General features: G+C 45.8%; 1 protein-coding gene, 1 long non-coding RNA gene and 1 pseudogene across 3 annotated transcripts; 1 reads left to right on the top strand and 2 right to left on the bottom strand.

Moving 5' to 3' along the window:
- The first annotated feature begins 11,574 nt into the window (after window positions 1–11,574).
- LOC138843408 (uncharacterized) lies at window positions 11,575–15,363 on the top strand. Its single transcript, XR_011378092.1, has 2 exons — window positions 11,575–12,523; window positions 12,603–15,363. It is a non-coding gene; the product is annotated as an uncharacterized lncRNA (long non-coding RNA).
- Window positions 15,364–30,411: 15,048 nt separating this feature from the next.
- LOC127485726 (U6 snRNA-associated Sm-like protein LSm3 pseudogene) lies at window positions 30,412–30,735 on the bottom strand (annotated as a pseudogene).
- Window positions 30,736–53,546: 22,811 nt separating this feature from the next.
- Window positions 53,547–70,943, bottom strand: LOC103347079 (histone-lysine N-methyltransferase SETD7). Of its 2 annotated transcripts, XM_051831321.2 has the most exons (4): window positions 70,433–70,943; window positions 66,940–67,057; window positions 63,206–63,363; window positions 53,547–58,563 (listed from the first exon to the last, which is right to left on the bottom strand). In XM_051831321.2, exons 2-4 carry the CDS (start codon window positions 66,976–66,978, stop codon window positions 58,383–58,385), a joined length of 378 nt encoding a protein of 125 aa, XP_051687281.2. In that variant the 5' UTR covers window positions 66,979–67,057; window positions 70,433–70,943; the 3' UTR covers window positions 53,547–58,382. The 2 variants fall into 2 exon arrangements, with proteins under 2 accessions (XP_051687281.2, XP_069904249.1); XM_070048148.1 differs by lacking the exon at window positions 63,206–63,363 and having other exon boundaries at window positions 70,433–70,916.
- Between the last annotated feature and the right edge of the window lie 449 nt (window positions 70,944–71,392).

Raw genomic sequence — 71,392 nt, 5'->3', positions numbered from 1 at the left:
AAGTTTTGTTAAGCATGAAAAAGTACAGTAGAGCACAAGAGTCATGCAGGGCCAAAAATGATCCACTGCCTGTTTTGATTTGGCTCACAATTTAAGAATGATTTTTACATTTTTATTTATGTGTCTTTAAATTATTTTTCATTTACTTGAGGGGCAAAGCGAAAGCTCCCACCTGCTGGTTCACTCTCGTGGGCTGGGTTAGGGCTGGAGCAAGGAGCCAGGGGCCAGGAACTCAATCCAGGGTCCACATTCACAGGAAGCTAGAGTCTGGGCTCCAGAGCTGGGACTTGAACCCAGGAATGTGGGTTCTTAACTGCGAGACTAAATGACTGCTGCCGATTAAGTGGCTGGTGAAAAAAAATACCCCGTGATGTATGAAAATTATATGAAGTTTAGGATTTATCTAGGATATCCTGATGTCATCCTCCTTGTCCTGTGGCCCTGCCCCTCTCCTTTGTTGCGTCTAATTGATTTTCTTCCCATACACTTTGCTGATGCTCCATGTACAGAATCCTAGCTCAAGTTGTTTTTGTTTTAACCTCTTTGAACTCTTAGCGCAGCTCAACTGATCCTCCATCATCAGGCCTCAATTAATCTATTTGTGTTTTGTTGCCTGAATACCAGGTTACTGTTGCTTTTCTAACCATATTTCCCATTAGTTTCCTCCAAGTATTATAGAATCCCAATTATTTGCTGATTCCTGTGCTTTCACACTTGATTTTTTTTTTCACACTTCATTTTCCTTTCACACTTCATTTTCTCAACTCTTTGCTTGGAATAGCCCTCTGTTACAGTTTGGTTATTCCCAAAGTCCCATGTTTTAACACCTTGATCCTAGAATCTTATACTTGAAATTTTTTTTAAGATTTATTTAATTATTTGAAAGAGTACAGAGAGGCTTAGGCAGAAAGAGAGAGACAGAGAGAGAAAGAGGTCTTTCATCTGCTGGTTCACTCACCAAGTGGCTGCAACGACCAAAACTGCGCTGATCCAAAGCCAGAAGCCAGGAGTTTCTTCCGGGTCTCCCATATGAGTGCAAGGGCCCAAGGACTTGGGCCACCTTCTGCTCTCCCAGGCCATAGCAGAGACCTGGATCGAAAGTGGAGTAGCTGGGACTCAAACTGACGCCCGTGTGGGACGCCAACACTGACGCCCATGTAGGATGCAGGCGGTGGCTTTACTTGCTATACCACAGCACCAGCCCCATACTTGAATATTATGGAACTTGATTCAAGTATGTTATCTGAAGGTGTGACCTTGGAAAGTGATTGCATTGTATTAGGCTGTTAGGGTGGAAATCTTATGATCAAATCAAGGTAGCTTTTTAAAACTTTATTAATTAATTTTTAGATATTTATTTATTTGAAAGTCAGAGTTACATAGAGAGAGAAGAGGCAGAGAGAGAGAGGTCTTCCATCTGCTGGTTTTACTCCCCAATTGGCCACAACAGCTCTAGCTGCGCCAATCCAGAGCCAGGAGCTGAGAGCTGCTTCTGGGTCTCCCACGTGGGTGCAGGGGCCCAAGGACTTAGGCCATCTTCTACTGCTTTCTCAGGCCATAGCAGAGAGTTGGATTGGAAGTGGAGCAGCTGGGACTTGAACCAGCACCCATATGGGATGCTGGCATTGCAAGCTCTTTGGCTCTACCTGCTACGCCACAGCGCCAGCCCCAAAACTTTATTTTTAAAGATTTATTTATTTATTTATTTGAAAAGCAGAGTTACAGAGAGGCAGAGGCAGAGAGAGAGAGAGGTCTTTCATCTTCTGGTTCACTCCCCAGATGGCCACAACAGCCGTTGCTGTGCTGATCTGGAGCCAGGGGCCTGGAACTCCATCCAGGTCTCCCACGCAGATGCAGGGGTCCAAGGATATGGGCTATCTTCTACTGCTTTCCCAGGCCATAGCAGAGAGTGAGATTGGCAGTAGAACAGCTGGGATCGAACCAGCATCCATATGGAATGCCAGCACTGCAGGTGGCAGCTTTAGCCACTATGCCACAGTGCCAGCTCCTAAAATTTTATTTATTTCTTAAAGATTTATTTATTTATTCAAAAGAATTACAGAGTAGGAAAGAGATAGAGATTGATCTTCTATCTGTTAGTTCACTTCCCTGATGACTGCAACAGCTGGAGCCGGACTGGGCCAAAATCCAGGAACTGGGAGCTTCACTCAGATCTCCCACATGGATGGTAGGAGCCCAAGCACTTGGGCCATCTTCCACTGCTTTTCCCAGGCCCTTAACAGGGAACCGGATTGGAAGTGGAGCAGCCGGGACACGAACCAGCACCCATATGGGATGTTGGTGTCACAGGTGGCGGACTATACCCATTGTACCACAAAATTGGCCCCTCAAGGTAGCTCTATAAAGGGACAAAAATAAAACACTCATGCTCCTTGTCTCTCTGTGCCCTAGCTTGCCATGTGATCCTTACTGTGCGCATGTTCTGCCATTAGCCTCAACACACACCAGACCAATTGGGCTCCCCAGTGTTGGACTATGAACTTCCAAAACTGAGCCAAAGTAAACCTTTCGCTTCGTTTCTTTCTTTCTTTCTTTTTTTTTTTTTTGACAGGCAGAGTGGATAGTGAGAGAGAGAGAGAGAGAGGTCTTCCTTTTGCCGTTGGTTCACCCTCCAATGGCCGCCACAGCTGGCTCACTGCGGCCGGCGCACAGCGCTGATCCGAAGGCAGGAGCCAGGTGCTTCTCCTGGTCTCCCATGGGGTGCAGGGCCCAAGCACTTGGGCCATCCTCCACTGCCTTCCCGGGCCACAGCAGAGAGCTGGCCTGGAAGAGGGGCAACCGGGAAAGAATCCGGCACCCCGACTGGGACTAGAACCCGGTGTGCCGGCGCTGCAGGCGGAGGATTAGCCTATTGAGCTGCGGCACCAGCCATAAACCTTTCTTTTCTAAGAAGCTACTCTAAGGTGTTTGTTATAGTGATGAACATCAAACTAATATATACCTCCTATCCCATATTTTGCCCCATGCAATTCTTCCTTATTCAGCTCTGAGAGTCTCCTTCAACAACCTCCCTAGCCCTCTTTCTGCACTCTTCTGTCTTTGAACTACATTAGCACTTTCACTGGAAAGAAACAGAATCTATAAAAAGGTTAACATAAAATTTATCCATATTATTTTTTAAAAGATTTATTTATTGGAAAGAGGGAAATGGGGAGAGAGAAAGATCTTCCATCTGCTGGTTCACTCCCCAGATGGCTGCAACAGACTGAAGCCCGAACTCCAGCCTGGTCTCGCACATGGGTGGCAAGTACTTGGACCATCGTCTTCTGCCTTTCCAGGAACAATAGAAGGAAGCTGGTGCAAAAGTAGAAACAGAAAGCGTAATTTGAACCAGTGCTTTGATATAGGATGCTGGCATCACAAGCTGTGCTGCATCACTGGCCCCAATATGTATGTTTTATTCAAGCCCACGAGACACGAGCACATGATTTCCAATAGTGTCTTGCTCAGTTCCTAAACCATGTAGTGGTTACCTAGGGGATAAGTGTAAAATGTACAGAGGCCACGCGATTGGTCAGCTGCCCTGGAAACGCAGAATTGAGGTGATAAGGGAAGCTAGTGAAAAGAAAAAGCTAAGTAGAAGAGGTATTTTGAACATAAAACCAAAGGGTTTTAGTAACTGGCTTGTATTTTAGATGTGTATATGTGTTTTTAAAGATTTATTTATTTGAAAGGCAGGAATACAGGAAGACAAGGAGAGGAGGGGAGAGACATATCTTCTATCTGCTGGTTCACTCCCCAAATGACCACAACAGCCAGGGCTGGGCAAGGCTGAAGCTGGGCACCAGGAGCATCTTCTGGGTCTCCCACATGGGTGCAGGGACCCAAGCACCTGGGCCATCCTCCACTGCCTTCCCAGATGCATTAGCAGGGAGCTGGATCTGAAGTGAAGCAGCCAGGGTGGAGTACCCATATGGGATGTCAGCACGGCAGGCGAAGGCCCCTAGTTATGAGTTTTTTTTTTAAACTTTATTTATTTGAGATGGAAGATCTCTCTCTGTCACTCTGCCTTTAAAATAAATAAGTTATTAAAAAAAGAAAATGAGATTAGCAGTTGATGTATCCTAAGAAGAATGCTCAAGAATCTTGTGATCCCTTAGACTCAGAAATCCTGGGCCAGTTTGGAGCTGGTCTGAGAAATTTGGATTTGCTGAGATTTGGTCCTGGGACCTACAGAGTACAAACAAGGTTCATTTTCACAGACCTGGGCCTTCCCATAGTGTGAAGGGTCCCTGGCACCAGGTCAGAGCTCCCATTGTTCTTCCAGCCCATTTCAGAAGGGTGGTTCTTGGACCACTTAAAAAGATGCTAGCATTAGTGTGTGTGCTCAGAGGTGGTGAGAAGAGAGAGAATTATTTACTTCCCTGGAATCTTTCATCAGTGGGAAACCCCATGCTTTAGAATTCTGTGTTAGGACTCTGTGCAAATTTGTTGAAGCAACATGGGAATTTTCTCATTTCACATAACTGAAAACCTCGCAGTTGGTTCCTGCTGGCCAGTTCCAGCAACATCCTACATGCCCATTCCTAAACTATAGTTGCTGTGGGGAGTGCCATGTTCTGATTGGCTAGACCTTGGTCACATGCCCAGGGGTTCGCATGGGTGGTAAGCAGGGAGGGTGGTTTCCCCGGAGTGATGGGCTGCTGCTAACAGAAGTGGGACTGGATGTTAGAGTGGCTGGAGCAGGAAGTGTTCCCTAGAGAATCAGGCAGCCCAGGTTTAAATCCTGGCCTAAACACTTACTAGTTTTATGAGAACTATTTTTTCTTTTGGTATGTAGAGTAGAAATGTATATATCTGATATATGGAACCAAGTGCAAATTTTTAAAATAAATTGTGGCTTCCTGGGAGCTCACTGAACCTACACTGGTTCTGAATGCTACCAGTTCATGAATCATTGTTTGCTCGATTCAACTCTATTAAATTTTTTATTTTTGCCGGCGCCGCAGCTTACTAGGCTAATCCTCCGCCTTGCAGCGCTGGCACACCAGGTTCTAGTCCTGGTCGGGGTGCCGGATTCTGTCCTGGTTGCCCCTCTTCCTGTCCAGCTCTCTGCTGTGGCCAGGGAGTGCAGTGGAGGATGGCCCAAGTGCTTGGGCCCTGCACCCCATGGGAGACCAGGATAAGTACCTGGCTCCTGCCATCGGATCAGCGCAGTGGCCATTGGAGGGTGAACCAACGGCAAAGGAAGACCTTTCTCTCTGTCTCTCTCTCTCACTGTCCACTCTGCCTGTCAAAAAAATTTTTTTTTATTTTTAAGGTATTTTAATTTCTTTTTAAAGATTTATTTTATTGGGCCGGCGCTGTGGCTCACTTGGTTAATCCTCAGCCTTGAGGAGCCGGCATCCTATATGGACACTGGGTTTTAGTCCCGGCTACTCCTCTTCCAGTCCAGCTCTCTGCTGTGGCCAGGGAGTGCAGTGGAGGATGGCCCAAGTCCTTGGGCCCTGCACCCGCATGGGAGACCAGGAGGAAGCACCTGGCTCCTGGCTTCGGATCGGCACAGCACCGGCCATAGCGGCCATTTGTGGAGTGAACCAACGGAAGGAAGACCTTTTTCTCTGTCTCTCTCACTGTCTATAGCTCTACCTGTCAAAAAAAAAAAAGATTTATTTTATGTATTTATTTGAAAGAGTTACAGAGAGAGAGAGAGAGAGAGAGAGAGAGAGAGAAAGGTCTTCCATCCAATGGTTCCCCAATTGGCGGCAATGGCCAGAGCTGCGCCAATCCAAAGCCAGGAGCCAAGAGCTTCTTCTGGGTCTCCCATGTGGGTGCAGGGGCCCAAAGACTTGGCCCATCTTCTACTGCTTTGCCAGTAGAAGTCGGAGTTAGAGAGAGAGAAAGGGAAAGACAGAGAAAGAGAGATGTTCCATTCGCTGGTTCATTCCCCAGATGGTTACAATGACCGGCGCTGGTCCAGGCTGAAGCAAGGATCCAGAAGCTTCCTCTGGGTCTCCCACGTGAGTGCAGGGGCCCAAAGCTTGGGCTCTCTTCTGCTGCTTTCCCAGGCCATTAGTCTGGAGCTGGATTGGAAGTGCAGCATCCAGAACACAAACCAGCATCCATATGGGATGCCAGTGTTATAGGCAGTGACTTTATCCACTATGCCACACCCCAGCCCATGTTAAATTTTTTACATAAATAGGAGCAAGCATTGTAGCACAGCCACTGCTTGTACTACTGTATCCCATATCACAATGCTGGTTCCGATCCCAGCTGCTTAGCTTCTAGTCCAACGTCTAGAATGCATCTCAAGAGGCAGTAGGTGATGGCTCAAGTGTTTGGGCTGCTGCCATCTTCAAGCGAGACCCAGAAAGTTCTAGACTCCTGGCTTAGGGCCCAACTGTTGAGGACACCTTGGGAGTGAACCAGCTGATGTCTCTTTTTCTCTGTTGTTCTGCCTTTCAAGATGAAAACTGGGAGCCAACATTGTGGCATAGCAGGTAAAACCACCATCTACGATGCTAGCATCCCAAATGGGTGCCAGTTTGTGTACCAGCTGCTCCACTTCCTATCCAGCTCCTTGCTAATGGCCTGGGAAAATAGGAGAAGGTGGCCCAAGTGCTTGGGCCCCTGCTGCCCACATGAGAGCCCTGGTAGAAGCTCCTGGCTCCTGGCTTTGGCCTGACCCAGTTCTCGTTATTGTAGCCATTTGGAGAGTGAACCAGCAGATGGACAATCTCTCTCTCTCCCTCCCTCCCTCCCTCTCTCCCTCCCTCCCTCCCTCCCTCCCTCCCTCTCTCCCTCTCCCTCTCTCTCTCTCTCTCTCTCTCTCTCTCTCTCTCTCTCCCCCTTTCTCCCTCTCTCTCTTGCTTTCTCCCTCTCTCTCTCCCTCTCTCTCTGTAACTCTTTTACATAAAATAATCTTAGAAAAAAAACACAGAAAATAATTCTTTAAAAAAGATGAAGATAAATTAAACTCTTAAATAAACTTTAGTTTCTTAACAGAAATAGCAAACCTTACAACTATTTAAAAGGAATACTTTCTTTAAAATGAGGAATTTAATGTATAATTAATGAAAGGGATAAGGAAGAAAGCAAGCAGTGGGAGTTGGGAGGCCCGAGTCAACCCCAGCATCGCCACCAACTGTGTGACCTTGACTCACCAAGTTTCTCGAATTTGTTTCAGTCTTAAAAGTGGGACTGCTTGGAGGAATTTGGGAGCAGTAATCTTAGCTTTCCTCTGCATATCCTTTCCCTGTTTTTAAAAAACACATTACCATCTCTCCTAAAGGAATAAGCAACTTTAAACTGGGGCTTAGCACATTCCAAGTAATACCAGTGTGGGCCCAGTTGGGCCATCTTCCCTATAATATATAAGTATTAAGTTGGAGGAAGTTACTTTGCAAATATCCTAGTTTAACATTTGCCAAACTAAAGAGTTCCAGAGTGGCCTTCCCTCCTTACCATGAACTCCACTCAGAGCTAGACCTCAGGAGTTTTCTGGGCTGTCATGGGGTTTGTTCTGCTGGCATCTGTCAGTCTCTCTTTCGGTCAAAGTTGGCATCTGTTGTCCTGTCCTTTCTTGGCTGCAGCCTCTCTGTTCGCTTGCCCTGGTCTCCACAACGTGCAGGCCTGGAAAACAGCAGGCAGCATAGCAGGGTGCCTGTGCCCAGGTCTTGATGCGATTTAGTAATTTCTTCACAACATTTTTCTTTTCTAAATGCCCCATTAGCTTACTAATTAATAATTTTGAGCAAGATTTACAGAATAGGAATATCATTGAGTTAGTCCCTTCCAAAAACAAAGGTTTTCTTATCGTCACTACTTACATTTGTGGAGGACTTCTGTAGTCCTTTGAGGCAGGGCTGAATTCTGTGCAATTTTTTTTTTTTAAAGTTTAATTTTTTTAACTTATTAGAGAAAGAGAAATTCCATTTCACTGGTTCACTCTCCAAATGCCTGCAATGGCTGGAGCTGGGACAGGCCAAAACTGGGAGCTGGGAATTCAACCCAGGTCTCCCATGTGAGTGACAGGAACCCAGTTACTTGAGCCATCACCACTGGCTTTCCAAAATCTGCGTGGGTGGAAACCCAGATACTCCAGTGTGGGATGTGGCCATCTTATTCACTAGGCTTAACTCCTACTCCTGTAGTTTCTTTTTATTAAAGAAATGCATGTTTGTTTGGAAAACAGAATAGCAAAACTAATAGGAGAAATTGCCTTAAAAATAACCATTATTAATATTTTGGCATATTTCCTTTTATGTGCTTTTAAATTTTAAAATTTAAACAAAATATATATGATATTATATAGGATATTATAAATTGTTATTCACCAATGAAATGATATGTAGACATCTGAGCTACAAAAAATGCCTTTAAGAGAGAAGAAATCTGGGGGCTGGTGCTGTGGCATAGTGGGTAAAGCTGCTGCCTGCAGCCCTGACATCCATATAGGTGCCAATTCAAGGTCCCAGCTGCTCCAATTGTGATCCAGCTCCCTGCTAGTGCTCCTGGGAAAGCAGCAGAAGACACCCAAGTACTTAGGCCCCTGTGCCCACATGAGAGACCTGAAAGAAGCTTCTGGCTCATTGCTTCAGACCGGCCCAGCTGCTGCCATTGCAACCATTTGAGAAATGATATAGTTCATATGCCATAAGATTTGACCTTTTAATATATACAACATAGTGATTTGTAGTACACTCACAAAGACTGTATGGCCATTATCACTGTCTAATTCCAGAGCATTTCATCACTCTATAAAGAAATCCCATACCTATTGGCAGTCACTCACTACCCTTCCTTCCCTCACACCCTGGCAACATTAATCTAATTTGTCTCTATGGATTTGCCTATGTCAGACATTTGTTGTAAATAGTATCTCACAAACGGCAACCTTTTATGTCTAGCTTCTTTCACTTTGCATACAGTTTTCAGAATTCATCCATGTTGCAGCTTGTGTCAGTACTTTGTTCCTTTTCCTGGCTGAATAATGTTCCATTGAATGGATAGACCATATTTTGTTTATCCATTCATCAATTGATGGATATTTGAGTTGCTTCCACTTCTTGGCTATTATGAATAATGATGCAATGAACATTTGTGTACAAATCATTGTGTTATTATATGTTATCAGTATTCTTCAGTGTGCCAGATTTGACTGGGTCCTATGGCATCTCTCTGTTTCATCTTTTTTTTTTCCTAATAATTTGTTAATTTGAATTTCAAATAACATACAATTAGCTATTTTAAAATGAATGAGTCAGATATTTTGTGTATCTACAATGTTATGCAACCACCACCTTTATCTAATGATAAAATAGTTCCTTTAATCCAAAGTAAAACCCAGTACTCATTAAAAAAGATTATTTCCAGAGTGGGCATTGGGCATAGCCGCTAATCTGCAGCCCATATCAGAGAGTGCCTGGTTTGAGCTTCCAGTCCAGCTCCCTGCTAGTGTGCACCCTGGAGGGCAGCAGTGATGGCTCAAGCACTTGGATCCATGTGAACCCACAGGGGAGACCAGATTGTGTTCCAGGCTTCTGACTTTGGCCTGACCCAGCCCTGGCTATTTGTGGTTATTTGGGGAGTGAACCAACAGATGCAAGATCTTTCTCTGTCTCTCTGCCTTTCAAATAAAATGAAAATAAGAATTGTGTAAAAAATAGTTTATTCCCTTCCCCTAGCCTCTGGTGACCACCAGTCTCTATTCTGCTTTTATGGGCCTACCTGTTTTTGATACTTCATGTGAATGAAATGGAACGTGTGGCCTTTTGTGTCTGGTGTCTTTCACTTGGCATGTTTTGGAAGTTTATCCATGTTATTGCATGCATCCGTAGCACATCACTGCTTTTTGTGGCAGAGTAATATTTTGTTTTACTTTTTGAGGAACTGCCAAACTTTCCCAAAATGACTGCACTATTTTACATTCTCTCCAGCAAAGCTTGGGCGTTCCAGTTTTTCTGCATCTTTGACCACACTTACTATTGTCTGTCTTTTTTATTGGAGCTATTCTGGTACATGTGAAGTGGTATTTTGTTGAGGTTTTGGTGTGCATTTCCCTGATGATTGATGATGTCCGTTTCATGTGTTATCTGACCATTTATAGATATTCAGAGAGTGTGATTTGGATCTTTTTTTACCAGTTTTTAAACTGGGCTGTCTTTTAACTGAGTTGTAAGGCTCTGGACCCGTACCAGATACATTTTATTTGCATATATTTCCTTCCATCCTGTGAGTTGTATTTTCACTTTTTTGGTACTGACCTTTGAAACATAAACATTTTAAATTTTTAAAGAAATATTTATTTATTTATTTATTTATTTATTTATTTGAAAGTCAGAGTTACAGAGAGAGAGAAGGAGAGGCAGAGAGAGAAAGATGTCCTCCATCCACTGGTTTACTCCCCAATTGGCCACAGTGGCTGAAGCTCCGCTGATCGGAAGCTAGGAACAAGGAGCTTCTTCTGGGTCTCCCACGTGGATGCAGGGCTCAAAGGCTTGGGCCACCTTCTACTGCTTTCCTAGGCCATAGCAGAGACTGGGATCGGAAGTGGAGCAGCCAGGACTCGAGCCAGCACCCATATAGGATGCTGGCACTGCAGGCAGCGGCTTTACCTGCTATGCCATAGCGCTGACCCAAAACATTTTAAATTTTGATGAAGTCCAATTTATCTATTTTTTCTTTGGCTGCTTATGCTGTAAGCATCATATCTAAAAAACTGTTGCTAATCCAAAGTCACAAAGATTTACCCTGTGTTTTCTCTAAAGACCTTTAAAATTTTAGCTGCTACATTTAGGTCTTTGAGCCATTTAAAATTTTAGTATGTGATTAGAGGTAAGTATCTTGCCTCATTCTTAAAGATTTATTTGTTTATTAGAAAGGCAAAGAAAGGGGCCAGTGCTGTGACACAGCAGGTTAAAGTCCTGGCCTGAAGCACTGGCATCCCATATGGGCGCTGGTTCGAATCCCAGCTGCTCCTCTTCCAATCCAGCTCTCTGCTATGGCCTGGGAAAGCAGTGGAAAATGGCCCAAGTCCTTGGGCCCCTGCACCCACGTGGAAGACCCAGAAGAAGCTCCTGGCTCCTGACTTTGGATCAGCTCAGCTCTGGCTGTTGCAGCCATTTGGGGAGTGAACCAGCAGATGGAAGACCTCTCTCTCTCTCTGTAACTCTGTCTTTCAAATAAATAAAAATAAATCTTAAAAAAAAAAAGAAAAGAAAAGCAATGAAAGAAAGAAAGGGAGAAATGGAAAGATTGATCTTCCACCCACTGCTTTACTCCCCAAATGTCCACAAATAGCCAGGGCTGGGCCAGGCCAAAGCAAGGAGCCAGGGAATCTATCTGGATCTCGCAAGTGAATGGCAGGAATTCAAGGAATTCATCTGCTGTTTCCCCAGGCATGTTAGCAGGAAGCTGGATCAGAAGCAGAGTAGCCAGGACTTGAACCAGGATTTCAGTATGGGATGCAGGCATCCCACATGGTGGCTTGACTCTCAGTGCCACAAAGCTGCCCCCATGGGCATGTTCTGACAACCTCAAAAAAATTTTTTTTTTTTTGACAGGCAGAGTGGACAGTGAGAGAGAGAGAGAGACAGAGAGAAAGGTCTTCTTTTGCCGATGGCAGGAGCCAGGTACTTATCCTGATCTCCCATGGGGTACAGGGCCCAAGTACTTGGGCCATCCTCCACTGCACTCCCTGGCCACAGCAGAGAGCTGGCCTGGAAGAGGGGCAACCGGGACAGAATCCGGCGCCCCAACTGGGACTAGAACCCGGTGTGCCAGCGCCGCAAGGCGGAGGATTAGCCTAGTGAGCCGCGGCACCGGCCAACCTCAAATCTTACATCTACTTTTTGGGCTATCTTCAGTATCCCCCTGAATTTCCATCTACTTTGTACTGTTGTATGAGGAGGCACCAGGTTAGGCATCCAGTTACTATGTTGAACATCTGTAGATAGCATAAGCCTTTCAGTTTAAAGTTATCTAAGCAAATCTGTCTCTAGTCTTTCCCACTCTGACAGAACTGCTCATGATTCAACTTTTATTTTTAAGAAATTAAACAAAGGTTGGATAATTATCTAGTGGATAATTCTAAATATGATGAGTTATATTTATCTTTATTCCTCAAATTCCCCATATTTCTACTAGGAGACATTGGAATAGTGTGTGTGTGTGTGTGTGTGTGTGTGTATTTGGAGGCTGGGCCTCATAACTATGACAATCTTTCCTACATCTAATATTTTAGATTATACTACTGAAAGGTAGAGTAACATTTAGTAACCAAATTTATAGGAATTAAGCGCTTAAGGTATTGCAAGAACCTGATATATGTATATATTTTCTGTTAACATCTTAAAATAAGTTTTGGAAGTATAGTTTTATCCAAACAAACTTGATTTACTGACACTTAGTAAATTGAAATACTTTTTCTGGCCCTTGTTTTACAATTTAACAATAATGAGACTAGTATGCATATCCCATAGGCAGCACTGACAAAGACAGTTCTATAGAAGGGAACAGAACAAAGTATAAGTGAAGAAGTACTGAGGCTCATACAAAGGTAATTCAATGTCTCAATCTGTATAATTGGAATAAAAGTTTCAGTTTTCCTCTTTTTTTAAAAAAAATTTCATTTTCAGATCCAGTTATGGGACACAGCAGGACAAGAGCGATTCAGAAAGAGCATGGTGCAGCACTACTACAGGAATGTCCACGCTGTTGTCTTCGTGTATGACATGACAAACATGGCCAGTTTCCACAGCCTGCCATCTTGGATAGAGGAATGCAAGCAGCATTTGCTAGCCAATGACATACCACGGATCCTTGTGGGAAACAAATGTGACTTGAGAAGTGCCATTCAGGTTCCCACAGACTTGGCACAAAAGTTTGCCGATATACACAGTATGCCTTTGCTTGAAACTTCTGCTAAAAACCCCAATGACAATGATCATGTGGAAGCTATATTTATGACCTTGGCTCATAAGCTTAAGAGCCATAAACCATTAATGCTTAGTCAACCCCCTGATAATGGAATTATCCTGAAGCCTGAACCAAAGCCTGCAATGACGTGCTGGTGCTAAATATCTCTTGATTATACTACCAATTTTGACTTAAAGAAATACTTTTGAAGTATGACAGTGATAATCGTAAGATTAACTCTCAAATATAATGGCTCATCCTGACACTTTAGTATACATCATTGTCATGCTTTTTATTTTGTATCTACTTAAGAAGTTTGTCACTGTGACAACACAAGGAAAAAGTTGGTTTCAGATGTCATTGAAATGATGAGTTGAATCAGAATATTTTTTCTTTGGAAGTCCAGTGAAGGAAGCTTCAAATGAGAGCATGGTGGGATTTTAAGAATCAGTACCTGCTCATTCTGTGTTCCTGGGACTGAAAAAAAAAAGTAAGAAGTTAGTACACACCTACTGTTACCTTCCTTGGGAAGTGTTCTTTTAGGATAGAAATTCGTATTTGCCTCTTCCCTGAGTTCCTTCTTTGTTTTATCAAGGTATTTCGGTATGTTATTATGGAGTCAAGACTTTGGTCTAGTGGGGAGAAGAAGGCATAGAATATTTTCTGTGTCTCAGTCCATAAGGAATGACTTTTCTACTGGTTCTAGAAGCTTGACAGTTCTAATTGATCAGATCAGATCTATAAAAATCATTATTTTCAAAAGAATAAATTATTATCTTTACTAAGTTCTAGTAAAATATGCAAGTATAAGTCAGATTTTAAGCCAGATGAAGTGGCAAGGAAAGATGCTTTGTATTTTGTTTTGGTGTCTTTAAGTGAGGAGAACAAATTGGGAGTATTTGGAGGAGTTGTGATTTGGAGGAGAGGTCAACATGAACCTGGCTCCTGGCTACCACAGGGGAGCTTATTTTTAGGTTTTAGTAATTTCAAGTCCTGTATCTCATTCTCTCCTCTTCCCCAATCAATTTAATGATTAGATGCTAAATTAACAAATCAACTTCTAGTTGGATTATAGCTCTGAGGGTGTGCCTGATTACTATGAGTTGACATGTGTTTCTGTAATATTATTGTGTTATATTGATTTTTTTTAAAGTGTTTAAATTTTGTGGCCACAACGAGCTATTCCTCCTTGGTATGGGAAATAAATTAGATATTGAAAAATATCTTGTCTGTTCCTTGGTAATGGGAAGCATATTTCCAAGTTTTTTTCACCCTATATACTTTCATTGTGAATTGAAGACTTTGCACATAGAAAATAGCACACTTGCTGTGAAGCTATTTACATAAATGGAATGTAAGCCATGTCTTTCACTGAGGTGTGCACCTTCCCAGTTCTGACAGATGGCTCTCCTTGATCATTTCAGAGGAAATGAAGCCAAAAGATGATTGTACTTAGTGTATTTTCACAACGTGGGAAACCAGCTAAACATTTAATCTAATCTAGTTTAGGGATCTTGTTCTGGCATTATCGTGGTCTTGACTGGAACACTTCATTAGAAAAACCAGGTAATTCTATTAAACAAGCTCACCTGACACTAATAATTATAAGAAACAATTAGTTTTAAATATTAGAGTTTGTATTGGCTTAACATGCATCTAGGGAGAGAAACCCATTTTTCTTAATCATGCCAGAATTAAAAAGTAAAAATTGTTTACTTTTATCTAAATTAACATTGGTTTGTAACTATTTTTATAGTCCAACAATGACTGCTGTAGTAAATATGAAAGGTATAATAGTTTTTCTAAAGAAGGGAATGTTGTTTTTCAAAACATTTTCTAAAGTGGAGAAGAAAGTTTACAGACTTTAGAAGCATACTTATGTTTTTTTCAGTATTGTTACCATGATTTTAAAAAAATAAATCAACTTTCTTTTTCTAAGAAGTTAATAGTATTCTTTACAGTTATGCAAGAGGAGTTATTTTTTCACTTTAATATTTATTAATTTAAAAATATTTGTATCTCATTTGTAAAAACTTATTTTAATTTTTTTCTATGTATCTTTTTATTCTTAAAAAGAACATACTTAGTTCATGGGGATAAAGCTTTTAGGTATATTCCAAAATATTTATGAAACACCTCATTGATTGTTGAGAAATCACTTCCAAAATGGTGGGACATGCCTATTTAATTTTTTTGAGCACATAATTGCACAGTTTATGTACATATATATATATATATATGAATTTATTTTATCTGTGACCTTTAGTTGAAAATATCAGATGTGTTTTGGAAAAGTCAGTTAATTTGAGAACACCAAAGGAAACGACCCCAGAGCCTGATGTGCTGATTACAATGCTTTATGGAAAGTACGTTGTTGATAGATGTTTCCTCATGAAGTCTCAACGGAAGTTACGTTTGTTGTGGAATAGTGTCATTGTTACATTTTCCCCATGAAGTTCAATAAAACAGCTTTGCCACAAAGCAATTGTCTTATGTCCTTCATTTGCTTAGGGGCATACAATCTTTTTTCCCTTGGATTTTTGCATATTATATAATTTAAGGGTACTTCAAAAGATTTATGAAACAGTTAAAACTTAAGTCTTGAGGATTTCTGGCAAGATGGCGGAATAGGAAGGGAGCACACTGATAGTCTGGGGAGAGATAGTTTAATAAAAGTGGAGATACTGCAGGTTCAAGGAAGAGTAGGGGAGGAAACAGCAGAAGAAACTCTTCCGGAACGCGTGACTCACAGCGGACCTGTGTGGAGAGCGTGGGAGCCCACAGTTCGGGACATCAGCTGCAGACTCAACACACCAGCGCTGGAACGCGAGGTGAGCCGAACCTCAATAGACTGAGACACCGGCAGGCAAGCGGAGAGAGGAGACTAGAGGGAACGACCCCGGGGGGGGGGGGGGAAGTTCACAAGGCTAACTAGAAGAGAGAGAGAGAGAGAAAAAAGGGTGACTAGTACGGACACGGGTTTCTCTCTCTCCGCTCACCTCTCAAGGGCGAGCAAGACAAAGAGCAGGCGCCATCTTGGACATACGTCTTAAGCAGAGTGACCTCAGGTCTGCACCGGCCCTGAGCCTAGCAGAAAAACCTGACTCTGGGCGGGGCGAATTAACAGGAGATTAGGAGCTAGTAAATTTGTGGTGCTACTGAACTGAGACTGTGAAAAAAGAGACAGTGGAGGAGAGAACTCACGGAATTCACGTGAGCACTCTCCAGAGACGCTACAATTCCGTAACTTTGGCAACCCAGTGGGAGGCTGAAGGAGAATTTGAGCCCACTCTGAGGGCCGAACAGATTCCCTGTGGGGATCTTGGGAAAGAGCTTCCAATCTCTGGCTCCTGTGGGTATATCATTTGCCTGCTAACTACCTCCAACTTCGTTCAGCTGTGCGGAATTACTTCCCTTTTGAATCAAAAAAAAAAGAGAGAGAGAGAGAGAGATTTACCACGCCTAACCTGGGAGTGTCACCTTTGGCACACCAAACAGAGCTCTCAGGCCACACCCATCTCAAGCCCTAAGGCTCCATCAAAAACAGATAGTCCACTTAATCTAGAGTCATAGTATAACAAGAAAAAGCACCACAGTGAAGAAACCAAATATCTCCAATATGCCAAATAACAAACGCAAAAACCGAGATAATAAAAACAAGGAAGTCACCATGATGCCCTCCAATGAAAAAGACACCCCAATTCAAGATTATGAAGATGATGACATAGAAGAAATGCAAGAAGCAGATCTCAAAAAATTGATAAGAACATTAAGAAGTTCTCAAAAACAAATTCTGGAACTACACAAATCCTTAATGGACAAGATAGAAAATCTCTCTCGTGAAAATGAAATATTAAGGAGGAATCAAAATGAAACGAAACAACTAGTACAACAGGAAACTGTGATAGTGACTGAAGTGAAGAATTCAATAGATCAAATGAAAAACACAATAGAGAGCCTTACAAACAGAATGGGTGAAGCAGAAGAGAGAATATCGGACTTAGAAGACAGAGAACAGGAAAGGATACAGTCAGACCAAAGAAAAGAAGAGGAAATTAGAAATCTGAAACATATTGTCGGGAATCTTCAGGATACTATTAAAAAACCCAACATTCGGGTTCTAGGAGTTCCTGAAGGCATGGAGAGGGAGAAAGGATTAGAAGGCCTTTTTAGTGAGATATTAGCAGAAAATTTCCCAGGTTTGGAGAAGGACAGAGAAATCCTAGTACAGGAAGCCCACAGAACCCCTAATAAACACGACCAAAAGAGATCCTCACCACGACACGTTGTAATTAAACTCTCCACAGTGAAACATAAAGAAAAGATCCTAAAATGTGCAAGAGAGAAACGTCAGATTACTCTCAGAGGATCTCCAATCAGACTCACAGCTGACTTCTCATCAGAAACTCTAAAAGCTAGGAGGGAATGGCGAGATATAGCCCAGGTACTAAGAGAGAACAACTGCCAGCCCAGAATATTATATCCTGCAAAGCTATCATTTGTGAATGAAGGTGAAATAAAGACTTTTCATTGCAAACAGAAATTGAAAGAATTTGTTGCCACTCGTCCAGCCCTGCAAAAGATGCTTAAAGATGTGTTACACACAGAAACACAGAAACACGGTCATCAATATGAAAGAAGGTAAAGGAAGGAAACCAAGGAAGGAAACCTCACAGCAAAAGATCACAGGGAATTCAAAGCATATATTAGAACTTATCTTTGGCAAATGGCAGGGCAAAGTTACCACTTATCATTAGTCACTTTGAACGTGAATGGCCTGAACTGTCCAGTTAAAAGACACCGATTGGCTGATTGGGTTAAGGAACAAAACCCATCTATTTGCTGCTTACAAGAAACACATCTTTCCAACAAAGATCCATACAGACTGAAAGTGAAAGGCTGGAAAAAGATATACCATGCCAACAGAAATGAAAAAAGAGCGGGTGTAGCCATCTTAATATCGGACAACATAAACTTTACCACAAAAACTATTAAGAGAGACAAAGAGGGACACTATATCATGATTAAGGGATCAATTCAACAGGAAGATATAACAATTATCAATGTATATGCACCTAACTACAGGGCACCAGTTTATCTAAAAGATTTATTAACGGACTTAAAGGGAGACTTAGACCCCAATACAGTAGTACTGGGGGACTTCAATACTCCACTCTCAGAAATAGACAGATCATCCGGTCAGAAGATCAACAAGGATACAGTAGATTTAAACGACACTATAGCCCAAATGGATCTAACAGATATATACAGAACTTTCAATCCTACAGCTAAAGATTTTACATTCTTCTCAGCAGTACATGGAAGCTTCTCTAGGATTGACCACATACTAGGCCATAAAGCAAGTCTCAGCAAATTCAAAAGAATTAGAATCATACCATGCAGCTTCTCAGACCATAAAGGAATGAAGTTGGAAATTAGCAACTCAGGAATCCCTAGAGCATACGCAAACACATGGAGATTGAACAACATGCTCCTGAATGAACAATGGGTCATAGAAGAAATCAAAAGAGAAATCAAAAACTTTCTAGAAGTAAATGAGGATAACAGCACAACATACCAAAACTTATGGGGCACAGCAAAAGCAGTGTTAAGAGGAAAGTTTATATCAATAGGTGCCTACATCAAGAAATTGGAAAGACACCAAATAGATGAGCTTTCAATTCACCTCAAGGATCTAGAAAACCTACAGCAAATCAGACCCAAATCTAGTAGGAGAAGAGAAATCATTAAAATCAGAGAAGAAATCAACAGGATTGAATCAAGAAAAACATTACAAAAAATCAGCCAAACGAAGAGCTGGTTTTTTGAAAAAATAAACAAAATTGACACCCCATTGGCCCAACTAACTAAAAAAAGAAGAGAAAAGACCCAAATCAATAAAATCAGAGATGAAAAAGGAAATGTAACAACAGACACCACAGAAATAAAAAGAATCATCAGAAATTACTACAAGGACTTATATGCCAGCAAACAGGGAAACCTATCAGAAATGGATAGATTCCTGGACACATGCAACCTGCCTAAATTGAACCAGGAAGACATTGAAAACCTAAACAGACCCATAACTGAGACAGAAATTGAAACAGTAATAAAGGCCCTCCCAACAAAGAAAAGCCCAGGACCAGATGGATTCACTGCTGAATTCTACCAGACGTTTAAAGAAGAACTAACTCCAATTCTTCTCAAACTATTCAGAACAATCGAAGAAGAGGGAGTCCTCCCAAATTCTTTCTATGAAGCCAGCATCACCTTAAATCCTAAGCCGGAAAAAGATGCAGCACTGAAAGAGAATTACAGACCAATATCCCTGATGAACATAGATGCAAAAATCCTCAATAAAATTCTCTCCAATAGAATGCAACAACACATCAGAAAGATCATCCACCCAGACCAAGTGGGATTTATCCCTGGTATGCAGGGATGGTTTAATGTGCGCAAGACAATCAATGTGATACACCACATTAACAGACTGCAGAAGAAAAACCATATGATTCTCTCAATAGATGCTGAGAAAGCATTTGATAAAATACAACACCCGTTCATGATGAAAACTCTAAGCAAACTGGGTTTGGAAGGAACATTCCTCAATGCAATCAAAGCAATCTATGAAAAACCCACAGCCAACATCCTATTGAATAGGGAAAAGTTGGAAGCATTTCCACTGAGATCTGGGACCAGACAGGGATGTCCACTCTCACCACTGCTATTCAATATAGTTCTGGAGGTTCTAGCCAGAGCTATTAGGCAAGAAAAAGAAATTAAAGGGATACAAATTGGGAAGGAAGAACTCAAACTATCCCTCTTTGCAGATGACATGATTCTGTATTTAGGGCACCCAAAGAACTCTACTAAGAGACTATTGGAACTCATAGAAGAGTTTGGCAAAGTAGCAGGGTATAAAATCAATGCACAAAAATCAACAGCCTTTGTATACACAGACAATGCCATGGCTGAGGAAGAACTTCTAAGATCAATCCCATTCACAATAGCTACAAAAACAATCAAATACCTTGGAATAAACTTAACCAAAGACGTTAAAGATCTCCACGATGAAAATTACAAAACCTTAAAGAAAGAAATAGAAGAGGATACCAAGAAATGGAAAAATCTTCCATGCTCCTGGATTGGAAGAATCAATATCATCAAAATGTCCATTCTCCCAAAAGCAATTTACAGATTCAATGCAATACCAATCAAGATACCAAAGACCTTCTTCTCAGATCTGGAAAAAATGGTGCTAAAATTTATATGGAGGCACAAGAGACCTCGAATAGCTAAAGCAATCTTGTACAACAAAAACAAAGCTGGAGGCATCACAATACCAGATTTCAGGACATACTACAGGGCAGTTGTAATTAAAACAGCATGGTACTGGTACAGAAACAGATGTATAGACCAGTGGAACAGAATTGAAACACCAGAAATCAACCCAAACATCTACAGCCAACTTATATTTGATCAAGGATCTAAAACTAATTCCTGGAGCAAGGACAGTCTATTCAATAAATGGTGCTGGGAAAATTGGATTTCCACGTGCAGAATCATGAAGCAAGACCCCTACCTTACACCTTACACAAAAATCCACTCAACATGGATTAAAGACCTAAATCTACGACCTGACACCATCAAGTTACTAGAGAACATTGGAGAAACCCTTCAAGATATTGGCACAGGCAAAGAATTTCTGGAAAAGACCCGGGAGGCACAGGCAGTCAAAGCCAAAATCAACTATCGGGATTGCATCAAATTGAGAAGTTTCTGTACTGCAAAAGAAACAGTCAGGAGAGTGAAGAGACAACCGACAGAATGGGAAAAAATATTTGCAAACTATGCAACAGATAAAGGGTTAATAACCAGAATCTACAAAGAGATCAAGAAACTCCACAAAAACAAAACCAACAACCCACTTAAGAGATGGGCCAAGGACCTCAATAGACATTTTTCAAAAGAGGAAATCCAAATGGCCAACAGGCACATGAAAAAATGTTCAAGGTCATTAGCAATCAGGGAAATGCAAATCAAAACCACAATGAGGTTTCACCTCACCCCGGTTAGAATGGCTCACATGCAGAAATCTACCAACAACAGATGCTGGAGAGGATGTGGGGAAAAAGGGACACTAACCCACTGTTGGTGGGAATGCAAACTGGTCAAGCCACTATGGAAGTCAGTCTGGAGATTCCTCAGAAACCTGAAGATAACCCTACCGTTCGACCCAGCCATCCCACTCCTTGGAATCTACCCAAAGGAAGTTAAATTGGCAAACAAAATAGAGGTCTGCACCCTAATGTTTATTGCAGCTCAATTCACAATAGCTAAGACCTGGAACCAACCTAAATGCCCATCAACGATAGACTGGATAAAGAAATTATGGGATATGTACTCTTTAGAATACTATACCGCAGTAAGAAACAACGAAATCCAGTCATTTGCAACAAAATGGAGGAATCTGGAACACATCATGCTGAGTGAAATAAGCCAGTCCCAAAGGGACAAATACCATATGTTCTCCCTGATCGGTGACGACTGACTGAACACCAAGAGGGAAACCTGTTGGAGTGAGGTGGACACTATGGGAAATGGTGGCTTGATCAGCATAGCCCTGACTGTTAATGAACAACTAAATACATTATCCCTCTTAGTAGTTTTTTTTATCTGTTCTACTTAATATGACTGGTTTAGATCTGTAATTGATGCACAGTTATTCTTAAGTGTTGAAAATTAACTGAAATGTGATCCCTGTTGAACATGGTGGTGGGAATGGGAGAGGGAAGAGATGTATAATTTGGGACATGCTCAAGCTGACTTGCCCCAAGTGGTGGAGTTGGAAGCATACCAGGGGATTCCAATTCAATCCCATCGAGGTGGCACGTACCAATGCCATCTCACTGTTCCAGGTGATCAGTTTCAGTTCACAGTTGGTCATGGTGAAGGGACTGGGAGTCAAAGGGAGCACATAGACAAGTCTAGTACCTGCTAACGCTAACTGATGGAGTAAATAAAGGGGAGAGTGATCCAACATGGGAAGTGAGATACTCAGCAGACTCATAGAATGGCAGATGTCCTAAATAGCACTCTGGCCTCAGAATCAGCCCTAAAGGCACTCGGAGCTGGCTGAAAAGCTCATGAGAGTATTTCAGGCATGGAAAGCCAAGACACTCTGGCAAAAGATCTCTGCGAGTGAGATCCCAGTGGAAAGAACAGGTCATCAAAGAAGGAGGTACCTTTCTCTGAAGGGAGGAGAGAACCTCCACTTTGACTATGACCGTGTCTAAACAAGATAAGAGTCGGAGAACTCAGAGGGCTTCCATAGCCTTGGAAACTCATGACTGGAGCATAGGGAGATTACTGATGCCATAGACAGGAGTGTCAATTGGTAAAGTCAACAACAGGAGTCACTGTGCACTTACTCCTCATGTAGGATCTCTATCCTTAATGTGCTGTACATTGAGATTTAATGCTATAACGAGTACTCAAACAATATATTTCACTTTGTGTTTCTATGGGGGTGCAAACTGTTGAAATCCTTACTTAATGCATACTAAACTGATCCTCTGTAAAAAAAAAAAAAAAAAAAAAAAAAAAAAAAAAAAGAAATTATCAACTCCCAACTTGACTCTCACTGGGATTAAACATGACAATAGGTCTGCTCTGATTTCATCATCATTTAAAAAAATCATCTATTATTTTTCACTTTATGTTTCTGTGTGGGAGCAAACTGTTGAAATCCATACTTAATGTATACTAAGCTGATCTTCTGTATATTAAGATAATCGAAAATGAATCTTGATGTGAATGGAAGGGGAGAGGGAGTGGGAAAGGGGAGGGTTGTGGGTGGGAGGGACGGTATGGGGGGGAAGCCATTGTAATCCATAAGTCGTACTTTGGAAATTTATATGCATTAAATAAAAGTTTTTAAAGTTCAAAATAAAAAAAAAAAAACTTAAGTCTGTCTCAGTGCATTTTTTGAAATCCCATGGATAGCGTTTTCATGATACACATTTTCCATGAACTTTTTCAAAACTCTGTACATTTTAAAAAAGAAATTAAGAAAATTGCAACTCACTGGAAATTTATTTTCCTCTATTACATTGGGGCAAAAAACGAGTAAAAAAATAAAACTAGATACTAAAATTAGCTGATAGGGTAGCTGTTGTGTTTGTGAGGCTTAGTGATCCAGAATTTAAGAATGCTTCAGTGCAAATGGCAAATACTACAAGAGGTGATTGACATCTAGACACAAAAGGATTTAGCAGGGGGCCGGGGCTGTGGCATAGCAGGTAAAACCTTTACCTGCAGCACCAGCATCCCATATGGGCGCCAATTCTTGTCCTGGCTGTTTGACTTCCAATCCAGCTCCCTGCTGTGGCCTGGGAAAGCATTAGAAGATGGCCCAAGTCCTTCGGTCCCTGCACTCTCGTGGGAGACCTGGAAGAAGCTCCTGGCTCCTGGCTTCGGATTGCACAGCTCCGGTTGTTGCAACCATCTAGGGAGTGAACCAGCAGATGGGAGAGCTTTCTCTCTGCCTCTGCCTCTCTCTTGTAATTCTGCCTTTCAAATAAATAAATCTTTAAAAAAGCAGGGAACTTGATCGGAAGAGGAGCAGCTGGGACTTGAACCGGCGCCCATATAGGATTCTGGTGCCGCAGCCCAAGTCCTTGGGCTCCTGCACCAACATGGTAGACCTGGAGGAAGCTCCTGGCTCCTGGCTTCAGATCGGCGCAGCTCCAGCCGTTGTGGCCAGCTGGGGAGTGAACTAGCAGATAGAACACCTCTCTCTCTCTCTCTCTCTTTTTTATTTTATTTTATTTTTTTTTGACAGAGTGGACAGAGAGAGAGAGAGAGAAAGGTCTTCCTTTTCCATTGGCTCACTCCGCAATGGCTGCTGTGGCCGTCGCACCACGCTGATCCAAAGCCAGGAGCCAGGTGCTTCTCCTGGTCTCCCATGCGGGTGCAGGGCCCCAGCACTCGGGCCATCCTCCACTGCACTCCCAGGCCACATCAGAGAGCTGGACTGGAAGAGGAGCAACCGGGACAGAATCCGGCGCCCCAACTGGGACTAGAACCCCGTGTGCCGGCGCTGCAGGCAGAGGATTAGCCTATTGAGCCGCGGCGCCGGCCTAGAACACCTCACTCTCTCTCTCTGCCCCTGCCTCCCTGTAACTCTGCCTTTCTAATAAATACTTAAAAACAAAACAAAACAAAACAAAAAAAAAGAGAGAGAGAGAGAGAGAAGATGGTAGGTCAGAGATGGGAATGTGGCAGCTCAGGAAACAATCATAAATAACACAATGGTAGAAAACCATGCAATGTTTAAAAAAAAAAAGAAAACAAAGAAAGGAGGTATCAAGCCATGGGAAGAGACAGTATCAAAAGGCTACAGACTGGTTGGTTCCCACTCTGTGACATTCTAGAAAAGGCAAAACTGTGGGGAGTGTAAGAAGTTGCCAAGGGTAAAGGGGAGGGAAACACAACTGGATGGAGCACCGAGGAAGAAACTGTTGTGGTGGAATCTTGTCCTTATCCCCTGGTCAACACCCACACAGTGTGCACCACCAAGAGTGAGCCTGTCGTGCACTTGGGACTTTGATGGTGATGTTGTGTTAGAGGAAGCTCATCGACTGCTGTGGACAGCAGGGGAGGCTGAGTGTGCACAGAAGGGCTGAGGCTCTGGGGAAACTCTGCTTGCTCTTCAGCTGTGCTGTGAACCTACACCTGCCCCTAAGATACAGCCTATTTTAAAGAGACTGCAAGCTGCCCACCCAATTTTTCTGTGCTCTCTTCTGTTAGTTTCCTAGGGCTGGCCATAACCAAGTCCCACAAACCTAAACCAGAGAGACGGATCACATCCAAGTTCTGGAGGCTGGAAGCCTCGGCAGAGTTGCTGTCCTTTGAGGGTTGGGAGAGAGAGTGCCTCGCATGTTTCTTCTGGCTTCCTAGCCTTGGGCATTCTTGGTTCATAGATGGTTGTATTAGAACATTTTCCATTGCTATAATGAAGTGCCTGAGGCTGGGTACATTATAAAGAAAAGAGGTTTATTTAGCTCATAGTTTCTGAGACTGGACATTCAAAGTGCACGGCACTGGCTCTCAAGAGAACCCCTGGCTGCCCCCCTCACAAGTGATGCAGACAGCATCATGGTGGGAGCACATGTAAGGACAGCTCCTGTGGGGGGCCAGGAAGCCAGAGAGCAGGGAGGGGCCCGATTTTTCTTTGATAACCAACTCAGTCCCCCTAAGAACTACCTAATTCCTCCCAAGAGCAGTGCTCCTGTGATCCTGTCACCACCCACTAGGCCCCATCTCCTGTAGAATTCGCACCGCTTCCCAAATGGCCACACTGGGTATCAGACTTCCAACACACGAACCTCTGTGACACAAGCCACATGCAAACCATAGCACTGAGGTTCTTCTGGTCGGTTCACACTGCCTTCTCTCTGCAGGCACACCCTGCTCACCAAGCCTTTGGGATGTGACAGTGGACCCATATGATTGGGTCACCTGGTGATATTAGAGGCATCTTAGTTTGTGGTGTTCACACGATGATGGAATTGCCTAGTGACATGTTCAGTGACACACGACTGTGTTTTTCTGTCTCTGTGTCCTGATTTCCTCTTGTAAGAACACTGGTCATACTGCATTGGGTCCAATCTGATGACTTCACTTTAACTTGGTGACATCTGTAAGTACCCCATCTCCAAATAAAGTCTCATTCTGAGATGCTAGGGTCCAGGACTCCAACATGCCATTTTTTGGGTGGAATACAATTCAGCCCATAACACCTCCCTTCCTTTTTTCTTGGTAACAGACCCCTAGGTTTGTCTGGCCTCCACCAGTTGCCTTTACAGGTAGGTGTAGACATAGGGTACAACACTGGCCAAAGAGATGTAAGCAGATTTCTTCCAGGGCTACATGTTCCTCTGGCTGCCTCTATCCTTTCTATCCCTGTCTGGCATGGGAGGGAGCTTAGAGTTGGCCTGGACTGGATGCCCAGACATTACAAGATGACTTGAAGAATGGCATCCCACAGCCTCTACTCCAGCAGGGATTGCTTGCTTGCTTTCTTTCTTTCTTTCTTTCTTTCTTTCTTAGATTTATTTATTTATTTATTTGAAAGTCAGAGTTACACAGAGAGAGGAGAGGCAGAGAGAGAGAGAGAGAGAGGTCTTCCATCCGATGGTTGACTCCCCAATTGCCCACAATGGCTGGAGCTGCGCTGATCCAAAGCCAGGAGCCAAGAGCTTCTTCTGGGTCTCCCACACAGGTGCAGGGGCCCAAGGACTTGGGCCATCTTCCACTGCTTTCCCAGGCCATAGCAGAGAGCTGGATCTAGAACCAGCACGCATATGGAATGCTGGAGCTGCAGTCTGGGGCGTTAACCTGCTGCGCCACAGCACCAGCCCTGGGGACTGCTTATATCAGGACTTTGGTGAGCAAAATAATCCCATACTGAGGGGATTTGGAGAACCCTCAGCTGAACTCAGCCCTAATGGGAAGAAACCTTTGGATGAAAGACAAAGGAGACTTGAGGACATTGGGATGAGGGCTTTTGAACAGAGATTGCACCAACTCTGCCTGGGGACTGCTGTGTGGGCAGAGCCGCCTCATGCTACCTGACGCACCTGCCCTCCATGGGCTAGAACTTTGTGGGAGAGCCCGAGTTAGTGCCATTCAGCCTCTCTCTCCACCTGCCCCAAGGAAAAGCTCTCTTGTAGGGAGTTGAGTGGGAGCCATAGAAACAATCATTTGCTAGGCCACGTCCTAGGAGTGGCAGAGCAACAGAAGAGAAGGGACTTGGGCCCAGATTCCATGCAGCTGCTGTCTTGGCCTGCACCTCTGTGTAGTGTGATTTGGGGTTAATATGTCATCTGAGTTATCCTAGGAAGCACCTCTAGCTTCAAACCAGCAGCCCACTACACAGTGACAGTACACAGGTTTACTCCTGAAAGTAAAACAGTGTTTGTATAAAGTCTGACATAGAATCTGCATACTTTTGTGATCTCTTCTAGTCCATCTCAGAAGAAAAGGACTCGGGGCCAGCATCGTGGTACAGCAGACTAAGCTGCCTCCCGCGAAGCCAGCATTCCAGATGAGCAGCAGTTCGAGTCCTGGCTGCTCCACTTCCTATCCGGTACTCTACAAGTACTCCTGGCAAAGGAGCCGAATATGCCCCTAGTGCTTGGGCTCCTGCCACCCACGTGGGAGACCCACTGGTCCCCATCTGAGCATTTTAAAAGAATTTTCCATCCTGTACAAAAATCTTGCAAACTGAAATTTATACCAGGCTTTGGATCCATTTATTAAAAATAGAAATGCAATACTAGTTAGTTTGCAAGAACAATATTAGGAGGTGGCACCCCAGTGAATGAATTCCAGTACAACTTTCCTGTAGCTGGGGCGTGGATTGGATGAGTCAGGACTGGAGTTTCCTGAGTCTGGCTGACGTTTGGGTCTGAGGATCTGTGTAAGGGTGGGTTCTAGCTTTGAAGGTCATTGATGCAAGCCTCAGCATAAAATGGATTTAGAAACAGACCTTCACCCTTGCTTTTTCATGAAGTGTGAAATGAAGATTCTCAAAATAGTGAAACATTTAATCCCACTGCTTTTACTGAAAAATGAGTATACTTCAAAAAGTTCATGGACAAATGATATTATGAAAAAAGTATGAATTTCAAAATTTTTACATCAAAATGAACCATTTGGGATGGACGTTTAGTGCTGGGGTTAAAATGCTGTTTGGGACACCTGCAACCCGTATCAGAGCGCCTGGTTTGGGTCCCGGCTCCTCTTGTCCAATCCAGCTTTCTGTTAATGTGCACCCTGGGAGGTAGCAGGTGACAACTCAAGCTTCGGGGTCCCTGTCACCCATGTGGGAGACCTGGTTCACTCCCCAGATGGCTGCAACAGAGCTGCCTGAAGCCAGAAGCTTCCTCCAGGTCTCCCCCACGGGTGCAGGGGCCCAAGGACTTGGGCCATCTTCTACTGCTTTCCCAGGCCACAGCAGAGAGCTGGATTGGAAGAGCAGCAGCCGGGACTAGAACTGGTACCCATATGGGATGATGGCCCTGCAGGTGGAGGATTAACCTACTGCACCTCAGTGCCGAGCCCTGGATGGGATTCTTGACTCCTGTCTTTGGCCTGGCCCAGCCTCGGCTGTTGCAGGCATTTGACAAGTGCTCTGCAGATGGAAGATCTTTCTCTGGGTCTCTCTGTTTTTTTGTCTTTCAAATAAAGTGGAAATAAATAAAAATGTTTAAATAAACTTGTCTTTTAATTCTATTTTCCACAATTTTTGCGAGTACCTCTGTGTTAGCAGCTAAATAGACAGACATGTGTGTGTGTGTGTGAATACAAAAATTTTTAGGAGTAAGAAGAAATAAAATTATCTAAAAATTATTTCATCTCTTCCTTTTAAATTTCGTTTGGGTGTTTCTTAATGTACTTAATATGGCTAGTAGTTTGTAATTATTTTTATTTATTTTTTATTTAAGAAGCAGAGAGACACAGACAGAGAGAGCTCCTATCTGGTGATTTGTTCCCCAAATGCCTGAAATCGCCAGGTGAGGCTGAAACTGGAAGCGAGGAACTCAGTCAAGGGCTCCCACCTGAGGAGCAGGGACAAGTCAGGAGTTAAGTCATCCCTGGTGCCTCCCAGGGTCCTCATTAGCAGGAAGCTGGAGCCAGAGCGCTCTGGGAATTGAACCCAGGCATTCTCATGGGGATGTTGGTATTTCAACCAGAGTCTTAACGGCTCTGTCAGACACCTGCTCCACAGTTATCGTTTTATTTTATTGATTGATTGATTTTATTTGAGAGGTAGTTACAGACACAGAGAGGGAGAGACAGAGAGGTCTTCCATTTGCTGGTTCACTCCCCAAGTGGCTGCAATGGCCAGAGCTGGGCCCATCTGAAGCCAGGAGCCAGGAGCCTCTTGTGGGTCTCCTGCAAGGATGCAGGGCCTGAGCACTTCAACCATCTTTTGTTGCTTTCCCAGGCCATAAACAGAGAGCTGGATCAGAAGCAGAGTAGCCGGGACTTGAACCAGCGCCCATATGGGATGCCAGCACCACAGGCAGAGGCTTAGCTTAGTATGCATAGCACCGGCCCCTACTGTTTTAGATGAATCCATGCAAGTACATTGGGATTCTTGCTGAACTATTCTTTCTGAGAAATGTGTGTGATCTAAAGAGCTTGAAGCCTGCTGACATAAATGCATGGTCAGTGGTCTGTGAAGGCTGCTTCACAGACAACAGGTGTCTTCAACTTTGTGGGTTCGTGGTTTTATGACCTGATGTCTCTGTGCCTTTTCAATGTGTGGAACGAGGCAGAGGCAGGAGCCACTGCTTGAGAATTCACAGAGCATCTTTCTCGCTGGGGCAAGAGGTGGAGGAGGAGCCAGTAGTCTCATCAGTTCTGTTTATCGTAGCCTGGGTTGTACACGTCAGTCTCCCTATCTTTGCAGTCAGCGTCTTATATTTGGATGCTGTTTGTTTTCTATGCAAGCAGCTTCTTCCCCAAAGTATTTGGCGTTTGAAAATCACTCATATCCTTAAAAGACGCTTCTTGATTCTTTACCAACTTGGCTCCAAGGACTTTAGAAGGGAAGCGATTTTTTTTTTTTTGACAGGCAGAGTGGACAGTGAGAGAGAGAGAGACAGAGACAGAGAGAAAGGTCTTTCTTTTCCGTTGGTTCACCACTTAATGGCCGCTGCGGCCAGAGCGCTGCGGCCGGTGCACCGCGCTGATCCAAAGCCAGGATCCAGGTGCTTCTCCTGGTCTCCCATGAGGGTGCAGGGCCCACGGACCTGGGCTATCCTCCACTGCACTCCCGGGCCATAGTAGAGAGCTGGACTGGAAGAGGAGCAACTGGGACAGAATCCATTGCCCCGATCAGGACTAGAACCCAGTGTGCCGGTGCTGCAGGCGGAGGATTAGCCTATTGAGCCATGGCGCCGGCCAGGGAAATGATTCTTGACATGATGGTTGAGTCAGGCTTCGTGAAAGCCAGCAACTGTGCCTAGTACGATGCCACAGTGATGTCCCTCTGAGACTGCCGGGAACGTGCGCCTTCTGAGAGTTTTGTTGCATGAAAGTGCAAACAGAGACCTTCTGCTTTGGACTTCCTGACCAAGCTTAACAAAACAGCATTTCCTAATTTTAAAAAGGCAAGGAATTTAAAGTGTTGAACTTGTTTTCTTTTCTTTTTTTTTTAAATAAAGTCAGAAAGGAAACATCAACTTTATTTTAAAGGAAAAAAAAATCAGAGTGCATTTATACAATGGAGCAAACCAACTCCAGAAAGAGTTCTACATGTCTCCCACGTTGACTGGAAGGGCTGAGGGAAAATAGAACTGTCCTTCAGCTTCAGAGGTTCTAAGTTGCAAATCAACTCATTTCAGGAGTGGAAGAATCCCTGGGTCATCTCTCAGTATCAAATTGTACACAAATTTCTCCTGTGAATGTCCTGTCCCTTTAAAGAGGCAGTTGTATGAAGTCTACTTCCCACACAGGGTCAGTTCTTTGTTTCAGTCACCTCTCAGTGGAGGGGCAGCCAGCACAACACCACCTGTCCAGACAAAGCGCATTAGGATGTTCCGTTTTGTTGACCTATGTCTCTCTTCCCATGTTTCTGCACCAATTTCTGTGGCCGTCACTGTTCCTTCCACATCTCCCAGCATCACGTTTCAGTGCTGATCATAAGCATAATCTGCCTTGAAGCTCTCAGCACTTTCTCATTTTCACATCGGTTTGTTCACCCGGGCTGAGCCTGAGGAGTCCCAGGGGCTCTTCAAAGGTGTTGGTAGTTTGTTGCTGCTCCGCGTCGTCAGCCATGTTTCAAATCCTGCCCTGAATGCCTTTTCTTTTCCTCTTGTGTCCTGACGACAGCCAAGGTCTGGTTCTGCCAGCTGAATCTCAGCAAGACGCTTACACCACGTTACAGCTCTCTCAGACTCAGTTTCCTCACCTGCAAAGTGGGGACAATGACAACTGCTTCCTTAAGATGCTTGTTTATTATTAGATTAGCCTGCAGTAATGTTGCAGTCGTTTGGGGAGTGAACCAGCGGATGGAAGATTCTCTCCCTCTCTCCTCTCTCTGCAACTCTGCCTTTCAAACAAATAAAAAATAAATCTTAAAAAAAGAATTGCCGGCACTGCAGCTCACTAGGCTAATCCTCGCCTGCAGTGCCGGCACACCGGGTTCTAGTCCTGGTTGGGGCGCCGGATTCTGTCCCGGTTGCTCCTCTTCCAGTCCAGGTCTCTGCTGTGGCCTGGGAAGGCAGTGGAGGATGGCCCAAGTGCTTGGGGCCTGCACTCACGTGGGAGATCAGGAGGAAGCACCTGGCTCCTGGCTTCGGATCGGCACAGCGCTGGCTATAGTGGCCATTTGGGGAGTGAACCAACAGAAGAAAGACCTTTCTCTCTGTCTCTCTCTCTCTCACTGTCTAACTCTGCCTGTCCAAAAAAAAAAAAAAAAAAGCATCACTGACTCTTCTTCTCCTTTTGAAATAAATACATAAGTAAATAAATAAACATAAAAACATCTTGAAATTTAATCCCCACTCATGGGGGCTCAGCCCTCAAGGTAGATTAATCCACTCCTGGATCAACAGATAAGTAGGTTAATGAGCCATCTCAGCAGTGGCTCTGCTGTAAGAGCAAGTCCTCCGCGGTTTCCGTGTTCCAAGAAGGCCTGCAGAGGTACCAGCACCATGATCTTGGACTTGGCCAACTTCCAGAACTGTGAGCCAAATAGAACTCTGTGCCTTATGAAGGCCCCAAGCTTCGGGCTTCAGTTCTAGCAATAGAAAACGGCTAAGAGAACAACTCAGCAGAAACAAGGGAAAAAGCTACGGGTCCTTCCCAGTGCGGGTTTGCTCGGATCACATCCTGTTGCCTAGGGACTTGCTGTTTCCGTCCCAGATGACACAGTCTTATTTCACAGGCAGGAAGCCAGCGTCTCCTGGAAGCCGCTTTTCCTCTCACCCTGTCTTCATCTCAGAGTCTCCAGACTTCTCATGTCCTCCAGGTTTTTGAACCTGCTGTCCAGGTTTTGGACTTAGGACCACTGCAGATGTCTTAAGCGGGAAGTGGCTCCGGGCTTGAGTCAGTTTCTATACTGAACGCGTTGCTGGGTTCTTTATTCTATTCTAGCTCCTGCCCTCAGCAAGGTCTCTGTCTGTTAAGAAGGCTCTGTGTTGGGGCTGGTGCTGTGGCACAGCGGGTTAACGCCCTGACTTGAAGTGCTGGCATCCCATATGGGCGCCGGTTCGAGACCCAGCTGCTCCTCTTCCGATCCAGCTCTCTGTTGTGGCCTGGGAATGCAGTGGAAGATGGCCCATGTCCTTGGGCCCCTACACCCATGTGGGAGACCCGGAAGAGGCTCCTGGCTTCGGATCAGCACAGCTCTGGCTGTTGAGCCTTCAAATGACTCTATGAATCATTTTGAGACCAGGGAAAAAAACTGGCTCTAAAATACGAAAACAAAATCAATAAAGTAAGCATTTAATGAAATATCTACAAATTAAAAAGTATGTTGACATTAATGAGTAAAATATTAATATTCATAAACATAGTAATTACATTTGAAAACCATTAGTGGTGGGCTAGATTATTTCCCTCCAAAGGATTCTTGCTGAGAAACCGTAACTGATTATAAATTAAGGAGTTTACTTGTAGATAAATCATTCAGAGGCAAAATTATTTTGCAAAATATTTTAAGAAGGGGTCAGGCATTGTAGCACAGCAGAGGAGACACTGCTTGGCTGCATTCCACATTGGAGAATCCATTCCACTTCCAATCCAGCTTCGTGCTAATGGGGACCCTGGGAGGTGGCAGGTGATAGCCTAAATACTTGGATCCCTGCCACCCATGTGGGAGACCCAGATGGAGTTCCGGTTTCCTGGCTTTGACATGGCCCAGTCTCAGTTGTTAGCATTTGGGCAGAGAATCAGTGGATGGAATATCTCTCTGACTCTGTCTCCCTGCCTTACAAATAAATAAATAAAACTTCGGGGCCTGCACTGTGGCGTAGCAGGTAAAGCTGTTACCTGCAGTGCAAGCATCCATTTAGGTGCTGGTTTGAGTCCCAGCTGTTCCACTTCCAATCCAGCTCTCTACTATGGGCTGGGAAAGCATTAGAAGATGGCCCAAGTCCTTGGGCCCCTGCACCCATGTGGGAGACCCTGAAGAACCTCCTGGCTTCGGTTTGGCCCAGCTCTGGTCGTTGAAGCCATTTGGGGAGTGAACCAGTACATGGAAGGTCTCTCTCTCTCTGCCTCTTAAATAAATATTTAAAAAAGTAAATAAAGCTTCTAAAAATTTGCTTACTTACTCATTTTTTTTTTTTTTACAGGCGGAGTGGACAGTGAGAGAAAGAGACAGAAAGAAAGGTCTTCCTGTACTGTTGGGTTACCCTCCAATGGCCGCTGTGGCCTGCGCACCGCGCTGATCCGAAGCCAGGAGCCAGGTGCTTCCTCCTGGTCTCCCATGCAGGTGCAGGGCCCAAGCACTTGGGCCATCCTCCACTGCACTCCCGGGCCACAGCAGAGAGCTGGCCTGGAAGAGGGGCAACCAGGACAGAATCTGGCGCCCCGACCGGGACTAGAACCCGGTGTGCCAGCGCTGCAGGCGGAGGATTAGCCTAGTGAGCCGACCTTACTTACTCATTTCCATCTAATTGAAAGGCAGAACAACAAAGAGAGAGAGCGAGAACAAGAGAGAGCAATCTTCTATCCATTGATTTTCTTGCCAAATGTCCACAACAGCCAGGGTTGGACCAAGAGCCAAAACCAGGTGCCTGGAACTCCATATGGGTCTCCCAGTTAGGTGGCAGGGGCCCAAACACTGGAGCAATATCTGTCCCAGCACCATGTTTTAAGCAGCCCAATCTTTCCCTGTTGATCTTTAGTAACTAAGCACTCTATTACCAGTAAAGGCCCCATATATGCACGGGTGTTTCTGGACTCTTTAGTGCCAGTGTTCTGTCTGCTTATTTCTGGGCCAATATACACATCTTTAACTTTAGAGAGAGAAAGATCTTTTACCTGCTGGTTCATTCCTCAAGTGCCTACAAAAACTGGGACTGTGCCAGGCTGAGGTTAGGAGCCAGGGGCTCCCACGTGGGTGGCAGGAATACAAGTACTGTAGCCATCACCTGCTGCCTTCCAGAGTGTGCAACAGCAGGAAGCTGTAATTGGAACCAGAGCCAGGTGTCCCAAGTGTCCCAGGTGTCCCAAGTGGTGTCTAAATGGTTGCGCCATGGGCCTGACCCATCTTCAGAACTTTATGTCATGATATTTGCAATGGCAAGGTCCTCATCATACTCTATCCACAGTCTTCATAATTCATGAGCCTTTATTCTTCTATCTAAATTTTAGATTTGACTTGCCAACTTCTATGAAAAATCCCATTAGAATTTTTGTTGAAATACTTTTAATTTATCAGTCAACTTAGAGGAATTGATATCACTTTTTAAAAAAATGTTTATTTATTTATTTGAAAGAGTTACAGAGAGAGAGAGAGGGAGAGACAGAGAGAGATCTTTCATCTGCTGGTTCACTCCCCAGATGGCCTCAATGGCTGGGGCTGGGCCAGGCCAAAGCCAGGAGCCTGGAACTCCCTCGGGGTCTTCCACAAGGGTACATGGGCCCAAATACTTGGACCATTTTCTGTTGCTTTCCCAGGTACATTAGCAGGGAAGTGGATCAGAAGTGGAGCAGGCGCTGGCCCTGTAGTTAAGCATCTGCCTTTGGCACTGGCATCCCGCATAGGCGCTGGTTCAAGTTCTGGCTGCTCCACTTCTGATCCAGCTCTCTGCTATGGCCTGGAAAAGCAGTAGAAGATGGCCCAAGTGTTTGGGCCCCTGCATCCTTGTGGGAGACCTGGAAGAAGCTCCTGGCTCCTGGTTTTGGATCGGCCCAGCTCTGGCTGTAACGGCCATTTGGGGAGTGAACCAGCAGATGATGGAAGACCTCTCTCTTTCTTTCTGAAACTCTGCCTATCAAAAAAAAAATCTAAAAATAAAAAAAAGCAATACAAAATATTAACAGAGCAAAAGTTTGGTTAAACAAACAAACAAACAAACAAAAGAAGTGGAGCAGCCGGGACCTGAGCTAGTGCTCATATGGGTTGCTGGCACTGCAGGCAGTTGCTTAACCCACTGTGCTGCAATGCCAGCCCCCAAGGAATTGTTATCTTAACATATTGATTCGGCTGGCTCCACGGCTCACTAGGCTAATCCTCTGGCTTCCGGCGCCGGCACACCAGGTTCTAGTCCCAGTCGGGGCGCCGGATTCTGTGCCGGTTGCCCCTCTTTTAGGCCAGCTCTCTGCTGTGGCCAGGGAGTGCAGTGAAGGATGGCCCAAGTACTTGGGCCCTGCACCCCATGGGAGACCAGGAGAAGTACCTGGCTCCTGCCATCGGATCAGTGCAGTCCGCTGGCCGCAGCGCACTGGCCGCGGCAGCCATTGTAGGGTGAACCAATGGCAAAGGAAGACCTTTCTCTCTGTCTCTCTCTCTCACTGTCCACTCTGCCTGTCCAAAAAAAAAAAAAAAAGTTGATTCTTCCTGCCCAAAAATATGGTTAATGTTTCTAATAATTTAGATTTATTATTTTTTGCTTGAAGAACTGGATTCATTTATTTCTAGGAATTTTATTTTTGCTGCTCTTTAAAGATATATTTCAACATTTCCACTTTCTAATTGTTGTTGATGTATGGAAATACAATTGGTATTTGTATATAAAGTACAAATACCATTGTATTGAGGAACCAAGTGAAGCATTTATTCTAATTATTTACTTGCATATTCTTTTTGGTGTTCTGCATAAATAATCATATCAGCAAGTAAGAGCCATTTTTTTTTCATTCTTTGGAATCCCTACAAAATTTTTTTAAACTTTATGTTGTTGCACTGGGCAAGATAATCAAGCTAATACATTTTTTAGGATTTATTTATTGATTTATTTGAAAGGCAGAGTGACAGAGAGAGAAGGAGAGAGAGAAAGAGCAAGCTTCCATCTGCAGGTGCACTTCCCAAATGGCTGCAATAGTCAGGGCTGGGCCACACAGAACTCAGGAACTGGGAACTCCACTGCATTCTCCCACAAGTGCAGGGGCCCAAGTACTTGGATCATCATCTGCTGCCTTCTCAGGTGCATTAACAGGAAGTTGGAATGGAAGCGGAGTAGCCAGGACTTGAACTGGTGCTCTGATAAGGGATGTGGATACATCACATATGGGTGCTTCTGCACTACAGCACCAGCCCCCGACCCACAGTACAGATGACAGCTCACATCCGTGTCTTGTTCTTGTTCTAAGACACCATGTCTTGTGCTTGTTTCACCACTAAATATGATATCTGCTATAGATTTGTCTTCAATGCTATTTTTTTCCTTTTTCTATCAACTCTCTCCAAACTCACTGAGCTCATTTTGAAATTATAGCTATTACTTGCCCCTTACCGGGCCAGGTGTTTTATGTATTATCTTATTAATCTTCATAATAACCCTCATGAGGTACATTTATTGTTTCCTTAGAGAAGTGAAATAGCTTTTCCACAATAATATTGCTGGCTGGAATGAGGTGATGATGTAAATGCAGTGCTGGAGCTGCCTGACTTTGCAGCCCCTGCTCGTTCCAGAGATCTTTGCCTCCTTTACCTTGAGTTACAGTTGATCCCATACAAGGAATGGATGGAGGTGACAGAGCAGTCAAAGACGGAATGGAGGAGGGGTGCGGAGAGAGCACGGGAGAGAACGGGAAGTGCGGAGAGCGTGAACTGCCCCACCCCAGCACGTGACGTGGAGTTTGTATGGAGCAGGCATCTGCCTTACAGGCATCTGCTTCTCCTCCAAATGTCTTTCCCTGAGACATCCTGGGCTATCTATAGCTTGGGAATCCCACCAGCTGTTGACTGCCGATGGTGACACAGCACTTTCCACTACTTTCTGCTCTCATCCAGTCGCAAGTGCGCCTCTGCTTTTTTTCCACCAGCTTGGCTCCCCCGATGGCCTCTTCCTGGAAGTGACTCACCCTTCCTGCACGTCCTGTGCCAACACTTGCTCTTCTGTTGCACCACACACTCCTGTTTAGCCTTGCGTTACTTTTGAAGAAGAGTCATCAATAGAAGATGGAGATTCTTTCAGTGCAAGAAGATTTACTCATTTATTCAATGCAAATATGTATTTTTTTTTTGACAGGCAGAGTGGACAGTGAGAGAGAGAGACAGAGAGAAAGGTCTTCCTTTGCCGTTGGTTCACCCTCCGATGGCTGCCGCGGCTGGTGCACCGCGCTGATCCGATGGCAGTAGCCAGGTACTTCTCCTGGTCTCCCATGGGGTGCAGGGCCCAAGTACTTGGGCCATCCTCCACTGCACTTCCTGGCCACAGCAGAGAGCTGGCCTGGAAGAGGGGCAACCGGGACAGAATCCGGCGCCCCGACCGGGACTAGAACCCGGTGTGCCAGTGCCGCAAGGCAGAGGATTAGCCTAGTGAGCCGCGGCGCCGGCCGCAAATATGTATATTTATTTTTAAAGATTTATTTACTTGAAAGGCAGAATTACAGAGAGGGAGAGACTTAGAAAAAGAGAGAGAGAGAGAGAGAAAGAGAGAGAGAGAGAGAGAGATCTTCCATCTGCTGGTTCATTCCCCAGTGGCCTCAATGGCCATTAATGGGCCAGGCCAAAGCCAGGAGCCTGGAACTCCACTTGGCTCTCCTATGTGGGTGCAGGGACCCAAGCACTTGGGCCATCTTCTGCTGCTTGCCCATACATTAGCATGGAGCTGGATCGGAAGTGAAGCAGCCGGGATTCAACTAGCAGTGACATTTTGACAGCAGGGACTTGATTTTAGAGCACCGAGACTCCATCTTGAGAGAACACCCCCCCCCATCATGAGACTATGGCCTGAAACTAACTCTGGTCTAAAACTGAGACAATAACAGTACACTACATCTTGTTTGGCAAAACATAGAAACTCTCTAGCATGATCGCTCAAGCTTAAAACAGATAGGTTTCACCTGGATTAATGTTAAGATTGTAATTTGTCTATGTCCCACTTATGATTTAGGTCAGTACCTGGACTAATGCCAAGACTGTACTTGTATTGTCAAGATTGTAATTGATATTAGTTTCCCATATGCTTTAGGTCAGCTTGACCCTAGTAACCATGAATTCCCCCTGTCCCTAGTAACCATGTGTTTTCATCCCCTCCTTGTGGTTTTTGCCTTTATAAACCCTGTTGTTTGAGCTTCAGGGTCGAGAGTTCTTTAGAGCATGAGCCAGCTCTCCACTACCAGCAAAAAAGGACTATCAATTTTTTTTAGATTTTTTTAAAAAAATTTGTTTGAGAGGTAGAGTTACAGACAGTGAGAGGGAGAAGGGAGAGAGAGAAAGAAAGGTCTTCTGTCTGCTGGGTCACTCCCCAAATGGCCGCAATGGTCGGAGCTGTGCCAACCTGAAGCCAGGAGCCAGGAGCTTCTTCTAGGTCTCCCATGCAGGTACAGGGAGAAAGAGAGACAGAGAGAGAGAGGTCTTCCATCTGCTGGTTCACTCCCCAGATGGCTGCAATGGCTGGAGCTGCACTGATCTGAAGCCAGGATCCAGGAGCTTCCTCCAGGTCTCGCACGCGGGTGCAGAGGCCCAAGGGCTTGGGCCATCTTCTACTGCTTTCCCAGGCCACAGCAGAGAGCTGGATTGGAAGAAGAGCAGCGGGACTAGAACTGGCACCCATATGGGATGCTGGCACTGCAGGCGGAGCACCAGTCCCAGGACCATCAAATTTTATCATTGTGTTCTGCTCCTCTGTTTGCCCTCGCCTAGGCACAACAAAACCAGCACTCATACATGTTGCTATTGTTGCAGGTGGCAGCTTAATCTGCTGTGCCACAATGCCAGCTCCCAAAAATATATATTTTTAAATATTTTAAATTATTTATTTGAAAGGAAGACTCAATCTGGGTCTCTCATGTCTGTGGCAGGAATCCAAGTACGTGAGCCATCATCATCTGCTGCTTCCCAGGGTGTGCACTGGTAGGAAGCTGAATCAGGAGCAGAGTTGGGACTCAAACCCAGGCACCCTGATATGGGATGCAGCCCAAGCAGCTTCTCCTTTTTTAAAATTTATTTATTTATTTTAAAGTCAGAGTTACACAGAGAGAGGAGAGGCAGAGAGGTCTTCTATCCGCTGGTTCTCTCCTCAAATGGCTGGAGCCGGGTGGATCCAAAGCCAGGAGCCAGGAGCTTCATCCAGGTCTCCCATGTAGGTGCAGGCACCCAAGGACTTGGGCCATCCTCCACTGCTTTCCCAGGCCATAGCAGGGAACTAGATTGGAAGTGGAGCAGCCGGGACTTGAACTGGTGGCAGTATAAACTGCAGGCCGCAGCTTTTATCCCGTGCACCACAATGCCGACCCCCTAAGCAGCTTCTTAATGGATCCACTAAGCACTGCCCCTTATTCTGTAAACACTGATTGAGTGTCTCTGATGTTTCACAAGCCCTGCAAGGGACTAAGGACCTAGCAATAAGGTGACAAAGGCTGTACTTGTACACAAAAAATAACTGTAGATTGGAATAGGGGACAATGATGAAATAAAGTGGTGCTATGACAGAGAGTAAGTGAGGGACAACTTCTAAGACAGGATGGCCAGGGAAGACATTGCTAATGAGGCCATATGAGTTGAGAGCTGAAGGCTGAGGGGAGGGCACTGGGCGGAGGAATCAGCATGTGTCAAGGCCTGGAGCCAGGAGAACTCTTGGCAAGTCTAAGGAACAGAAGGTCTGGCTGGAGCGCAGAGTTGGGGGAAGGGACTGAATGAGATGTGGAGGTAGATAGGGCCAGTCCATGAGAAATAGTTTGAATGTTATCCTAAGGCTGCCATGAAAAGCCATTGAGGGTTTCAGGCAGGCAATAGCATGATCTGCTTTCCCGTCTGAAAAGATCATCGTGGTTGCTGCGTGAGAGGTGGCTTGCAGGGTAAGACGGGAAGGCAGCATGCCAACGATGTGTATCTCCTTTGCATAGCTTTTCAGCAGCCTCTCAGCCACTGCCTGCCTCCCTGCCCTGGCGGCTCACCTGCCACCCCAGGTCTGCAGGCCAGCCCAGCTGCACAAGCTTCTTGGAATGTGAATATTTTGGTCATAGGAAGGCAAAGAGGAAAACGGCTGGTAAAACAAACCTGTGCAATGGGTGGGGCAGTTTTTATTTATCTTGTTTATAAAGAGAACACAGAGCTCACAGGGCAAAGAGCACAGGCTCGGGTCCAGATCTATCGATCTCAAATCGAATGTGCTCTTTCATGACTTTCCATTACTCTGGGCCCTGCACAAGGCTGGTCCTGGTCACACTTTTCCTGGGGTGTCTCTTGGGAAACCATTCTTCTAACTCTGGATCCAACATCCAGCGACGTGAGCAATTATGGCTGACCAGGCACTGCAAGGGGTGCTGGGTTATCAAACCTGATGGACAGAAGTTTTCTAAAAAGACAAGAGAAGAACAGAATAAAGTGCATTGTGTTATACTAGGAAATACTGTTCCAACACACAGAATAATAAAGTGGAGAGCAGGTGCCCCAGAGGATATGAAAGGCACTCCATTAAAACGTGGGGAAAATATTGGAATTCCATTTTGTATGCATATAGATGATACAGAAAGACACAGAAGTGCAGCACCACTAATGTTTAATATCCAAATTAACACTGGGCATTGGGCTTAGACCTATGGAAGTCTCACATCCTGATTCTACAACACAGAGAGGTTAACCTCACTTTTCATCACTCTCGGTGGACTATGGCAATATGGGTTTAGTAAGAGCCTGGTTGGGGCAGATGCAGTGGTCAGGATGCTGCTCAAGACACCGGCATACCATATCAGAATGTCTTGGTTTGAGTCCCAGCTCCACTCCCAATTCCAGTTTCCAGCTGACGTGCTCCTAGGGAGGCAGTAGGTGATGGCTCAAGTGCTTGGTTGCTGCTACTCATGTAGGAGACCCGGATTCAGTTCCCAGCTCCTAGCTTCAGGATCCATTGTAGGCACTTGAGAAATGAACCAGCAGCTTCAAGATCTCCCCCTCTCTACCTCTCAAATAAAAATAAATAAGTAAGTAAATAAATACAATTACAAAGAGCCTGATTAGGTGGATTGACTATAATATTATTTTAAATGGTAGACTATTTGTAATAAGATGGGGAATGTTAACATTTACTTAGAAAAACACTGCTTAGTAATTTTATTTTATATTATATATAATCTATATGTGTACTATAGCCAGAATATGGCATTATAGATTATATAAGTATTCAACATAAGTATATTTTTCATGATTAATCAACAATCTCTTTCATTTGTCCTTTTGTGTACTTTTTCTTTTTAAAGATTTATTTATTTATTTATTTGAAAGAGTTACAGAGAGAGAGAGAGAGAGCAAACTTTTATCTGCTGGTTCACTCCTCAAATGGCTGCAACAGCCAGAACTTTTAACTATTTGAAGCCAGGAGCCAGGAGCTTCTTCCAGGTCTCCCATGTGGATGCAGGGGCCCAAGCACTTGGGCCATCCTCCGCTGCTTTCCCAGGTACATTAGCAGGGAGCTGGATTGGAAGTACAGCAGCCAGGATTTGAACCCATACCCATCTGGAAAGTCAGCACCACAGGCGGCTGCTTTACCTGCTACACCACAGCAATGGCTAGACATTTTCTCATGTAACCAGTTTAGACAGAAATCCTTCCAAGTGAGAACTCACCATTATGTTTTCTACTGTGAAAATTAAAGGGGATCACTCATGGAAAGTACCCAGCACGATGCATGCTGCACAGTGAGAATTCTATAAATATAGTTTTTGTTTCTCCAGAAATTTGGAAAAGACTGGGTGAGGGGTTCAGTCATCTGACTGCTTCTGCCTGAGGGTCTCTCAGGAGACATTCATGACCTTGGGACATGTTCCTTGGCTTTGTTGTTCTGATCTTTAAAGGATTAGAACCTGGATATTTTGTGAGCACACTGTGAATAGCTCCACTTTTAGAACAGACTCATTGGGCCTAGCACTGTGATGCAGTGGGTTAAGCCACCACCTACAGCCTTGGCATCCAATACAGGCACTGGTTCAAGTCCCAGTTCAAGTACCGGATGCTCCACCTTTGATCCAGCTCCCTGCTAGTGCACCTGGGAAAACAGCAGAGGGTGGTCCTAGTGCTTGGGCCACCAGCCCTGGAGGTTGCAGTCATCTGGGGAGTGAACCAATGGAAGATTTCACCCCCCACCCCGCCTCTCCCTCTCTCTGTAACTCTTTCAAAATAAATAAATTAATTAATAAATTTAAAAAATGTTAAAAAGAAAAAACAAAACAGACTCATTGACCAACTTCATAAGATCAATGTACAAAGGCAGAATCCTAGCGCAGTCAGATAATGGAGACTGGGGCTGCCATTGCGGCACAGTGAGTTAAGCCTTTGCCTGCTATGCCAGCATCCCATATCAGATCACTGGTTCAAGTCCTGGATCCTCCATTTCCACACCAGAATTCCTGCTAATGTGCCTGGGAAGACACTGGACAGACAGTAGATGATGTGCCAAATGCCTGGGTTCCTGCACCCACGTGGGAGATCCAGATGGAGTTCCTGGCTCCTGGCTTCTGTCTGGCCTCAACATAGCTGGTTCAGGTTTTTGAGGAGTGAACCAGTGGACGGATGATCTCTCTCTCTCTCTCTCTCTCTCTCTCTCTCTCTCTCTCTCATGTGTGTGTCTGAATTTCAAATAAATAAGTCTTTAAAAAGAGAAAAACCTCCAAATAGTGGAGGCTGCAGCTGTCATGGGGATAGAGGCGCAGTACCGGCACAGAGTAGCATCTCTGCAAGCAGGGTGACAACCAGAGAATTGCTTGCTGAGCAGGGAATCCGAACAGGGGCTTGTCACTTATATATAAATGGTATATTTAATGATACTTGTCCATTCATTTTATCATAGGGACTAGTTGCCAGTGGGCCCACAAAATTGAAGGAAGGCAATTGCTTGGAGAGAATCAGGACAGGGTTAGCTGCAGCTTGGACTCCCACACCTTATATCTAGAGTGCCTACCTCTGCTCTTGATCCAGCTTTCTGCTAATGTACCTGGGAGGTAGCAGATAATGGCCCAAGTACTTGGGTTCCTGCCACACATATGGGAGCCCCGGATGGACTTCGGGCTTCAGCCTGACCCACTCCTGCCTGTTTTTGACATTTGAAGAGTGAACTAGTAGATGGAAATGTTTCTCTCTCTGTTTCTCCTCCTCTCTCTGTCTCTATGCCTTTCAAACAAATAAATACATACATACTTTTAAAAAAAAAAAAAAGGCACTGAGGCTGGTGCTGTGGCATAGCAGGTAAAGCCACTGCCTATGATGCCAGCATTCCATGTGGGCGTCAGTTTGAGACCCAGTTGCTCCACTTCTGATCCAGCTCCCTGCTAATGCAGCTGGGAAAGCAGCAGAGGATGGCCCAAGCGCTTGGGCCCCTGCTCCCTTGTAGGATACCTGGAAGAAGCTCTGGGCTCCTGGCTTCAGCCTGGCCAAGCCCTTGCTGTTGTGGCCATTTGTGGAGTGAACCAGCAGGTGGAAGATTTCTTTCTGTCTCTCTGAAACTCTACCCTTCAAATAAATAAAAATCTCTTAAAAGAAAAAATAAAAACAAAAAAGGCATTAGGACAGGTGATGTTTGCCTCTGTGGCACTAGTTTTTTGGCATGTTTATAGCTAATAACCTTCTAGGTTTCTAATTTTCTCTAATTTTTACTGTGAGAATTTAAAAACCCAAAACACCTAGTACAAGATAACAAACCTCCTCCTCTCTGTGACTCAGCTTCCTCACCTGTACCTATCTGGTTGTAAAACAGTCCCAGCCGCTTCCCCCACCGCCCCGATTATTTTGAAGAACATTCAGAGCACCCTGATTGTTGTCTGAGCTGTTTTATCCATTCAAGTCCCGCTGGTCTGACAGTCATTGTTGTGCTTCTCTGGTGAGTTTCTCTGCTCTGATCCTGCGGTGGCTCCCAAGAGGCATTTTTGTGTTCTTGAGGAAGCCAAGGCTCTGATGATGACCGTTATCAGTAAGCAGAGTGGACTCCGCTTACTTTGAGTTCTTCTGAATTCCCCGGGGGCATCAATATGAGCACCAGTTACTGGGCTGCTCTGAAAAGTGGGAACGCCTTGGGGGGACCTGATCCCCAGGCAGGCTGTCTGTAAACGCGGCCCAAGAACCTGCACGTTCAACAAATTCCCGGAGGATTCCTCTGTCCCACTCGGAGAAGTGACTGGCCGAGAACATTTTCTGAGGTTAAGGTACACAGGTAGAGCCGTGGTGCTGAAAAACTGGAAAGGAGACTTTGGGCAAACAAGCTGCATTTTTCGTGTGCTTCTCTGTCCTCTTCCTGGCCAATCTCACTGTGCACCGGGTCAGAGGCCCTGAGCTGGAAACCTGTGCTCTCCAGTGACCTCTGTTGTGGGGGTAGCGGCCCCCAAATTACGTAGTGAGGATTGGGAGCCCTGGCTGGGCTCAGGGAGACCCCCCAGCTAGACTTGGTGCAGATTCCTGCCTTCCCAGTGTGTAAGAATGCGACAAGGAGATGTAGGGAGAGGAGAACAGAACAGGGTTTACTGAAAGTACACAGACGTGAGCATGGTGACCTCAAGAGAGAGAATTGTCCCCCTAGCCTGGCTGGGGTCATCCCCTTATAGAGTAGGGCTGGTGCTTAGGGGGCGACCTGATTGAGGATCCAGAGGAGACAGGATTTGGGGCAGGGCTGCAGTGCACCTGGTGGTCCCCAGGAAGGTGTCACAGCGTCTGGCACATGATGGAGAATGAGGCAGAGGTGCATGATGAGGGTTGGGTGTGCTGACTCCTCAGCCCTGTTGGCTCAGCATGGGAGATGGGGGGATTTGGGTGGTGCCTGTAAACTGGGTCTTGGGAGATCCTGGCTCCTCATCCCTTCCTGAGTGCAGCCTCACCCACATCAGCTTCCACGGAGGAAGGTGTGTGACCTTTGAAATAGCTACTGACGGTTCAGAAGTTGCTTGTTTCCAGGTTTCTGGCTGTGTTCTGCAGGGTGGTGGGTGCAGGAAGTCTGTCTTAGATCACTGCTATTCCTGTGCCCACACATGTGCACATGCATGTATATACAGGGGATCTCAAAAAGTTTGTGGAAAGTGCAATCACAAGATAAATTTAGGGTGGGCATCCAGCCTGTTGGCTGAGTGGGTACTGAGTGGGGTACCTGGGATTGATGACCAGCTCTGCTTCTGACTCCAGCTGCCTGCTGATACGGGGACCTGGGAGGCCACAGTCATGGCTCAAGTAATTGGGTTCCTTTCACATATGTGGGGGATCTGGATTGAGCTCCTGGCTCCTGGCTTTGGCCTGGTCCAGCCTGGGATGGAGCTGTTGAAGATTATTTGGGGATGTGAACCAGAGGTGGGTGCTCTCTTATCTTTCTATGTTAAAAGGAAATAAATAGGGGCTGGCTCTGTGGTGTAGTGGATTAAGCCATCATCTACAGTGCTGGCATCCAGTATGGACACCAGGTGGAGTCCCAGCTCCTTCACTTCCAATACAGCCCCTTGCTAATGTACCTGGGAAATGCAGCAGAAGACAGTCCAAGTGCTTGGGCCCCTGCCGCCCATGTGGGAGACCCGGGAGAAGCTCCTGGCTCCTGGCTTTGGCCTTGCCCAGCCCCAGCAGTTGTGGCCATTTGGGGAGTGAGCCAGCAGATGGAAGATCTCTGTATTTGTCTCTCCCTCTCTCTCTGTAATTCTGACTTTCAAATAATTAAATAAATCTTTAAAAAAAAGAAAGAAGAAAGAGAAAGAAACGAAGCATGGAAGGAATGAAGGAAGGTGAAACAAGAAGGAAGAAAGAAAAAGAAAGGCAGGCCAGTGTTGCAGTGCAGCAGGTCAAGCCGCCACTTGCAACACCAGGATCCGATGTCAGAGTGTTACAGAAACCTGGGGTGGGAAAACGCCCTTCGTTCAAACAGGCATCAGACAGTGGAGGATCGAAGCAGTTTATTAATTAATCCTGCTGATTCCAGGCTCAGCTGGAATCATTTCCTGAGAACTGAGCAACAATTCCAAGTTTCTAGAATATTTATGGGTTCATCAGCATCATACCTTAGCTACTGCAGCACTGGTGGGTTTAAATTGCAGCCTGCGTGACTTAGGACCACACTTCCAATGGTCGGTGGGTCCAGTATGTATATAAAAGAGATACAAGGAGTAGATTTATAGGACAGATTTATGACTGGAGTTTACAGAAGCAGAACTTAGGACGTCTTCCCTCCCTAGACAAGATCACAGTGGGCAGCTGCTTCACTAGTTAATTGTGAGCAGTCACTTTTCGAGGTTTGTGTTGGGGGGTGGGTTCGCCTTTCTTTCTTTGTCTCTGGCTGTGGCTGGCCACATTTCCTCTACAAGAGCTCTGGCTTGAATCCTGGCTGCTCTGCTTCCACCCCAGATCCCTGTTCATGTGCCTGGGAAAGCAGCAGAAGACGGTCTAGGTGCTCAAGTCCCTGCTACCCAAGTAGGAGACCCAGATGGGTTCCAGGCTCCTGGTTTCAGCCTGGCTGAGCCCTGGCCATTGCATCCATCTGGGGCAGTGAACCAGCGGATGGAAAATCTTTCCCTCTCTTCGTAATGCTGCCTTTCATTTAACCCCCTGCATCCCCCGCCAACACACAAAGACTTCCCTGATTTGGAGAAATTTCATCTTTGCCCGAGAGAGGAGAAACCCAGGAAGGTTTCTGCCCAGCAGGTTTAATTCTGTCCTGTTGGTGCCCGCCTTTAGCCCCTCATGTCAGCAACCCTGCCTCTGCCTATGACACATCCCAAGTCCAGCTACTTCTCCTCACCTTGGTTCCCCCTGCACACCCTCCCACCACCTCGTAGACCCTGTTTCCCACAGGGTCCCCTGTCTCCCGCCAGTCTCTATGCAGCAGTCAGGGTGACCCTGTCACACGTGGGATGAAGCTCTTGCCACTTTCTGTTCAGAGCCCTCCTTTTGAGGGCTAATAGCAGGAACTTGGTGTTTTTAGGGGGCCGGTGCTGTGGAATAGAGGGTAGAGCTGCCGCCTGCAATCCTAGCATCCCATATGGGTGCTGGTTCCAGATGCGACTGCTCCACTTCCAATCCAGTTCTCTGCTAATGCACCTGGGAAAGCAGTGGAAGACGGTCCAAGTGCTTGGGCCCCTGCACCAGCGTGGGAGACCCGGAGGAAGCTCCAGGCTCCTGGTTTCTGATTGGTCTCTCTCTCTGGCCATTTCGGTCATCTAGGGAGTGAACCAGGGGATGGAAGATCTCTCTCTCTCTGCCTCTGTCTGTCTGTAACCCTGCCTTCCTAATAAATAAATACATCTTAAAAAATAAAAACATAGGGTCTGGCACTGTGGCACAGTGGGTTAAAGCCGCAGCCTGAAGTACCGTCATCACACATGGGTGCTGGTTCGAGTCCTGGCTGCCCCTCTTCCGATCCAGCTCTCTGTTATAGCCTGGGAAAGCAGTGGAAGATGGCTCAAGTCCTTGGGCCCCTGCACCCACATGGAAGACCCAGAAGAAACTCCTGTTTCCTGACTTCAGATCAGCTCAGCTCCGGCTGTTGCAGCCATCAGGGGAGTGAACCAGCAGATGGAAGACTTCTCTCTCTCTCTCTCTCTCTCTCTCTCTAACTCTTCCAAATAAATGAAAATAAATCTTAAAAAAATAATTAAAAATAAACATAAAAACATTAAAAAACTGTTTTTAGGACTTGTGGTCAACAAAGTTGAACCAAGCTGATTTTTCTTTAAAAACAAAAGGACTTTTACCCTCATTGGCTGGCTTCCTCTCATGCTCTGAGTTAGTCCTTAAAGTCTATTGGGGAACCCCTGTGAAATCAGACTCCTGCTCTCCCTCGGAGCTCATCAGCCACCCCCTCTCCCTCCCTCCACACCAGCTGCTGGACCCCCTGAGGTTCCCTGGCCCTGTCATGCTCCTGCTCAGCCTGGGATCTCTCCAGAGCCTCCTCACTTCATTCTCGCCCTCCCTCAGGAAGTGAGGTCTTGCTTGACCTTCCAAAAATCAAAATCCAGCACCACCCTCCCTGCCCCCCCAACTTCATCCACACCACTCGCCCTGGCAGCCACAGTTACTCACGTGCTGGTTGATGATCAGCTTCTCCACTGAAATGTCAGCTCCACAAAGGCGCTGCCTCGGGTTTTGCTCCACACCAGTTTGTTAAGGGCCTAGGAGAGTGCAGCCTGAGGAACGTGTTGAATGGATGAACACTTCTTCCAGCAAGATGCACTTGCTGGGTCATTTATGAAACAGTCCAGTGTGGGGCTGGACTTGAGCACAGCGGCCACCGCTTGGGACACCTGAGTCCCAGACTGCAATGCCTGGATTCAAGGGCTGCCTCTGCTGCTGACTCCAGCTTCCCCTGAATGCACACCCTTGCAGGCAGCAGGTGATGGCTCAACTACTTGGGTTCCTGCCACCACATGGGAGACGTGGTTGAGTTTCTAGCTCCTGACTTCGGTCTGGCCTAACTTCACCTGTTGTGGACATTTGAGGGGCGAACCAGAGGATCGAAGATCTGTCTGTCTGCCATGCAAATATATAACATGGCCTGTCCACGTCCATCCCCTGGTGCAGAGAATGGAGGACTGGGAAGGGCAGGTCCTGAAGTCAGGCCAGGCTCCCTGGGGCAGGAGTCCCCCCAGGGGACTTCTTGGAAGGAGGCAGGTTTTGGTTGTGTCCCAAATGATGGCATCGCAGAGCACAAGGGTCAGTGAGCCCGGGTCATGGGTCAAACAATCTTTATTCCTCCAAGGTATCATTGTCACTTTAATTTACAAAGAAGGAAACTGAGGCACACAGGCACACAGTGACACAAGGGTGGGGCTGGGATTTCAATCTAAGACAATCACCAAAATTCTCTTAAATATTACAATCCACTGACTCCCTGTCATTCATTCATTCTACAAGAATTTATTGAGTGCTTACTTTGGAGCTGATGTTAATGCCAGGTTGGTGAAGGAAGTAGACTAAAAGCCTAGTATGTGGTGGAGGGAGGAGAAAGTCCATGATACACAGGTGACTCAGTTCTGTAGTGTGTTGGAGGTGTGGCAAAAACAGAAAGGCGGTAAGGTGGGCTACAGATGAGGAAGGGGACGAGGGTGCTCTGATTTAAGTGGGGTGGCCAGGGATGGCCTCATTTTCCTGAGAACCTGCAGGAGGTGAGGGAGGGGGCCAGGGGGTGTTTGCAAGGAAGACACACACACAGGTCCAGGGAGGGGTGCCGGTCTGGTATTTGTGGAGATGGTCAAGGAGGGGTGGTGGATAGGTGTTACAGCACAGCTGGCAAACTGCCACTTGGGACATGGCATCCCATATCAGAGTGCCAGGCCAGGGTTCTCACAATTTTGCATTTCCCATCCAGCTCCCTGCTAATGCTCCTGGGAGGCAGCAGATGATGGCCCAAGGATTTGGGTCCCTGCTATCCACATGGGAGATCTGGAAGGAATTCCTGGCTCCTGGCTTCAGTCTGTCCCAGCCCTGGCTATTGCAGCCATTTGGAGAATGACTCAGAAGATTTCTCTCTCTCTCTCTCCCTCTCTCTCTCTCTGCCTTTCAAATAAATACATCTTAAAAAAAAAAAAAAAAAGAAGAGGCACTGCAGCACAGGTCAAGCCTCCACCTGCAGTGCCGACATCCCATATGGGTGCCGGTTCTGGTCCTAGCTGCTCCTCTTCCAATCCACCTCCCTGCCAATGGCCTGGGAAAGCAGTAGAAGACGGCCCAAGTGCTTGGGCCCCTGCACCTGCGTGGGAGACCCGGAAGACGCTCCTGACTTCATATTGGCCCAGCTCCGGCTGTTGTGGCCATTTGGAGAGTGACTCTGAGGGTGGAAGACCTCTCTCTGTCTCTCTTTCTCTCTCTCTCTGTAACTCTGCCTCTCAGATAAATCTTAAAAAACAAAACAAAACAAAAACAAACCCACTGCCACAACAGAAAATGACTGATCTAGTTAAGCTATGGACAAAAGACCTGAATAAATCTTAAGAGGAAAAGACAGCAACGGGGTGCGTGTGACCGGGACAAGGAAGCAAGAGGGAAGGGCAAGGGACATGCAGCCACTCTGTCTTCCGAACCCTGAAGTGGCCTGCACTGCAGGTTTGTGCCTGTTTGCCAGGGAGCTGTCTGCAGTCCAGGCTCCTGGGGATAGCGCAAAGCTTTCCATGGCCACTCAGCCCACCTTGGTCACCACGGAGAGCCAAGAACGAGGCTCCATCATTAAGGAGGTTGTGTGTGCTGCAGTCCGGGCAGGAGAAACAGCCAGGGTGAAGCAGCCATGGCTGACACCAGGCAGCAGGTGGATAGGGACTGGACTGGGACAGAATAGCTGAACAGTAACATGCTGGGCAGCTGGTCTGCGTGTCACAGCGACAGGCACAAGAATGGACAGCAGTTAGGGGATCCACAGACCGCCTGGCTGTGAGACTGAACAAGGCAAAGGAAACCTGAGAGAGTAAAGGAAGCCTGAGCTCCATGAAGGGGTGCACGGCAGGAGGGGCGAGGGCACCCATGAGAATGGCAAGGTGAGCAGCCCAGAGCCCCCTGGGCTGCACACCCTGCCTCTACACTCTCCAGCTCTGTGGCCCTGCTGCTGAATGGCAAGCTACTCTGCAGGTCTGTGCCTCTGTTTTCCTTTCTGTAAAATGGGTGTGACTTAGTGTGTGTTCTGTTGCTATCCAGTACTGGAGACTGGGTCATTTACAAGGAGAGAGGTTTCCTTTGGCTGCCAGCTCTGGAGGCCGGGAAGGCCAGGGCAGCGGCTGGTGCTGACTTCACGCTGCTTCAGCTCAGGGCCTGCAGGTGTGCTGGGAGACAGAGTGTGAGGACAGCCTGGCTTTATAACAACCCACCCGAGGTGTGGGCACTAGGGTACAGCATGCTCAACAGCTACGTGGGACTCCCACATTCCTTATCGGAATGCTTGGGATCTAGTCCCTCCACTTCTGATCCAGCATCTTGCTAATGTGCCTGGGTGGCAGCAGGTGATGGCTCAAATACCTGGGCCCTGCCACCCTGTGGGAGATGCGGATGGGGTTCTAGGCTCCTGAGTTTGGCCTGGCCCAGCGCTGGCTATTCCAAGCATTTGAGGAGTGGACCAGTAGATGCAAGATCTCCCTCTGTCTCTCCCTCTCTCTCTGTCACTCTGCCTTTCAAATAAATAAAAACGAATAAATAAAATTTAAAAAAGAACTAAACAGGGGCTGATGTGGTAGCACAGTGGGTTCAGCTTCCGCTTGCTTTGCCAACATCTCATACTGGGGCACCAATTCAAGTTCTAGCTTCTCCATTTCCAATCCAGCTCCCTGCTAATGTGCCTGGGACGGCAGCCACAGAAGGCTGGAATACTTGGGCACCCACGTGAGAGACCTGGGTGGAGTTCTAGGCTCCTGGCTTCAGCCTGGCCCAGCCCAGGGCATTGCAGCCATTTAAGGGAGTGAACCAGCAGTCTCTTCTTGCTCTCTGTCACTCCGACTTTTCAATGAAGTAATTAACAAAATTGCCTTTTTAAAATTAAAGAACCTAAACAATGTGCTCTATTCATAAGGGAGAGGCAGTGCTGGGAGGATCAGTATGGAATTCTGCCAGAAAGGCCGGTGTCCCTCACAACCGAAATCACCTCTTCACCGCCCCTCCCAACAAGACTGCAGTGACAAGCACATGGCCACAGGAGTATGGAGACAAACCAAACTCCCTCTGTCGCACGGTGCTAGCAGTGCCCGGACCCTGGAGCGGCTGAGGAGATGACACGGATATTCTAAATCACTTCAAGTTGCCTGGGGAACCCCAGATAATTGTGTCTTTGAAGAATGCCCTTCACAAATCACTCTGGGAATTTCTGTAAATTGGTTTTTTAATTTTAAAAATCATTAATTTATTTGAAGACACTAAACTTCCTTCTTCTGTGAAGAAAATAAGCAAAACAAAATCCTTGGGCTGGTGCAGCACAGTGCGGCAAGACTCGGCCTGTGGTGCTGGCATCCCCTGAGGGTACCAGCTCGATCGAGTCCCGGCTGCTCCACTTCTGATCCAGATCCCTGCTAATGTGCCTGGGAAAAGCAGAACAAGATGGCCCAGGTGCTTGGACTCCCGCGCCCACATGGGAGACCCGGAAGGAGTTCCAGGCTCTTGGCTTCGGCCTGGTCTAGCCCCTGGCCATTGCAAACAGAAAGAAAAATCTCTTTCTCTCTGTAGACATTTGGGGAGTAAACCAGCGGATGGAAGATATCCTTCTGTCACTTTTTCTCTCTCTGTAATCTGTAACTCAAATAAATAAATAAATCATATTTTGTTTCTTTCTCTGTAATCTGTAACTCAAATAAATCATATTTTGTTTGTTTGTTTTTAAATAAAGGAGTGAACAGCTTGGGGCCTTTAGCAGAAGGTCCCTGTGACAGGGAAGCATTGTTGGACTCCCTTTGACTTGGGCTTTTATGCCTTGGGAATGTGGCAGAGTGGGCTTTGGGAACACTGACGGTGATTTGGGCAGAAATGGGAGGCTCCTGGCCCCTGAGCCCAGTTTCATCGCAGGATGCCTCACAAGCTGCCTCTATCTCCTCCACGCCCAGGGAGTGTCCCTGACCATCCCCTTCACACGCAACACCCTTAACGTGTGTATGAATTCTATCAGACACCTAGAGTGGCCAATCGCTCTGGATAGACGGCTGTATGCGGAGTCACGCCAAATATACAGCAAGCTCCAAACAGTCCTCTCTCCTCCTCACTCTTACTATACTGCACTGAATATGGTAGATGGCCAATATTTTTAAATTATTGCAATGTGAAGTTTGCTTAATAATTTAAATGTATGAGGGGACACATGCCCAGAAAACTATTACTGCTTTTCTGCCCTGGATGACCAAAGGAAGACAACGACAGATGATTGTATATTTTGTTTAATACTTGCATTGTTTCTATAGCGCAATTATAGCAATCTTTAAATTTACTTTTCATTACAAATATTTGTCAAGTTTTGTTTCAGAAACATTTTTCCTACTCTCTTGCACATGCACCCAGACACACTACAAAAAACTCATTCATAACACAGTAAGGGCAAACAGTATTCATGTAAACATCTTCCATTAATTTCCCATAATTTAAAAAATCATAAAATTATAGATATTGAATAAGGCTCATAGATTTAGTTCAAATTCCACAAAAGACCAAAAATGCTCCTTAACTGTCGTGGGGTTAACTTTGGGTTGCAATAATGCTGAAAGCATCCCCTGGCTGCCACTCTTTAACCACACCTCACAACCTTGTAAGTGCATTTCCAGATAGAAAGAGAACATAGAAAACCCAGGAGGAGAAACTTCTGAAGTAGGGAGCTCAGAATCACAGACATGACATTCTCCTGTAAGCAGGCATGACAGGGTCCCTGTGGTTTCCCAAAACAGGAATCAAGGTGAAGTACAGTGACCCAAAATGTAACCCAGTCGATATGTTAACATACACTGGTGTGTGTGTTCATATTGCTAGTATACACAGTGAAAATTTGTCATAATATTTATCATTTCATTATATCTAGGACCAAAGTGGGAAAAAAAAAAAACACGCAAGTTGACATCCTTGAAAGGAGTTTTATTTTATTTTATTTTTTTTTCCTGTAACCTAAGAGTTAGGAGAGTCGGGAGGTATGTCCTAGGGATGTGAATGGTTTTGCTCCTGAAACGACTTCTAAGAGCTGTGTGTGAAGTCACAGAGGAAGCGAGGGTGCGCAGGACCAAGGCCGTCTCTCTGGTTGGAAGTCGGGTGCTCAGGTGCATAGTCTTCCAGAGCCCAGACAGGGAGTGAGTGGGCTGTGCTGAGAAACCGGCCCCCCGCAGGCGCCTGCCGCTGCCTCGCCTCTCGGGCAGGCAGCCAGCGCTGGCAAAGCCGCGAAGTCCCACCCTGGGGTCTGAGCCCCAGCTCCACTGAGGGCAGCCTCCCTGATGTGTGTGTCTAGGCAGTGAGGGTGGCCGCCGGGAACCCCAGCTCCAAGGCTCCCACGGCCGAGTCTGGCTTCTGATTCTGCTGCCCTGCAAAGAAATTGTGCTCCGGGGAACTGCACCAGCGTCTCTAATGCCTCTGACTCACTCTGGGGCCCCTCGGGGGCCCGCAGGGATGTCGCTAAAAGGTGAACACACCTCCGTTAGCACCTAACTTACCACCAGGAAGCGGCGGAGGCACTGGGGAAGCCCACGAGCTCGCTCCACACCTCGGGGCAACCGCCTGGGGGCGCTGCCTCGGGTCGGAGTGATTTGTAGGCTTTTGATTTCTAAAAGTCAAAATTGATCTGCATTGTATCTCAATAGACTCCTAGAATTCTCACCAAAATTTGTGCAATCTGTTTAAATAGCACTGGAGTAATTCAGCTTCATTTAAATATAGTCATTCTACCAAGAAAATATTTCATACAAACATCTATTTACATACAAACACATTAAAATTTGCGAAAAGGGCTTCCACCCCTGTGATCATATGGCTTGAGAGAGTTTCATTGCTTTGAGTATGTATGCACACATTTGGCAAAAGGAAATTATTGAAATTTAGTATTTTTAAAGTAAAAAAGCCTCCAAATTCCTGAAAGTTCAAAGAAAAAAACAAACAAAAAACTATCGAGGTACCTCAAGTGGTTGCAATTTTAATAGATTTTGTGAACCTTTGATCTGTGGCAAATAAACATTACAACTATCAGTCTTGCAACGTAGTTTTGCTTGTTTTTCTAAAACAAAAGATGTCACGAGTCTATTAAATCACTACTCTTAAGACAGAAACTCGAGGCAACTGTTTTAAACCCAAAAAAATGGAAAACTGTACCTCTACCCTCTTGGAAGATTTTAAATGCATTTCGAGATGAGCGATTGAAATTTCTGTATATTCCATGAAAGTTACTAAAAGCGTCAGTACTGTCTCCCCAAGATAACCCTGTAGCTCACTGTTCACAATGAAGGAGATTTGGATCATCACTTTTCCACGCTGTGCATGCCGACGTGTGGTCTTCTTGGCCTTTTTGGGTTGTTGGAGAGAAGGAAATCGATTTTCAAGCATGAAGAACCCCAGGGCCAATAGCTTTATAGTCCCAGGCAGGTTCAGAGAGGTCGTGAAAACAAATTTCCTTCCTGGTTGCTCAGGTTGGGCTGTGGGGGTGAAGCGGGTTGAAACAAGAGTAGGTCCTACAAAACCCAAGTCCTCCTCCTCTGTGGCCTTCGCATCTCATCCTTCCTGTGAGTCGGACATTCAGTCCTCCTGTGGCGTTTGTGAGTCCATTCAATGTCCAGCTGGGACATGCTCCTCCAGGTTACGTCCTAGTCCTAACTCTACCATGAGATAGTAGTTCGTTCTAGAAAAGATGCTATGGGAAGATCTAGTCATGCAGGATTGGACTGAGACAGCTCTGAGTGAATCTCCAGGACAATGCTGTTGTTTAGGAGTGTATAGACTCACATCTCTACTCCCCACCACGTGGGCTCCTGCACATCCCTGCGGTGACCCGGATGCGGAGTCAGCTGCTTCCTGACACAGCTCCTCCTACAGTGGGTGAAAAGCTCGTCATTCTGAGGCTGTTCCACTCACACTTTGGTTCAAACAAGGACCACACTGGTCTTTCCCCAGCAGTCAACTCCTTCTGAAACCCTGGCCCTCTCCACTTCTTTCCCTACCTGCACAACACAGCAGATCTCAGGGCCCCTCAGTTCCCACCTGTGCAAAGTGGAATGTGCGTGCATGAGGGGAGGTGTGGTGGGGGACAGCAGGTGTGACAGCATCACTCAGGGGTAGAGAGCAACTGGAGGAAGGTTCGCACAGAAAGGTCTGGAAGAGAGAGGAAGAGAGAGAGAGAGAGAGCAAGTGAGTGCTGGAGACACAGACCACAAGAGAGGAGAGCAACTTGCCTGGAGAGTTGGGAATGGGGGAGTCTGGCTGGGCTAGGGTTCCACCTAGAAACTTAGGCTTCCTTGTGTGGGAGGAGAGAGAAGAAGAAAGAGCCGGGGCTGGGAAAAGGCGAGCAGGAAGTGTGGAGAATCAGGCAGAAAGTCAGAGAGAGGCTCAGCGTGGGTGTCCTCTTGCCTCCAAATTACCTGGAGGTCATAGACACATGGCCTGGTTGTAAGCTGAGTGTTTTCATTCAATATGTAATTGGAAGAATTGATCATTTTACTTCGGGACTCCTAACCATCTTCAATCCCTTTGATCCAAAAATTTTGTTCTAATTGCATTTCAAGGGGATCACTAGAGTACCCTTCTGGGATAGAAATTATATCCCAGCATGGCCGTGACCATGGGAGACCACAGACGGCTGTGTCACAGGTCTAACCTGCACCCTGCTCTCTCCGACCTCTCTCCCTGGCCTGGCTCTGAGGACCCCTGACTGGGCCTACTTCCTCCTGTCACTCACTTTGGGATACCTTTAAATAAAAACACCTATCAGAATCCAAGTCCAGAGACTCCGTCCGTCTGCCACAGATTACAGAACAATCTCTTTCTACAGAATAGAAGCGATCCTACCCTGCTGCCTTTTGAGCTAAAAACCCCATGCAGTTCCTTTTGCAGGAGCCCTTCCTGGAAGCCCTGAAGACTCCCTCTTGTACTGTGAACCATCAGCTTAAGCATACAAACAGGAATCCAGCTGGATCTCCCCGAATCCCCCACCACCTAGCTCCAAAGCACACAGCCGGGCGTCCAGGAAGCCTGGCCTTGAAAAGACTAGATGGACCGCTCGGTCACTGCCTTGAGGGGTGAACCCTGCAGGCCGCAACCCTTTTCCCCGCCCCTGGGATACCTGACCTCCAAGTTGCCGGCTGCCCTGGATCACGCTCTTCTATTAAAGGCTTCCTAAGAGCACTGTCTTACCGACAAGAGCTAGCAAACTCTCTTTTCCCTGTCTCCTGATTCCTCCACCGCTCCCAGCCATACTTCTCCCATCAGCAGGAGCTCACTGTGGGCTACAGCTTGGAAGGCCAAACCGACTGGCTTTCAAGGCCAAACCGACTGGGGGCGACAGATGGCCACTGCTGACGGCTGCAGGTCAGAGCAAGCCCTTCCTGAGACCTCATCGCAGCATCTAAAGAAGACGCAGCTCCAAATCGGTGGCATGTGGTGCACTGCTTATTGAAAACCAAGCGTTCCGGATTCATTCAGAGCCATCCCAGCTATGTTATCAATCTAATGTGCTAAACTAAAAAACAAGGGTTTTCTCCTTATTTCTGCAGTTGTGATTACACATGGCTTGCAAAGATGGCTGAAAGGCTATTGATACTGCTGCTGTCAACTACACAGGTGCTAACTCTCAGTTTATAATGCTTTGAAGCAAGTCAGTTTTGAAATTACAATGAGCAAGAGTAAGGTTTGATTTGTACCTAGAGATCAGTATGTCTGCCTTAACAGTATTGATTTAAAACTTGTTGTTTGAATTCTGTGTTAGAACTCAAGTTTGCTATTTGACTTTTGAGTTCAATGCACTGTGCCACAAGCCAGACTGCGCTATGTTATGTACATTTAATGTGTCCCCAAGGAGAAAAAAAATGACTAACACTATTGAAGATATTGCAAAATTGCCACAGTTACTGCTTAGAAATACTAATAGTCCTCTCTTCTTTCTTAAAGTATATATTACAACTCTCCCATAACTTAATGCAAACGAAGTAAATTCATTTCTTCCCACATCTTAAAGCAAAGATATCTTTGTTTACATGTGAGAATAATAATTCTATAATAACAACTCCTGGCTCTATGAGCCAGTACTTTATATTAGGGTGTAATAATGAAACAAAGAGCCAGAAAGACCTACGCACTCCCAGTGACACAAAATCTGTTTGGAAGGTTTCTCTCATCATCCATCCGGGAGGATAGCTAAGACAGGGAACAGGACTGAGAATTGAAATGACCCAAAAAGAGGGCTTCTGTGTACTAGGAAAAAAACAAAGCCAGTCTATTGCAAGATACAGATCAAAGGTTAGAAGGCAAATTATACTACATTTAGAGAATACAGATGTAATCATTCTCTATTTCCCACACGGCGCAGATGCAAGTGTGAGAATGCAATCTGCATTGGCCGGAGGGAAAAAAAAAAAAAAAAAACAAACCACTGATGACACATGACCGAAAAGCCCCATCTCCCATTTTCAGTCTGATCATTTGGCATCTCTGAATTTGGGACAGATTTAGACCCGAACCACCACCGAACGTCACGCCGTCGTAGGTCGAGTGCTCCACGAAACCTCTCAGTAGGATGTTGCTGCAAGGCTAGCTAATTTTAAATCTGGTATGAGTAATGCAGTCAGACCTAGTTAGTGTGCAAGAGCGTCGCTGCTAACGCAGCCCGAGAGGATGTGATGGTGCAGCACGAGCAGTCCCTGGCTGTCCCATTGTCGGAGAATCGTAGTGCATAGATCCAAGTTTCTTGTGCCAGGTCTCTGGAACCCCGGGACCAGGCCTTTCACTTTTGCTGGGTGGCCTGGAAGGCTTTTAGCTCCACCTGGTACCACTCGGGGGCTTCAGGCCCACTCTTGCCAGGGGGACTGTGGTCATAGCCGTAGGCGACCGTGAGCTCCTCGTCAGCCTCCACCGCTCGCAAGGTGCGGATGCATTTGATGGGCCCAAAGCGGGGGTGGACAAACCTGAGCAGGAAGAGGCACATGGTCATTCCTGGGGCCAGGCTGGGGCAGAAGGCAATCACCTACGTGCTCCTCCCTGGCCGCCACAGGTGTGGATGCAAAGTGCAGTCCGCAGGGCAGCTGGCTTCCACTCCCCCGGGACCTGGTGGGACACAGAGCCCCCCAGCCCTACTCTAGGCCCACGGGGTTGCAGCCTGCATTGTAACCACACTCCCAGGTGATGCACTGGCATGTTCAAGTTTGAAAAGCACTGCTCTATGTTTTTGAGCACACATGGCCCTCTGTATTTTGTAAAACCAGCAACCAGGGTCAACCACAAACATCTCTCCTTAATTAGAAAATCAGAGCCAGTGATCCCATCAGCATTTCAGCTCTTCTGTTTGGCAGCAGATGCTAACATGGCTGGTAGCATCAGCTTACCTGGCTGTACCTCGGGGTGAAGGCTTTGCTGGTGTCTTAGGACTGAAACAACCCTGCTTCTTTCTAAAATCCCAGCTTTTGGATCTTCAAAACAAAAAATCCCATCTTTCCCCCCATCTACATAGAGGATGCATAAAAGCAGATGAAGATTTCTTTCCAAGAGGCAGGTCTGCACTTCTCTGCCAATCTGCTTTTTTAGCATTTCCCTGGGAAGCACCCTGCAAAGGGAGCAGTGTCTCATCCCTGTAACAAACTCTCTCGCAGAACCAGAAGTGGGGTCAAGGCCATGACCAACGTCAGCTGCTGCCAAAGGCTCTCAGTCAGCCCCAGTCCCCAGCACAGCCCCCCACAGGAGAGGCTGGTAAAAATAGACTGAGCTCACCCGCAGATGCTGAGATGGAAAGGAACCAGCTTGGCTTTGTATGCATCTGGTCAAATACATCTCTTTCATTTCCAATCACCTTTTGAACCAGAAGGTCAGTTCCGGGCCCTGACGTGGAGCGGCAGGGAGTGTGTCTGTGGCTCCCAGACACATTTTACCATACAGTATGCAAAGGAACAGCCTCTACTCAGTGCCACACGGGGTGCTCTGTCCATCTTACTTTGGTTTCATGTTTCCTGGAAAGTCACTTAACTTGGGGTCAGATGGCTGTGGGGTGAGTGCTGGTTCTACACATGAGAACTGTGTGCTCTTGGGCAGCCTGCCTTGTATCTGAATCACACTGTTGTCACCTGCAAGATCCTGGCAATACTTACTGTACAGCATCTCCGGGGTGAAAGATGGGGTCACAAATGGCAAGCACTTCACATGGCGCCCGGTACAAAGTGAGGACTTAGCTAGCGCTCATCACTACGTGTGTGAGCATGTATATGAGTGTGAGTGTGCATGTGTGTAAGCTTACATGCATGTGAGCATGCATGTGTCAACATGTTTGCATGAGTATATGAACATGCACATATGTGAGCATGTCTGTGTGTAGACATCTGTGAGAGTGTGAGCATGCAAGTGTGTGAACACATACATGTGTCAGAATGTGTGCGTATGCATGAGTATGTGAACATGCATGTGTGTGAGCACACAAGTGTGTGTGTGTGAGTGTGCAAGTGTACAGAATGACCAGGCTGTGCTCCATTGCAAAGGAGATGCCTGACCCAGGGACTCAGGAATTCCTCATTAAAATTACAACTCTTTGTCTTTAAATTAAAATATCTCATCACAATTTACACCATATTTCTAGTGCAGTATAAAAAATAGCACTCCTGAAACAGAGCTCTGGGTAGCCTTCCAAAACATTGAAAATAGTCCTGTGTTGAATTTCTGGGCCTAAGTCTTCTCTGAGGATTCCCTCATATTTTCATTTTCTTGCTCATTGTCATTATTTTCGGAGGGTAGATAATGGGCAGGCTGAAAAGAGCGAACTCGGTTTCAAGTGATGGTTCTTGAAGAAGGCACCAAGGCGCAGCAATGGCTAAGAGCACTTAGGCAGAGTGCTTAGGAGGCCAGTGTTTCCTCGCCTGGGATCTGGGAAGATGGGGCAGTGGCCTCAGGAGGGGTAGGCAACGCAGGACTCACAGTGGGCAGGGCACCTGCTAGCGGTGCTCAGTGAATGTGAGCTGCACGGTCAGCCGCAGAGTCAAACCTCTGTGCCAAGGGGCTTGGCTCCTTGTCGGCCCCTCACCCACATGCACAGCTGGGAAATTAGCTCCCGGATGTCCCATGTGACATTTTGCACAAGACCACAGTTTTGAGGGTACTTCAAAAAGTTCATGGAAAATAGAATTGAAGATATGTTTATTTTGGTGCAAAATATTTTGAAACTCATGAATATGAAGTGGTCTGGAAGAACGCATAGAAAATGTATATTAGGGGCCGGTGCTGTGGCATAGCAGGTTAAAGCTCCAGCCTGCAGTGCCGGCATCCCATATGGGTGCCAGTTTGAGTCCCGGCTGCTCCACTCCCAATCCAGCTCCCTGCTAATGTGCCTGGCAAAGCAGTAGAAGATGGCCCAATCTCCCTGGCACCTATGTGGGAGATATGGCGGAAGCTCCTGGCTTCAGATGAGCTCAGCTCTGGCTGTTGTGGCCACATGGAGAGTGAACCAGCGGATGGAAGACCTCTCTCTCTCTGTCTCTACCTCTCTCATAACCCTGTCTTTCAAATAAATAAAATAAATCTTTTAAAAAAATTTAAAAAATGTATATTAGGAAAAAAACTACACATAGATTTCAAAATTGTTTGCACAAAACAAGCTTATCTTTTAATCCTGTGAACATTTTGAAGTAGCCTCATAAAACAGCTTACAGAGTATTGCTTTAGGTTAAAGCACATATAACAATGCCAATGATTTCAGAAGTGAATGTCATGAATTGGTATTTGGCTGTTGTTCATGTAGTCTTTCCATGATCTCAGATGACTAATATTTGGTCACACTGAACTTGCAAACAAAGAAAGCAACAAAATCAAGACCTCCTGAGTACAGATATGTAATTTTGCATAATGAGACCTTCTCTTGGGTCCCATGGTCTTTTTCTTTTGGTGAGAAAGATCGTGTCCTTGCAATGAAATCACAGGACGGGCCGGAGCAGCTTAAGCAGCAATAATGCTGTTTAGTTACTATTGCTTTAAAAAGGTTGCTGTTAAGCTGAGCACAGCTTGGAATGATGCTCTGGCCTTATCCACATTGGCCATGGGTGCCTTGGGGTTAGTAACCGTGTCAGTTTCACTCCACATGACACATGTCCTTTGCCCTTTAAACAGAAGATGCAGCTCCAGTGCTCGTTACTGGCTGCCAAGCAGAGCAAGGCGCTGCCAGATGATTTTTTCAGCCATCTCAGAGACGCGAGAAGGAACATTCTTGAGGAACCTCCAAATCCAGGCAATTTTCCTCCAGATGAAGTGCACACGATCTGCTCTTGCCTATGCTAACAAGTGGGATGACTGAGGGCCGCAAGCTATAGCTGCACAGAGAGGGTTGCACACAGCTCATCAGCTCCCAGGCATTATTGGCATCCTCCGGCCAAGCTAAGGAGAAAGATGGCGATGGTACAAAGTCCCAGCTGTATGCTTTTGAGAACAGCCAGAGATGCTTGGCTTTGGAATGAGAACATCCAGGGAGCACATGAAAACTACTCAACTACTTGGAGGGCTACCTTGTAGAAGACAGGTTGACACAGGGGGCAGGAGAGAAAGGGACACAATCAGTGTTGAGGGCTGGATGTCATTTGGGCTTACTATAAAGAACTTGCTAGTCCTCTGAGCCAAAGCTAATTTCATATCTGTTTCATTTGCTGGGACAGCTGCCTCTGCAGATAATAACAATCCCCCCTAACCTGTGGAGGTTTCCAAGCAGAGATTCAATGAGCAGATGGAAGAGAAGGCTCAAACTCCAACAGAGGGTAGGAGTCAGATTATTAATATTTTTAACGACCACCTTAAGACATAAGTCACACATCATACATTCACCTTTGTGAAATGGAAAAGAGTATGATGCTTAAATATTCAACAGTTGTGCCACCATCCCCATGATCTAATCTTACAAAGTCTAATCCCCACAAAGTGAAATCCTCTACCCATCAACAGACACCTCTCATCGCCCCCCTTCCAGTGCTAGGAAAGCACGATCTACACTCTCTTCAGATGTCCTATTGTGGACATTTCCTGTAAACAGCGTCACACAACAAGTGCCGCTCTGCAGCTGGATCCTTTTGCCATGTGTTATGTTTTCAGGTCTCATCTATACTGCGGCATGTGCCATTCTGTTTTGTTACCAACTATAGGGACTCGGATTTGACCAGTCTCTTCCAACACTGAGACCTCATGCCCTGGGCTTAGGTTTGATTTTCCTCCCTGCTTCCACATCATGAAAGAGTTCTGTAATTGTCTCCAGGAGCAGAATAACTTTGAGCTTTACCATTATTCCCAACAACACTATGCTTAATTTTCCAGAATGAGAAAGTTGATGGACAAAGAAGGCAGCCAAAAAGACAGCAGCCACTCAGTATGGAATTTCCATAGCATTTCTCCCCTTTGAAGCCCTTTGTATTTCTTAACTTGCCAAGGCTGCGAAATGGGGCTGTTTGGGTTCTGAGCTTCGAATCAGTACCCTGTGGCATGAGGTGGAGGACGCTCAGTGGTTCTGATGGGGCAGGAGACATCTTTTCCACACCCCCCACCCCTCAGGGCCCTGTGGCCCCAGAGCCACCCCAGCACTGGCGTCATACTTACATATCATAGACGCAGTTTGGAGTGAAGGAGGGATTCGCCTTGTGTCCCAAGGAGGCACAGTACTTGGATACGTGGTTATAGGGCTCAGGCACATCAATGACCGTTTCTTCATCGAGGGAGAGGGTGTTCCCATTAAGGACCCAGTCCCTGCTGTCAACCTGCAGAGAAGAAGATAGCAAGTGTCCAAGAGGCTCCTCCTCCCAGGGGCTCAAAAACATTGGAGACACTAACTCGTATGTCCTTCAACTTCATAATCTTAGTGTCAAAGACATGGAAAACTTAATATGGGCTGGCATTGTAGAGCAGCAGGTAAAGCTTCCGCTTGTGGTGCCCGCATCCCACATGGGCTCCGGTTCAAATCCTAGCTGCTCCACTTCTGATCCAGCTCCCTGCTACTGCACATGGGAAAGCAGTGGAAGATGGCCTAACTGCTTGAGCCCATGCCACCTACATGGGAGACCTGGACAGAGTTTTTGGCTCCCGGCTTCCGTTTGGCCCAGCCTGGACAATTGCATCCATTTGGGGAATGAGCCAGTGGATGGAAGATCCCTCTTTTTCTGTCTCTCCCTCTCTTTTTCTAACTCTGCGTTTCAAATAAATAAATAAAATAAATTTAAAAAAATTAATGCGGTTCTCCACATACTGATGGTGCAAATGACATATATGGGCAGTTCAGTTTACTATTGATTGACGTTTTTATGTCCCTTATAAAGACAGACAAAAGTATAACCAGATAAGCTGACTTAAAAGTAGACAAGGGACCAACCAGTGCTATGGCGTAACGGATAAAGCCACCACCTGCAGTGCCAGCATCCCCATATGAGTGCCAGTTTGAGTCCCAGCTGTTCCACTTTTGATCCAGCTCTCTGCTATGGCCTGGGAAAGCAGTAAAAGATGGTTCAAGTCCTTGGGTGGGCCTCTGTACCCATGTGGGAGACCACAAAGAAGCTCCTGGTTCCCGGCTTCAGATCTGCACAGCTCCAGTCGTTGCAGCCACTGGGGAGTGAACCAATGGATGGAAGAACCCCCTCCCCCCACCTCTCTGTAACTCTGCCTTTCAAATAAATAAATAAATAAATAAAATCTTAAAAAGTAGACAAAGGCCACTTGTTCTTTTCCTGAATGCCTGGCCGAGGAGCTATTGTGGTGATGTCCCTCACCAGCAGGGACCTTGCTAAAATTCTGCCCCCCTCCAGCCCCGACACTGAATTTGCCTTCGTGATCAACCAGGCTGCATCCTGCAGCTCTCCAGGGCCCCTCTGGCGTGCTGGGAGCATCTCTGCTGTGCCCAGCCATGCCCAGGAACGCCCCAGGCCCCAGGTTGGAGTGGCTGAAGAAGCTATGAGCATCTCCGTGGATATAGAGGAGGCCCCTCCCGGGCGGGGGGGGGGGGCAGCACAAATGTGCAAACGAAAAAGTGGGCAAAGAAAATGAGGCAAAAGAAGAGGCAAAGTAAGAGCATCCGGTGGAACCAGGAACAAAGGGGTTGCAAGACGTCCTGCATCTGTGCCCCAGGTGGGCCATCAGCATGACTAGCAGACAGTCCCCGATGAGGACCAGTGTACTCTCCTACCTACAACAGGATTCGCCACCCGCAGGGCAACCATGAGGCTTTCTCTCTCCAAAGTACTCCCAGCCAGCACCCCCAGGACCTGGGCATGCCGGCCCAACAGCCTCCTGGTGCCAACAGGACTGTATTTTCGTACAGAACTGCTTACTCTTGGAGGCGGACCATCCCTCCTGCCTCTCCATCACAACCATGCCTTTATCTGTATGTGACAGTTACTCAGTGGGCACTCACTGAGTGACGATCACGTGTCAGATATTGTTCTAGGTACCAGGGTCCAACCCAGCAGTTGTCAAGAGTGCACAGAATCCTCATGGATCTTACGATTCCAGCCCGGCCACGTCATGTCAGGACGGGACCCTTGGTCTCATGCACCTTACACTGTTAATGGCTGTTGCTTTGGTCTGGATGTGTTGGTTCCCCGGAGGGTTCAGGGTGGCAGTGCTGAGGTGTTGGGAACTTTAAGAAGTAAGGCCTAAACGGGCCCTGCGGTGGTTTGCTCTTGGAGGACACGCAGGCCCAGGCTAGTTCCGGAGAGAACGGTTGTTAAAGGGAGCCTCCTTTTGTGTGTGGCTGATTCTCTTTCCATTTCTCTGTCATGAGTGGTGCAGCCCAGAGTCTATCACCAGGATGTAGGTACCACGTTGTTCAGCCCCCTGTAGCCACCAGAGTCACAAGCCTCTTTGCTTTGTAAATTACCGAGCCTCAGTGGTTTTTTATTTGTTGTTGTTGTTGCTAGCAATGCAAAATGGCTCAAGACAGTTAATGAATTTTTCCTATCTCCTCCACAGAATCTAAATTTCATGAGGGCCAGGAGGGAGTTTCATTCATCTTTATAATACCACACAGGGAGCGCCTGCACTGTTTGTTACTGGATTTGTGACCTTGGCCAAGTTGCTTAACCTCTTTAAGCTTCTGTTTCCTTTCTGTAAAATATTTAAATAAATAAACTCAGGCTAAGCATCCCTAACCTGAAATCTGAAATGCTCCCAAATGCTAAACTGTTTAGTGCTAACACAATGCCACAAATGGAAAATTCCACACCTCACCGCATGTGACAGGTTGCAAAGAGTGGGTGCACTGAAGATGTTCTATAAAACACCTCCAGGCAAGTGTGTAAGGTGTATATGAAGCATACATGAATTCGCTGTTTGGACCTGGGCCCTACCCCAAAACACCTCATATGTATATGGGAATATTCTGAAACCCAGAACACTTCTGGTCCCAGGCATTTCAGGTAAGGGACACTAATCCTGTAACATAGCATTATCTCAGAGTTACTCACTTTGTTTTTTGTTTTCCCAGCCAAAAGCAAATTTATTCAAAGGGAATAAGTGTGCAGAGGTGGCTGATTGCCAGCGTGTGCACAGAACTCCCAGAACTACTTTCAGAGGTTGAACTTCCGGGACTTTCTGGATTGTTCTATAGGGACCCCAGCTACCTGGCCACAGCCCAGTTTGAGCAAAGCACCATCTTTTGCTGTGCAATTGCTCTGAATGTAGAATAATGTGACTATCTCCGGGCATTTCCCCTGCTGGTGCAAAGGCGGGGGCATCAATGTGGGTGCCAGACACAAGCTTAAGTCCCAAACTCCTCCAAGTGAGATAAGGGTGAGGCTCCCCAGCTGAACTTTGCCTTTAAGCAGACTCTTAGGAGGCGAAGAAACAAAACCAAAACACATATATGTTGGACACAGTATCAAGGCTTGTGTCACTTTAATTTTCTGATTTTAGTCTTTTTTTTTTTTTTTTTTTTTTTTTTTTTGGCACTAGAACCCCTTACTCCTGACAAGATGTAGGCTAGTGGATGGACTCACACAATCAGAAGCAGGGGCTTCCCCTACACAGCACCCTGCCCAAGCTCATAGATTAATTATCACACAGTCCGACTGGAGCTTGATTCTTTTTGGACACTGGGTATGGTCCAGCACAAAGCACTTATTGCCTGATTTATGACATCATCACACTTTCTATAAAACAGCAATGGAACTTGTAAAAAAATATTAAGCCTCAAAAAGAAAAAAATAAAAGAGGAAACTATCCAATCAATTTTATAGAAATGCCAACCCATTTGTTCCTTAATATTTCTGGTGAATATGAAAGTAAAGAATGCTATCTGGCACAAAGCCCTCAGCCAATCTCGTCAGCTTCCTCTCCCACCCTCTCACCTCTTGGTGTGTAATTCGGACTCCATTATAAAAAGACATGGCGGTATTGGGGCCCACTGCCACTTTCGAAAACAGTCCTTCTCCGGCGCTGGAAATGAGAGATTCTGCAACATAAACCCTACAGAGAAAAAGAGGGTTGAATAATGACTTTCTAGTTTGATAAGTCACTTTTTACATCAACCAACAAAGGGCGTTGTGGCTACCAAAGCCAAAATATCAGCTTATAATAATCCAACAAAGAAGGAAGGAAAGTAAAATTATAAAGTTTTAGCACTGGGAATGGCAGAAGTGGCAGTTATGTCTCTTTTAAGAGTGGTGTTCAAAATTTGCCAATAAGATTATTGCATATTCATAAAGCTGCCTGGCACTTGACACGAGGGGATCTCTTTTTTCTTGGTTGAATTTTATCTTTTTAGTTACTGACAATTTTCATGGTCCTACTGGACAAGTAAAAGAACTTTCCAATATTCATTAAAACTATATTCGAGTTTGTCAGTGCCAGCTAGGAGGGAAAGACTGTTCTAATTAAACCTCAAGATGAATCTTTGACATGAAAGAATGACAGTTATTAAGATAAATAAAAATTTGCATCAAATTGAGAAGTTTCTGTACTGCAAAAGAAACAGGAAAGTAAAGAGGCAACTGACAGAATGGGAAAAAATATTTGCAAACTATGCAACAGATAAAGGTTAATAACAAGAATCTACAAAGAGATCAAGAAACTCCACAACATCAAAACAAACAACCCACTTAAGAGATGGGCCAAGGACTCAATAGACATTTTTCAAAAGAGGAAATCCAAATGGCCAACAGACACATGAAAAAATGTTCAAGATCACTAGCAATCAGGAAAATGCAAATCAAAACCACAATGAGGTTTCACCTCACTCCAGTTTGAATGGCTCACATTCAGAAATCTACCAACAACAGATGCTGGTGAGGATGTGGGGAAAAAGGGACAAAAAAAAAAAAAAGATAAATGAAACGAATACTTCCCAATAAAAGGCTATATAATGGGCCTCAGCTATTTATAACCCAAGGTCAAATGCAGCTGTTGCTTCTTTTTGTAAATAAAGTTTTATTAGAACACAGCCATATCATTTTGTTTAGCATTGTATACAACTACTTTAGTGCTACAAAGGCAGAGTGGAGTAATTACAACAGAAATCAGATGGCCTAAAACACCCAAAATATTTAGTGTGTGGCCTTGTCCAGGAAAACCACTGATTTCTAACAGAAAACAGCATTCACGATTATGGAACTGAATTTATTAAGGCAGTAGATGTCCCGGCACCTGGCAGGAACTGGACATATAATTTTTGTTACATGGACCTTAGGCTTATTTTGTGAAATGAAAGATTGAATTATTGCTTCCAGCGCTCTACTTTCCCTGTGACAGAAGTACAGGAAGGAACTTCAAAACATTTGTGGAAAAATAGCATTAAAAGATAAGTTTATTTTGGTGGAAAACATTTTTGAGCCCCATGCATAGCTTTTTCACAATACAAATTCTTCATGAACTTTTGGGAGACCCCTAGGACATCCTGCCCCTGCACCATGCAATCTTGGTGGTGGTGGGGGAGTGACATCCCTGCCCTTCTGACTTCCTGCCTGCTCCCCAGTGGAGCCCAGCGGAAGTGACTGCATGCTGTGTGTCTGGTGTTGAGAGGTGAGGCAGGTCTCTGCCAGCCCCACTACGCCCACCCCCAGAGTTCCCACTGTTTCCAGGAGGAGAATATGCCCAAGGGGACAGCGGCTCCTGTAGCCGGAATCTTGGAATGAAGACATGTGAAACAGACCTGAACCCGACTTGAAGCCTGGAGTCCAGCCCAATCCAGCTGAGCCTAGTTGGTCCCAGTCAAAAGAGGCTGAACTCCAGCCAACCCATAGGACCAGGAGCATAAAAGAAAATGTTTGCTTTTGTAAAGCAGCAGTGGTTAGCAAGATACTGTTAGGCAGCGTCATCACAACAATGATAACAGGAAAGACGGACACATGCAACTATGGACTGTGTTGTTTGAGGCTAACAAAGAGACCAGACATCCCTCTGTAACTGGGCCAGAGTCTCATGTCCAGAAAAGAGGCCACTTATTCATTGTGACATTGTAGAGTCAGTCCTGTTAGTCAAACAAGGGAAGAGCCCTATTTCTGAGATGGTAATAGAAATAGAAATGGAATGGGAGGCAATACATGCTTATTACAAAGAGCAAAGTCGACAGAAAACCCACCTTGGAGAGTTCTTTACTATAAACAGACCCAGTGCTACCCAGGCAGGGTAGCAGAAAAAAGCCATGGGGAGCGGGACCTCAGCTGTGCCGTAGGCGTGAGAGGAAATGGCACAGGCTGGGCACTCTGGGAGTGAGCTTCCAGAATCAGAAATATGTCCCTTACAAGCTGGAATCTTTATGTGTCTCACACCTCCTTTGTTTCTCTTCTGTCCTTTCTTAAGTGGATAAAGAAATTATCTTGGGTTCCAGACCCCTCTGCTGGGCATGGAAGATAAGGAGGGCTCTGGATGTGTAGGGGACAGCTTTAGCGAGTGTGACGTGCTCCCCAGGGGACAGAGGGACTGCTGCATAAACTGCAGCCCTGGAGCCCTAAGAAGGGTGACGCAGGGTAGGCAGGAAGTTCATTTAGGTCTGCTGAGCTGGAAGTCACAAGCCCCCATTTGTAATACTATCCTCCAACTTGTGAAACAAAATGCCCCCTTTCCAGGGTTGCATCTGCTTCATCCGGGCCCTAAAGGGAGGATACCATAAAAATATGGACATTAAGCTCCCAGGTGGAACTTGGGGAGGAGGTGCCATATAATTCCTAGGTGGCTTCATGCCTGTAGAGGCACCATCCCCTCCCTCTTAAAAGAGGCCGTCAACTGACAGGGTCGGTCTCTCTCTCTCTCTCTCTCTCTCTCTGCATAGACCAGGGCTGGAGGTGCTGCCAGATGTCCTCTGTCTCCCCTCCCTCCACCCCTCCTCCCTTCTGGCAATCCTCTGGCCCAGCACCCAGTCACGATGGGTCTATCTCTATGGGCAGTAACCCACGCTTATATGTGTGTTCACTTTCTCACCTTTGAAATACATTTTGCTCCTATTTTTTGTATCTTATATGTGTCTGTACTTGCAATGCTTGTCTCTGGGAAGCAAGGACCTGGAGGGAAAAATTAAAGCACCCTAACCCACATCAAAGGCACACGTGGACAGGGCGTGGCAGGCCCATGTTTCTTCCCAGCCAGACTTGCATCCCGGGACTGCCACTGGGCTGTGCTGGGCTGTGCTGGACAGGTGGAGAAATCCTGCTACAGGGACAGATTCTGCATGGAAGCAAAACGGCTCTGCTCAGACTATGTGCGTATTTACTTGGAGGACTTGCAGAGGAAAAAGGCACATTTGCAAGGAGCTTGGTCTGGGCAGGAGAGCCCCAGAGGTAGGCTAGTTCCCCCGACTGGGGCGGTTTCACCTCACACAAATGGTGAAAACCACAAGGAGGAAAGTACCTCTCTGATTCATAAGGGTCTGGAAGCAGAGCGTTGCTGGAGATGCAGGAAGAAGTCGACTTGTCGAAGTGGTACACGGAGCCTAAAAACAAACAACAATGTCAGTCCAAGTGCACAGGGCAGTGAAAGTGTTTTCTCTATCCCTGAGAGAAAAAAGAGCTAAGTAGCGAAAAATGTCATTCAAGTTACACCAAGCAGAATGAAATTCTTCAACTTAAGCGACTAGCTTTCAGAGTCACTCTTGGGTTTTATTTTTAGGTCTTAACGAATAGCCATCAGCCATATCTCTTAAAATCTCCATTTGCTTTTGGGTTTTCTTGAGTCAACTGATTTGAAAGATGCTTGGGTACTTAACATTTTTAATCAAGAAAAGGCTTTATCATGAAATTTTGAGATCTCTTTGGTCAGATCAAATTGGGTAATGCATTTAATTTTTTTTTATGGTCTGCAGAATTCAACAACTGAGCCCAGGCAGGAGTCCCTAGCGCTCAGAACAGATGTTCAGCCTCACTAGAACTAAGGGCAGCACTGCCTTTGCTAACGCATTAATGAAGTCATCACACTCCTCTGAAAGTAGTGCCAGAGCCAGTGAGTAATTTATTCCCGAAACTGAGGTACACAACTGTCTTAGAATAACCATTGGCTCTCCTCAAAGAATCAGCCCTAGAGAATCCTCACCGAGCACCACCAAGACATCCAGTGCTCTGAAGGCTAACAAAGAGGGAGCTGAGATCGGCAATTAGAGGGCTTGCTCCTGCAAAGTCAAGCATTGGGAGCACTAAGGCATCACTGATAACTCTACTAATCAATCCCTCAGGGGTCTCCAGTTCCTGTTTCTGGTTTTTTTTTTTTTTTTTTTTTTTTAACAACCCAAACCCAAATTAATGCTTCAAATTGAAAGTTAGAAAACAACCCTAGGGTCTAACTAGGTGACAGTCCATGCATTTCAAAAGACAGGAT

The sequence above is a fragment of the Oryctolagus cuniculus genome, chromosome 8 (genome assembly GCF_964237555.1).
Source record: "Oryctolagus cuniculus chromosome 8, mOryCun1.1, whole genome shotgun sequence".
Taxonomy (NCBI): Eukaryota; Metazoa; Chordata; class Mammalia; order Lagomorpha; family Leporidae; genus Oryctolagus; species Oryctolagus cuniculus.
Note: the sequence above shows the minus strand (reverse complement) of the source record. Positions and strands in the feature narration are given on the sequence as shown.

Excerpts from the sequence above, each read along its gene's own strand:
- LOC103347079 (XM_051831321.2), bottom strand. The coding sequence starts at position 66,978 with ATGTCTTTTTATAATGGAGTCCGAATTACACACCAAGAG. Across the intron at positions 63,364-66,939 it reads TCCGAATTACACACCAAGAG|GTTGACAGCAGGGACTGGGT; the intron begins GTGAGAGGGTGG and ends TCTTCTCTGCAG. Across the intron at positions 58,564-63,205 it reads CCAAACTGCGTCTATGATAT|GTTTGTCCACCCCCGCTTTG; the intron begins GTAAGTATGACG and ends CTTCCTGCTCAG.